Source organism: Plectropomus leopardus, chromosome 14 (assembly GCF_008729295.1).
Source record: "Plectropomus leopardus isolate mb chromosome 14, YSFRI_Pleo_2.0, whole genome shotgun sequence".
Classification (NCBI taxonomy): Eukaryota; Metazoa; Chordata; class Actinopteri; order Perciformes; family Serranidae; genus Plectropomus; species Plectropomus leopardus.
Genome location: NC_056476.1, coordinates 5,305,291 through 5,376,710, shown reverse-complemented (window position 1 = coordinate 5,376,710; position 71,420 = coordinate 5,305,291). Strand labels below are relative to the sequence as shown.

The following is a 71,420-nucleotide window of genomic DNA, read 5'->3' as shown; positions in this document are numbered from 1 at the left end:
CAATTCCACCACATAAATATGAGAGTGGCTTCAGTGAGGACAAGTTTCCAGCAACAAAGAACGATCCTCAGACTGGATCTCTGACTGTGGAGAATCTGCTGCCTGAGGACAGCGGAGTGTATTTCTGTGCTGTGAGTCAACACAGTGATACAGGAGACTGAGACAGCCGTCCTGTCTTCACTGAGTGAAGACAGGACGGCTGTCTCTTTAATGATCTGCAGAGAGCACTGCACACTTAGAGTTACACTCATCTTCAGACAAACATTATGAAAGTGTGACTCCTGAACTTGTAACCTTATAACCTTATCTAGTATTTAATTTATAAGATTTCGGCCTGTTTTGATTTCTGACTATTGCATAAGCAACTCTAAAAAGTTCCCGTTTTATATGATTTGTCATTAGTGTCTTTAATTATCTGTAGGGGGAGCTCTAGATCTATAGGCTGTGGTAAGATTTTTGGTTAGTGTACAGTATATTTTGTGATAAAACTGGCTCTTACATTGAAGTGTAGCAACTTATCACTTTTTTTCTTTTACTACAGTAATAACGTCAACGTAGATGTGAATTGACAGATGTACACCAATATACTGAACATGGCTGCAGTGGTATGATATAACAGTTTCATGGAATTATAATAATAATTATTATTATTATTATAATGATCATTATTATTGCTATTATTAGTAGTAGTAACAATTACCCTGAAAGGAGTGAAAACAGAGGGTTTTTTTTTTTTTGTTCAACAAACATTTTATTACTATAACTGAAATTTACAACCAATTCTTTCAGCCCTTTGAAACCAGAACAAATAGGCTTGATTTCTTTCATACATTTGGGAAGAAGGCAATGAGCAACAAAAGAAGAAATGACCCAACAATCAGCAAGAAATTTGTGAAACAAACAAACAAGTAAAAAGAAAAGGCAAATAAGACCTGGAAACGTGCTTTAAAACAATAATAATCCTGTAACATAATTAATGTTTAATATAATTAAGTAATTAAAAAATATATTTATGATAATAAATACGGGTAGACCGTAGCTTTTTTTGCTTTTTCCCTAGACATTTTTTTCCCCTAGCTTTTTTAAAAATAATTTCTTCAATTCATTTCTTACCAAGTTGCTAATTGCCTTTTTCTTTATGTTTTTTATAGAAATTGCACCGATTTGCCCAAGGTTTTAAGGTTTTCATCCCTGTTAAAGGAGTCTGAAGACAGCACAAGAAAAGTGATGTTCAATGTTTTAAAAAGGTTAACGGAAGTAAAAAATTAAATCAACAAAAATACAGGTGAGATTCTCTGTCCGGTTGCATTTTTCCAATACCTTAGAAAAGCAAAAGTACACAGTATAATCATTTTGAACTTCTACAACATCATATACCTTGAAACTGGTATACAGCTGCAACCCTACTACTGAACATGTTTGCCAAATTCGTAAAATGTAATTCAGCGCTGAGCCAATTTCATTATTATCATACTATGGTATTGCCGTAAAATTATATACACTCCATAAATATCGTGTTTGTCAGTGTCTGTCTCCTCCCCTCTAAGTTGATCCTATAACGTCTGCTGAGTCTGTCAGTCAGTGCAGAGACAGAGGAAGATAAAGACATCATGATCAGAAACTTCAGCAGCATCACTCTGCTGTTTCTCTGCCTCCCCTGTACGTTTCAAATAAAACTGTTTGCTTAAAGTTACATTTTTTCTGTAACCATTTCTGATTTTTAATGTTTTCTCTTTAAATGCAGGTCTCTCACTGAGCACTCAAGTCCATCAGAGTCCATCATCAATATTTGGAAGTCGTCATGTTTCAGCAACCATCAGCTGCAACCATTCAGTCAGCACGTACAATGTAATATTGTGTGGTACCAGCAGCCGCTGGTCGACTCTGGCCTTAAACTCATTGGATATGTTTTCTATACTAACCCAGCCCTGGAGGATCCATTCAAACAGCATTTCAATGTGACTGGAGACGGCTCAGCCAAATCTCAACTAGATTTACTAAAACTGAGACAGCCGGAAGACAGTGGCGTGTATTACTGTGCAGCCAGTAAACACAGTGACTCAATTTCACTCTTGCTTCGACAAAAACCCCCTCGGATTATCAGCCAAATAAGTTCACTCTGAAGAAGCACACAGCTGCATCTAACTGCAGCCTGTGGCAGGAAATCACAACTGATATAAAGACGTGACGGCCTATAACAGAGATACTCAACTCATATCCTGCAGGCGAAACCTAATAGGGTGACAGGGCCTCTGCTACTTTCTAATTTCTAATTAAAGTAAAGCAATTCACACCGGGAATATTTGTACTTTGAGAATACATAAGGTGCCAGAGTGCATCAAAATAGAGCTTGTATATAAAAAAAAGTGCCTGTGGAGGATTTCCCCTTTGCGAAGACAGAGGTCCTAAGCCCCAAATGTCCTTAAATCAGAGGAATGTCCTAAAACCCAAGAAATGTGCTAAAATCCTTAAAATGTCCTAAATTCTGAGAACTGTCCAAAAATCTTAAAAATGCCCTAAAATCCTAAAAATGTCCTAAAATTCGAGAACAGTCCAAATCCTAGAAACTTCCTAAAATCTTAGGAATGCAAGTGGGAATTATTCAGGGACTCATCTTGAAAAACAATTTTTTTATATCCTTGGGGGAATTCCTTTACCAGATTGGGGGGATGCAATGTCTTGTATTGGTGACTCTGTTTCATGGGGGGCAATCTTGTTTACGAGTGCAGCTTTGGGTTGTACAGTGAGATCAAGACTTCAGTAAGGTATAAAAGTCTGTACATTCTGAGAGTTGTCGGAGAGCACTGGGTCTTCTCTCCCTGCTGCATGTATTCAAGAGATTATATTCCTCACAGCAAGTTTGTCACTTCTTCAGAAAGCAGAATTTCCATAACATTGCCCTGAAACCTGAGAAATGTCCTAAAATCCTGACCCTAAAACATCTAATTTAGAAATGAATCATGACATTCAATTTTGAAATGACATTCAATCCTAAAAATGTCCTAAAATCCAAGAAATCTCCTAAAATCCTAGAAATGTCTTAATATCCCAAAAACATGTATGGAGCTCCATGATTGGCCCTTGGCCTCCAGACATTTTGCAGAAGTGAAAGCAAGTATCCCCGGCCTATAATGTCGACCCCTCCTCCTCTTCGACACTGATCATTATGGTTTTGTTTTCATCCATGTTAGGATCATGATTAGACTCCTCGTACATTTGGCAGCCCTGCCGTTCTGTTTAACAGGTAACATTAGATTAAAAAGCCTGATCTAAATTTTTTAGTAAAGTTTATTTTCATCACTAACGCTGTTTTAATATTTTTTGTAGAAGTCTCGAAAAACAACGTTGACCAGACTCCCACAGCCCTGATCAAGCATCCCGGAGAAGAGGTCCTGTTGAACTGCAGCCATGCAAACTCTGATTTTTATATGATCCAGTGGTATAAACAGCCTGCTGGGAAAACTGATATGGTCTTAATTGGCTATGTACGATACTCTTCTTCAACTGTTGAAGCTGATTTCAAAGGCACTTATGGTGTGAGTGGTAACGGGGGAAGTCTGGCACATCTTCATGTTCCTAAGCTGAATCAATCTGAGGACAGCGTAGTGTATTTCTGTGCTGCCAGCAGTGCACAGTGCTGCACAAATGTTAACGCTTTAACAAAAACCCTTTTTGATGCAGCCAACTACACTATAAAACAAATAACCACATGAACGACACAGAAACCACACTGTGAGTGACTGACAGATGGCTCACCATGAGACAGATAGATTCTTATTTCATCCATGAGGGCAGTGTTTCTCCACACGTCTTTTGATGTGTGATCATTTCTTTTTGACAAACTGTATCTGATCAAACAACACAACAAAACGGAAATTAACTTTTCTGTCCACGTCTAAGTTTTGAAGGAGGAAGGAAGTGAAATTGATAAATATGGACACATATCTTAATTATTTGCGGTATTTTATATTTTGAACTCCATGTAAAAATATGCATTAAAATCATACCAGAATTTTGCAGAGAAGGAATTACGCAGAAATGATCATTTTCTTGTTCTTCGGTTTAAGTTAACAGCCTGGTATGTTCAGTAAAAATTGTACTCTTTTTTTGTGGAGCTTCTACAACAATGCAACTCTTGCCATTTAAGGACTGCCAGTTTCATGCATTTTCTGTGCAGTACAGTTTGGAAATGGTATGCAAGCAAATGATGCCATAAATCTAATGTCATACCCTTTCTCCACCACAATTAGCCTGTGTATGTCTTGTGTTTTCTATAAGGGATAACCCGCTAAAAATGGGCAACACACTGCATTCAGTTCACACAGTGCTACATCTAACTGCTCGTCAGTGCAAAGACCTCCTCAGTCTCTCACACCTGTATTTTTTCCTTTCATAGCATGGTGGTACATGTTTAAGTAAATTTCTATGCTGACATGGTGGTATAAAGTCTTGGTTGTCATGTTGGTTGTAATCTCAGGAGGACGGGGATGCACACACCAAGACACTGCCCACTTTTTGATTTCATGTTAGTTTGGTTGGGTTGGTTAGGTTGATATAACCACTGACAAACTGAGAATATCTTCAGTATCAACATATAATAACAAACAAAACCCAACAGAAAAGACAACATGATCATCCTGTTCCTCGGCATTCATTTTTCAATTATCTTGGTTTCAGGTAATGTCGTCAAAAACATTTTAATAAAAGTTTATAACAACATCTGTCTTTAGTTTTGCATACAGCTAGTATTATAGAGACGCTACTTTTGCTTGAACTGAATTTTATTACATTCTATTTTACTACATTGCTGAATTTACCAGTGATCATTCTTACACAGTTTTTTGGTTGATGTCTTTTCAACAGGCTCCTCTCTCAGTGAACAAGTCTTCCAGACTCCAGCAGACATTTACAGCACACCAGGAGGAACAGCCAAAATCAACTGCTTACACACCATTCAAAATTATAACCAAATCTTCTGGTACAAACAGTCAAAAAAACAGCTGCAGTTCCTGGGATATGTGTATTTTACGGATGGATATCCAGAGGATGGACTGGGTGTGAAAATGGAAGGAAGTGCCAATAAAGACCAAACCTGCACAATAACAATCGAAGAACTCCAACTAAATAGCAGTGCAGTGTACTTTTGCGCTGCAAGTTTACACAGTGCCACATATCACTGTTCCTCAGTGCAAAAACCTCCCAGCTCACAGCACATTACACCTGCACTAAGCCATTCAAACCAATGTTGGTCTTCCTTCTGACAAAAATCAGATATGATGGAAGGTTTTTTTTAAATCTGCAGCTATGCAACACTTAAGCTACCACAACCTGTTAGACACAGAAGCCTTAGACATGTCTCATTTTAAAGGGTCATTTTAAAGACTTCTGAGTTTAGTGTAGCTAGTAATTGCCATTTATTTATAATCTCAACTAGAAATACCACTACGTGGTTATATGTCTCTGCTTGCCAGTAAAGTTGCACTTACAGTTTACATCCATGTCTATAAAACAAGAATGCTTCACACATATCTTCTCTTCCACAACACAGACGATCTCTGCAATAAACACAGTTTCCAGATTAGCGTCATTAATTTAGTATCTGACCAAATATCTCCACTTTTGTCCATGAAATATTACGTTAAAAAGTGTTGTAGAGTATTATGATCCCACAATTGATCTTTGACCTTTTATAAAAATGTGAGAACTTCATCATTATATCCTATTAAACATTTGTGTGAGATTTGAGCATATTTAAGCAATTCTTGAGTTATGGCCAAAAACATATTTTATGAGGTCACTGTGACCTTGAGCTTTGACTTTCAACCACCAGATTGTATTCAGTTAATTCTTGAGTTAAAGTGGATGTTTGTGCCAAATTTGAGGAGACTCCCTCAAGGCCATCATCTGATCTCACATTCATGAGAATGAGACCGATGCAAGGTCTGTGTGACCTTGACCTTTGACTACCAAAAACTAATCACTTCATCCTAGAGTCCATTTGAATGTTTGTGCCAAAATTAAAGGAATTCCCTCAAGGTGCTATTGAGATGTCGCATTCCCAAGAATGAGACAGACAAGGTCACAGTGACCTTCACCTTTGACAACCAAAATCTGATAAATTAATCCTTAAGTCCAAGTGGATATTTGTGCTAAAGTCTTTAGTTACGTCAAATTTAGCACAGTGTGTCTTTACTGAGCCAGTGGTGTGTGGGCATAGCTGACGTGATTGTTAAATTTAGAGGAGGAGCACGAGCTATGACACCGCTCACCTTAGAGGGTTGTGTTTGTTTTCGGATAGGGTTTCCTCAGAGAAGGAGGTTTAAATAAAGTTCATCAGGTTATTCTGTAATGAAAACACTACCACTAAAAGGACTTATCTGAGTTCAGTCAGAAGACACATCATGATCATTTTTGTCTGTATAACCTTGAATATTATACTGCTTTCAGGTAAGGAAGAGTCTGGATTTTTTAAAAAGGTTTATTCCCAAATTCTTTTCATGTTATCATTTTAAAATCCTGTTCTGTGCTCACTTATTTTTTGACTGACTGCAAATCATTCTAACTTAATGTGATTGTTGTGTGGGTTGAGAGGTTTATGTTGATGCTTTTGTTTTAAACAGGTACCTCTCTCAGTGTCACAGTCCAGCAGACTCCAACTGACATCGTCACTGAAAGCGGAGAAAGAGCCAAAATCAGCTGTTCACAAAATAGTCAGGACTATGACAAAATCCTCTGGTACAAGCAATTAAAGAACAAACAAATGAAGTACCTGGGATACATGAATGTAAATGTTGGATATGCTGAAGCTGGAGTAGATGTGAAGATAGAGGGGCGTGCAGATAAAGACCAGACCTGCACATTAACAACTGAGGAGCTCAGCCCGGAGAGCAGTGCAGTGTACTTCTGTGCTGCTAGTCAACACAGTGCTACATATCACTGCTCTTCAATACAAAAACCTCTCAATAACACATTTCGCCAAACGTGTTTTGCAGCTCACAAACCCTGGCACCTGCATGAAACCACTCTCACCAATGTTGGTATTCCCTCTTATCCAAATCAGAGGTTTCACGGGAGGTCCCTTGTTAGGGTATGTTCCTAACAGCAGCCTCAGAAATTCATGACTGCAGTGGCTAAACATCATTATAACAGGGTCACTACCATGATCACTTAAATTCACACCACATATTTCAGATCCAATATTTCAGTCTCAGTGCTGCCAATTAGAGTCAATTTCCAGTTTTGTTGGTCTGGTCTGATCAATTGTCACATTTTGGCAATTTTAAAAGTACCCTAAGTCACAGCACTAAATCAAAATCAAATTGCATTAGAAAAAAGCAATATGACAGTGTGATTAATACAGGCCTAATATCATGCTTGTAAACTTACTAATGGAGCAACTAGTGTCACATAGGTAGTGGTGCACATTTGTTTACTTTTTGGGCTGATGAGAAAAGATGACAGATTAGTAAGTCTACGAAAAAGACTAATATAGCAAACCATTTTGGATTTAAAGTCAACAAATGAGCTGTTATTACCAACTGATGTGAGCTTAACTGTCATTAGACGCTGTTTCTATTTATCTGTTCACTTTGAAAATGCTGCAAGTGACAAGGACCAGCTGATTCATTAGGTTTAACTGAGGAATTATTTATGCACAACCTGCTTTTTTCACGACAAAAAACAAAACACAGATTCAGCTGATTCGAGGGAGATCGCTTGGAACCTGAGAGCTTCTGCTTCAGAAAATCACCATTGCTAAAAACAAGCTGAGCTAATGTTACTTACTGTTAGCTATATTGTATGTAACTTCCAATTAATATCACAATTGAAAAAGTTGGTTTTCTTTTTTTAGAAGTAACGTTACATATGTAGGAAGATAGCAAGTTAGTTAGTCATACATCTTAGTCAAGCTTTTTATCTGCTCCACTGTGGTGATGTGATATACTGTATATGCACTCTCCTGCCTCGACTCTCGAGCCATTTGATGCAGTCTATCACTTTCCCCTAAGATGCATCAAATAGGGTCGTCTTTAGGATGCATCATGGTATAAGAGAGCTGGCAGCTAGAGGAGAACAGATTTGAATTCTATTTATTTACAAAACACTTCTTGGTAAACTTGGTAAATGTTCACCCCAGCCCGGCCCTAATGCCGATGTCTTTCTATTGCACATTTCTAGCTGGTTGTTTGCCCACATCTCTCAATAATCTGTCTTTGAAGACATGACAGCCTCAGTGGTTTTTGATATACCCAAAGGACATAGATTAACTGATAGAGAGCCGAACATTTTAAAGTTTCCAATGATGATGTGATAAAGAGATCACAGAGGAAACTGCTGATAAGGGCTGACATAGAGATGATGAGGTGTCAGCGTTTACACTCACAACAGACCTCCGAGCAGAATGGCTGCAGTCACAGAGCTCTGCTTCCTGCTGTTTGCTCTCATCAACCACATTCATGCAGAAGAACGCATCATCATCAAGAAGGAATGGGACTCTTACACCTTCATGCTCCCAAGGGTGGCCAACACAGGGTGCCTGATCTCCCGTTATGTTGGTGAGGAGAAGCTTGTCTTGTGGAACATCACTGACGTCTGGTCCGACAACTCCACAGTGCCTGAAGATTTGAAAGAAGTACTTCCGGATGAGGGGTGGGGGCATTTTTCTTACTACCTGATCCACAACCTGACTCATTCAGACTCCGGCCTGTACCAAGCAGAGTGCTGGACCGAGGGAAAAGTCATATATGAGAGCAACATCAGCCTTATTATTTGTAGTTCAATGGATAACGAAACAATTATTAAAGTGAGACTAGGAGAAACGGTGTCGCTGCCATGTCACGGGGCAGCGGACAGTCTGGATGTCGAGTGGTTCATATTTGATTTAAGATACGCAGAAGAACGCTGGATCAGAGTTTTGGGGGACAGTACGACATCAGTGATGGACAATGTTACAGCAAGATATCAAGTCGTAAAAAACACATCAGCTCTCCGTGTATCCAACTTCAAAACAGTAACCCAGGCATTCTTCATGTGTCTGGTGATGAACCAGCAGCAGTGTGTCAGCAGCCACCCGGTGAAGTATGATCAGGATGCAGTGTTTATCTACGGCTCAGTGGGAGAGATGGCTGTGTTGCTGTGCACTGACACTCATTTAACTGATGAACAGCCTCAACGTTGGATAGCCAGAAAAAAACAAAACCAGCCTGAGTTCCCCGCAGATCAAAACTACTCTCTCCTGTTTTCATCGTTAACATTAAATCACACAGATTGGTACTACTGTCTAACCGCTTACAACGTGCACACATATTTTCTGGTGGTGTGCCCCAAATTTGACCCACCTGCTGTAGAGCTATTCTCAAAGGGAGAAGACGTCATTATCAGATGCAGAGATGTGGATAAGGGTATGCAACATTTTTGGTTCTTCAAGTCAAACCAAACAGAAGGCAGAGAGGTTCATGTAATGACTAATTTGACCATGAGCAGAGTGAGCCTGGCCACTGATGGGAGTTTGGTCATCTCTAATGTCTCGCTGAAAGACGCAGGAGAGTATTGGTGCGCAGTTATTGACCTGGGTGATCAGTGTGTATCAACAACCAAAACTGTGTTTAAATACAGAGATCCGTTTGGGATTCACTCCACCTTCTACAAAGTGAGATGCTCAGTGCTCAGTTGTCTGCTGGTGGTGCTCTGTGTTGTTGTATTTGCTGTGATGCAGAGGATGAGGAGAGGAGCACGTCCGTCAGCTCCGACACACAACTAAGAAGTAGTGGATTTTCTCACCGCCTCCTAAATATTGAAATAGTGAAACAATGTAAAAAGTACAAGACGGTTAATATTATATAAGATATGATAAGGGAGGTAAAGATATATGAATACAAAACAACAACAACAACAACAACAACAATAATAATAATAATAATAATAATAATAATAATAAATAATGTATATGAATGAATTTAACTTTTTAGAAGTTAATCTTTAAATATTGCTTTCACGCAGGTTTTGTTTTTGTCATTTTACAGATTTTTATCTTACGTTACTGTACTGATGTTTTATTTTTAATCAAGTCATGATGTGATTTTTTGTTTTATTTTATGTGATTTGATTTCTTTTATGCACTTGTAATTGTTGTATTTTGTAGTGTTGTCAGTGTTATATGATTGTTATTATAACCTGTCCTTTATCGATCAATAATCAATTGTTTCATAATAAAAGTTAACCATAAATGATATAATTTTGTACCCAGTTTTTTTGACTGTTTTGATTGTGATTTCTGATTTTAATTACTTTAAGCAACATTTCTCTTGATGTGTACAATGTATCTTGTATTTAATAGCAGATTAACATTATCCACAAATATCAGTTTGATCACTGACTGTAATGCTGACTGCTTTACTGCATCTCTCTTTACTCAGTATTAATAATGATATTAAGTAGTACTCCATGCTGCTTTGCATAATAATTTGTAAAGAATCACATTTTGAACTCCACTTATTCATTATAATAACCAAAAACTACTTTTTTATTCCGTTTGAGGTTGTTTGCAGTATTTTATCATCAAACATCGGCACCAAAACTTCATGACTAAGAATTCAGGGCACTGTCGCATTTTGACCCACGTGATTCATTTAGAGTATTCTGAATGAAGTACTTTATTGGTTTTGGTGCTGGTATATGGTAACATAATTTTTTAAACGATACCCAGTTCTTAATCAATATGTCTTCTCAATATTGCCTAACATCACACGCACAAAACACACACACACACACACACACACACACACACACACACACACACACAGGGGTGGAGTGACCGCAATGTCTTTCTCATAATAGAAACAGAGAGAGAAAATTTCAGAAATATTATCAGCAAACCAACAACTTCTGTTGCATTATTAGAAAAGCCACATTATTAGTTAACCCTTTAGAACAAGGATCAACATCAGTTTTGTTGTGTTACATTCAGGCGACTGTTACAAGCAAAAAAAATTGGTTTGATTTCTTTTGAAAATGTGGAAAATGCAATGAGCCAAAACATTTCTAAAAGGTGACAAGAAAATGACTTGAAAATTAGCTGTGGGGGGACTATTAGATATATATATATATATATATATATATATATATATATATATATATATATATATATATATATATATATTTTATTTATTTTTTTTTTAATGGAAAAATGTCCAGAAAACTATATTCTATCTTTATCTTACAATTATATATTTAAAACGATGTTACAAAAAGTATGTTATTATATATATATATATATATATATATATATATATATATATATTATATTTTTTTTTTTTTTTTTTTTTTTTTTTTTTTAAAGGAAAAATGTCCAGAAAACTATATATTCTATCTTTATCTTACAATTATATATTTAAAACGATGTTACAAAAAGTATGTTATTTTTATTTTTAGGACTTTCTTAAGGTAATTCTCTTGTTTCTTTTTGATACTTTTTACTTTACCTTTTTTTTCAGAAGTCTGTTATTTTGCCTCCTGTAATAAGGTGGCGGTATTTCTGTACTGAGCCAGTGGTGAGAGGTGGTAGCTGACAAGATGCTTTTTATGTTCAGAATTGGAGGAAGCACTACGACACCTCCCACTTCAATGTGTTTGTCTCTTCTTCACCTAATAGATGGTTTACTCAAGTGGTGGAAGTAATCAGTATAACAGCATATACTGCAGTGAAAACACAGACCCAGAAAACAACACAATGATCTTATTTTTCTGCATAACCATTGATCTTTTTCTACTTTCAGGTAATACATTTATTTGCACTTTGAAAAGTGTATTTATACTTTTAAAGTTTTACATTTTAAAGTCAGTTACAGTAAGTAACTGAAGCTATTTAAGTTACATGCTATGAGCTCTGACATTTTGGGATTAAAGAAAATTTGAATTAATTGATAACTCAAGAAGAGCATGAGATTTTTATGAAACTAAAGAAAATAAATGTTGTGTTTTTACAGCTTAAACTTCTCTCCTGTGCTTACTATTTTTTATTTCTTTTTTTCAACTGTCTTCACTCTCTGATTGTGTATTGTTTTGTTTATGCTTTTTTGACAGGCTCCTCAGTCAGTGACAAAGTCCACCAGACGCCAGCTGACACGTACAGCAAACCTGGAAGAACAGCCACAATAAACTGTTCACACAGTATTCAGAGCTATGATCAAATACTCTGGTACAAGCAATTAAAGAATAGGCAACTGCAGTTCCTGGGATACATGTATATAAACACGGGTTACCTGAGACTGGACTGGGAGTGACGATTGAAGGGGGTGCAAATAAAGGCCAGACCTGCACATTAACAACTGAAGAACTCAGCCTGAACAGCAGTGCAGTTTACTTCTGTGCTGCCAGGTTACACAGTGCAACATATCACTGCTCCTCAGTACAAAAACCCCCTCATCACACTTTTTGTTGTTTTATCTCCATATGACAGCCCATTGCACCTGTATTGACTCATTCCAGCCAACACTGTTATCCTTGCTCTTTTAATATGACACATTTTAATGGGAGGTTACGTCTTTGGAACAATGTAGCATAAAACCTCCCTCAGACACACTATCTGCTGCGGCTGCGTCTCATGTGAACAGGATCACTATGATGACTCAAGTTGTCATCACATTTGTAGCCTCGGCTCTGTGGCTTCAAGGTAAACAGATTTACATTTACTTTTTAACAGGGTAAGAGATGTACATTTTAATTTTTAATTACTTACATGGATTTGCTGACATGGCAGTACATATGCCTACATGTCAACTAATTTTGACTGCACTTGGTTAACAATTTTTCTTTTCTTTTTTTTTCTTTTTTTCAATTTCCAAATCTTCTACAAAACATCTACATGTTTTGCACAAAAACCTAAAGCACAAAAATTTGGCTCAAGGTATATTAATAAAATAAAAAAAAAAAAAAACATACATTTGTTTCCTTGTTTCTAAAATATTTTCAAAAGAGTAAGAATTGTACCCATATTTTGTATTTTGTCCACGCAGGTCACTGCCAGGATGTGACCCAACACCCTGAAATCAGCTGGAGTTCTGTTTCCAAATCTGCAGAGATGAACTGCAGCCACAACAAAGATGTCTCTCACACACAGATGTACTGGTACAGGCAGCGTCCAGGGGAGACCTGACCCGCATAGTCTACACAGTTTTTGGTGGACAGCCAGACTATGGAGAGCTCCCTAAAAGTAAATATTCAGCTGCCAAAGACAACATAGAGAGCGGGGCTCTGACTGTGAAAGACTTGCAGCCTGAGGACAGCGGTGTGTATTTCTGTGCCGTCAGCAAACACAGTGATGTGAGAAGTGCGAGCAGCTGAACAAAAACTGGTTGGTCATAAATTCATTGAACGCCAAACCAAATGTTGGCTTTTATATCTTTCCAGTAGGTGGAGCTGAAGCTTTAGAAATACTCTTCAGCTCAATACATACACGGCTGTGACAATAAAGGTAGCTGGTGTAGATATGATGGGAGGGTTTTTAATAGAGTTGACAGAAAACAGAGCAGCACAGTGTCCTGGGAACTTTCAAACAGGAGGTCAACATGCCAACGTTATTGTTTTTATCTTGGCTCATTGGTAATTACTTTTACTACTCAGGAATACCACTTTCTCGACAGTTCCTGCACTGATTATCAATTTTCCCTCCTCTAGGTGTCTGTTTGGGTCTTGACATCCGTCAGTCTCCCTCTGATCTCATCACAAAACCTGGAGACAAAGTGCAGATGTTCTGCAGCCATGATAAAACTGACTACATGGTGATGCTCTGGTACCAGCGGCCTCCTGAAGACACAGCGATGAAACTCATTGGATACTTGTACTACCAAGCAGCCACGATGGAAGAGCCATACAAAAAACATTACACTATATCTGGAGATTTGGGTGTAAATACAGTCAAGAATGGCTCACTTACAATCCAAATAACTGGACTTGAGCACAGCGCCTTTTACTACTGCGCAGCCAGCAGAGCATAGTGACTGTAATTTACATTTCCTTTATACAAAAACTACTAATACTTATCAGCATTTATGGTTACAAATTACACCTTGAACAGATCCCTCCCAGCCAGCTGCATCTTCTTCAGAGCTTTCCGATTTGCCAGCAGTGAGGATGTTTCGTCATCACTTTCTTTTTTTTATTCAGTCAGTTCAGCAGCAGCATCATTTGAATCTCCAACATTAACACCTTACATCTGCAGAACTCTGTCTTATATAATATGACATGTCATGTAAAGGCTTTGAGTACAAAAATGATCTGATTTCTCCTCCTCTCTTGTCTGGCAAGTAATCAATTTTTCAAACAGAACTAGCACATATGTACATGAAACATTTTCTATCAATTTGTCATCATGTAACAGAGTTTGTTCTCTATTTTTGTCATCCAGGTGTTTGTGCAGCTCTAGATGTCCATCAGTCTCCCTCTGATCTCATCACAAAACCCTGAGAGGTCCAGATTTTCTACTACTGTGCAGCAAGTGAAGCACACTGACAGAAATCTCCTCTGAATTTAACAAAAACTATGCATCTATGCTATCTTTCTCATGATCAGTGGTTTCTAATAAGACACAGACTAAACTGCTTCCAGACACCTGCTTCTGTAGTTGTGCTCTAGTTTGATGTAACCATGTCATCATTAACTAATGCTACTGTGTTTCTATTTTACTGTTTTTGTGCTAATTTAACCAGGCAAGCCATGACAGTAAATGCTTTAATATTTACTGGAATATGTCAATCCCCAAAAAAAGATATTTTGCTTTTAGGGTTTAAGAGAGAGCATTTATTAGGGCTGTTCCCAAAAAAGAATTATGCCAATTGAATTGGATTTGGCTGATAAATACAAATACTTGATAATTCATTTAGTTTTCCATAAAGATATAAAGTTAGGAAGGGCTCTGCAACTTTTTTTTCTCCTCTCTCTTGCTCTGTGCGGCTGCCTGCATGTCCGCTGCCTGTTGATGATGTGCAGATTGTCTGTACCTACAGACAAACTGACTACACGGTGATGCTGTGGTACCAGCAGTCGCCCGGAGACAAGGCTCTGAAACTCATCGGATATGTAGAATATGATAGAAAATGCTATGAAGAATTACATAAACAGCATTTTAACATCACTGGAGATTTAAGTAGGAACACAGCAAAGAATGTTTCTCTGTTTATAGTGGACCTGAAAGAGTCTGAGCACAGTGCTGTGTGCTACTGTGCAGCTCAATAGGCACACTAAGGCAGATCTCCTTTCAACTACACAAAAACTGAACACACCACCTTTTATCAACTGTGGTTTGTGTCGTCTCAAAAAGACCTTCATCAGCCAGCTGCAGGCAAAGTCTCCATCACGTGATTTTTACTTCATTTCCTCATGTCTCGGCTTGTGTTTTTCATATTTAGTGCAGTCATATAGCCAGAGAAGACATCTCACAACCTTCATCATCATCTTTTTTTTTTCTTTCAAACAACAAACTCTGCGTGGGACAAAGAACTAAAATGATTTATTTTCTACTTTTTTGTCATCTTATAGGTATTGTTACCTATTCTCCAGCTCAAGTTTGTTGTATACTTTCCTGTTCAAGCAAATAAACCCTGAGTTGTATCCCTTTTTTGTAGGAGTTTCTCTGGGGGTTCAGGTCCAACAGTCTCCCTCTGTCATCATAAAGGCTGGCGATGAAGTGCAGTTTTTCTGCACGCATGACAAAACTGACTACAGAGTGATGCTGTGGTACCAGCAGTCACCTGCAGACAAAGCTCTGAAACTTGTTGGATACGGATATGTACATTTCAGAAACGACAGCGTGGAGGAGCCGTTTAGAAAACATTTCAAATTATCTGGAGATTTGAGTGGAAGCAAAACAAAAAATGGTTCGCTTTCTATTATCAATCTAAAAGCACTTGAACACACCGCAACGTATTTCTGTGCAGCCCGTGAGGCACAGCACATCAAACAAGCATCTGCTTCCAACAAAAACCTCTTTACACCTCCAGTCTGAATATAGGTTATAGAGTAAGTTATCTCCCCCACGATCATGTCTTACAAGTTTTTTCCATTTTTCAAGCCTAAGCCCTAAATATTTTCAGCTAGTGGTTCCCAAGCAACCAAATATTTAACACTGGGCAGCAAAGAAACCATGCTACTACGAGTGTTGTCACATTACTGGAATTTCTAACTTTGATGCAAATACCTTGAAAAATATCAATATCAATGGCCCTAGTAAACATTTACAATGAGACAGAATGAGAAAGCACAGCTGGTACCACAGTACCAATACTTCAGAGTATTAAAACTGTTCAATGTAGTGTGACCTCTCTTTCCCCAAAATGACTACCTGGGTGAGATGATGGTCACATATAGCAGTTGAATCCTCCACTCTGGCACTATACACTGCGATTAACCATACATATACACATATACTCTCTCCAATTTTTTTTCATTAATTACTTTATTTTTATTTTTATCTAAATTAATGTATTTATTGATTTGTTATTTATTTTAGTATAAACTTATTTAGCCATTTTTCCTTTCCCCTCAGTTATACCCTAACGTACCTCACTCATTATTCATATTATTGCTATGTGTTGATATGTGATTATCATTGTTGTTATTATTCCTCAACTTGTGATGAGAGTGATGGGGGTGGGGTTGTGTGGGCTTCATTGTTGAAATAACTTGTAATGACTCTAATAAATTCTAATAAAATATGTTAATTAAAAAAGAAACTGTTTCATATATAAAGAATAATTATGTATTGATAAACTGATATTTTTGCCAAAATTAGCTACTCTCATTGCCCACCCTTAACAACACTATTGATCTTCAACTTAAGCAGGTGAATCACTGTAAATCAGTGAATGTAATATCATCACCACAATTTCTGCTTTAAGCATTACATGTCATTTACTGCATGTAAGGCTATTATCGCATGTTGCTGAGGTCAATCTATATAGTATTTAGTAACCAAAGTAAAGCACAGACTAAATAAATTCCAGTTTTATTGTTAACTGGTGTGATTGCCCAGTGTAAATCTGCTCAATTATTAACTTTGACTAAAGTGTATTTGCTGCAATTTAACAGTAATAAATCAGAGTTTTTCTGCCTTTTGGGAAAAGGAGGACTGAATCAATGAAGTTTCTCCATGTCAACTCATTCTCTGGTTTTTCTACATCATCTCCTGCCCCTCCCTCTGATCCACAAAGCTGAAAGACTCGAGCTGGTTCTTCACATTCAACAAGATGCCATCTCTTGTCATTGTTTTCATCTCTATTGTTGTCTGGATTAAAGGTACTGAACATACATTAAGTCTCTTTAAATATTTATTTTGGAATTAACCCTAAAAAATCTTTATCCATAGAGTAACTGAGTTGAAATATTCACTTCCACTAATCACTAATCATTCATTGCTTATTTCTACACTACTTAACATTATTTCTATTTTTACAGGAGTTTACCTCAGTAAGGAAAAACAGGTGTTTCAGACTCCACCTGACCTGTTGTGGAAACCAAATGTTGAAGTCAACCTGAGCCTCACACATAAAATCCCGAACTATGACACTATCCTCTGGTATCAGCGCTCAGCAGGAGATACTTCTCTAAAGCTGATTGCTTACATGCGTTATACAAATCCTAAGGTCGAGTCAACATTTGATAAAAAATTTAGTGTTAGTGGAGATGGAGAGAAAACTGCTTATCTTCACATCCTCAACCTGAAACACCCTGAAGACAACGGAGAATATTTTGGAGCAGCAAGTATGCACAGTATAAAAAACATTGACACTCTCATACAAAAACCTCCGTAATGATCCAGTAGATAACAGAACACCAACAGAAACCACTGAAACCACGTGACACAGTATCAAAGCTCAGGAAAAGGTCTTCATTATAGCTGTTTCAGTAGAATATATCCTTTCTTCCGTTTGTTTCACAGCACTACACTTAGTGAGGTAGACATGTAAAAACCTAACAATTGCGGTAATATTACACTAATCTATTTGCCTTTTGATGCTACTCTGTTTGACCTACATCCAGGCTGCAACACACAACAGGGTTTTCCACATCTACTGCCACCAATAGATTTTCTGGCATTATTGAAATACTGTGCTGTTATTTACTGCACAGCAGCGCATACTTTTGTCACAGACAGAGCAGCAAATTATAAGACACAGTGAAAGTGAAACTATTCTGGGTTGTTCATTGAAGTTCATTATGCTGAGACTTAAACTTCATTTACTCATTCTGCACTCTCACTTTCCTCTCATCCATTAATCTGATCAACTCAGCTCTGATTGGATCAGCTGATCAAGTATCCATGCCACGACTCAAACTGCTGCTGAGGGCTAGAAATAAGTCATGATGAGTTTAGTCTGCACTGGGTTCATGAACCCTCAAAAACATCTGCATTTAGAGAGGTGGCACAGAATGATTTAAAAAAAAGGTACGAAAAAAAATTTAATTCAAAATTGGAACTTGGGGCGCCCAGTAGATCAGTTGGTAAAGCAGGCACAGGCTATGGATTTCATATGTCAGAAATGTCTTGTATGATAATATTAGCCATAGCTGTGTATGAGATGCACTTCCAAATCCAAATAATGGCAAGTGTGGAGGAAGAATAATATTCTCACCAGGCCTTAGGGAGGAGTGAATTAAAAATTCAAAATAAAGAATATGGAAGGGTCTTGAAGAACCAACGCAACCGATAGGTGGAGGCACAGCACTTAGTATGCAGCATTTATCATGAGGATGTGGTGATGATAAAACCAACAAACACAGACACAACCCCCTTTTACTTCACCCTGAGCATTATTTTTTATCAGGGAAATACTTCTCTCACACTAGTGCCTGATAATGTGTTTGTCTATGCAAACTTTCTGTTTCTTCTTCATCTGTTTTTATTGTAAGTTTTCATATTTGACTCTGCATTACATAAAAGTAGTCATTATTTATATTATATACCAAACAATAATGTTAAAAAATATATTGTGCATTTGTTTTGTACTATTAACATTTCTAAATCTGCTTTCTCCACAGGTCAGGTGAGCGCTCGAACATTTCAACAATCTCCTCCCTAGATAGTGAAAGAGAGCACTAAGGTCCAGATTAACTGCCGCCATGATGATAATACCCTTCTGACAATGCTCTGGTATCAGCAACGAGTGGACATAATGTCTATGACCCTCATTGGGTATGGATATGGACAGAGCCCCCCAAACTATGAGGGTCAGTTTGGAAAACAATTTCAGCTGACAAGAGAAGACACAGTGAGAGGAGCTCTGGTGATACACCAAGCGAACCAGTCACACTCTGCTGTGTATTTCTGCGCTGCGAGTACACAGTGATGTGGTTTAATGCCACTCCCTCACTAAAAACCCTCGTCTCTTCTCTGAGATGTGTGCATTTGCACAAGAGGTACTGTCTCTTAATACACCACTGGAGGAAGCTGTGTCTCTCTTGCTAAAGCACAACTTCAAGGATGTCTCCAAATGTGATAGTATTACTTCTCATCTTACTTCAATGTAAAGAAATCAGCTGAAAATTGTAACTGTGTTGTTTATTTCATACAGCACTTGTATTAATGTTTTTTTTTTCACCACATTTTAAATCTTCTGTGTTCTTCCAACAGATCGAGTCAAAAGTGTGAAGTTTAAACCGTCTCATCCAAGAATAGTCGACAACATGGCCAGGGTAGAAATTAATTGCAATCATGACGATAACAACCAGTATGTAATGCTCTGGTACCAGCAACCAGAGAGCGGTTTGATGACCTTGATTGGATTCAGCTACAGTGGCAATGACCCCAACTATGAAAAGCAGTTTGAAGATCGGTTTAAAATCACAAGACAAGACATCAAAACAGGAGCTCTGATTATTACCAACGTGACTCTATCAGACTCTGCTGTGTATTTCTGTGCTGCCAGTACACAGTGATGTGGTTTAATGCCACCCCTCACTAAAAACCCTACCCTTTTTTTCATGTTCAAGATCCTGAATCATAGGCTGGTAGAATTAGCCCCAAAATGTCTTAATCACTGTTCTGACATTAATAACAATAGCTGTGATTTTTTTTTTTTTGAATAATCATAATGCACTTCTTCACATTCACACAGTCTCAAAAAAGTATGAATATATGAAAGCATTTAAGTCCCTGTGCTTATAAGCAAAGAACTATGGATGCACGATATTGGATTTTCTGGCCAGTATTCAATATGCTCATTAGGGGTCAACAGATAATCGGCCTGGACGATTATCAGGGCAGATATTTGGCATTTTGCCAATAATCTGTATCAGCGTTCTATTTTAATGATCGCTGATAAAAAAAAAATTAATTAACTTAAAGGTGCACTACTTTGGACAACCAACACCCAGGGAAGGCAGTCTGCAATACATGCAAAGAAAGTGTCAGCATGGGAGGAGCTTTTACTTTGTAAAACCTCAGGGAGCTATTTTTAGTTATTTCTTTTTATTTAAATTTCCACTTGATTTTATTGAAAAAGTTCCAGGGAACTTGCTGTTGAAAGTTTCAGTTTTGATTAAAACTTTGCTGAAAGAATTTAAATAAAGTATAGTGTTGCTGTTTGTTATATTCGAAATTCTAAATAGTTACAGAAAGACTTTCATTTTATTGGTTCCAAATTTCAGTTATCGGCTTCATTGACTACTAATAATTGGTATCAGCCCTGAAAAACCAATATGGGTCGACCCCTAATGCTCATATATAACAACTAATTTAGACATTAACAGATATCCATACATCCACTTTTTTCCCCACCTCACTTCAGCGATTACCATGTCTCCTCTGTAGGGGATGTAACAAAATTAAACATGCTCTTATTGTGATGGCCAGCCAGTAGATGGACGTCAGTGTATGTAACATTTATTCATTGCATAAAATGAGAAAAATTCTTTCTATGAGTTTATGTTGTGTACATGTTCACTTTATCAATAAACAAAAAATATAGGTTTATGATATGGGCAGAGAGCATAATGGCCAATTGCAATGTATTTCATTTGAAAGCCAATATCTGCTGATGCCATGACGTGCATCCCCACAAAACATTTACCGAAATGGGGTGGAATTTATGGCTGCATTGTAAGGGAAACAAATGAATGTAAATACAAACTCATCTTCTCAAAATAAATCAATTTCAGATTTCCCATATTTATACAAATCAAGTGCTACCATTTACAGAGAAGGAGACAGACCAAAGTACCCAAAACAAGGTGACACAGTCAGAAATACCTGTTGTAAACAAAGACTGTTTTTCTCACCACCTCAGCAAACACCATGCTTGGCACAGGTAATTCATGTTCAAGAATATGACAACAACAAACAAATGCCAATTTAACCATGAATATTCACCAAATTAACAGCATTAAAGCTTCATAAAGTGCCAAAGAACACAAAAGGTAGATGATGAAGAAAAACAGCATCCCACAGCACAGCTACTATTCAGTCATGAAACACAAGACAGTAAGAGAGTACAGACATTAGGGAGCAACTGTTAACCTAGCAGGCAAAATAGTGACTGAAAAAAACATCATCTGGTAATATATCTATAGCTTAATGTCAGCTACATGTTGATGAGACAAAATAAACAACAATTAAGGGACCCAAACAGTAATGTTAGCTAGCTGTAGTAACAGTTAATTAGTAGACAGCATACTGCTGTTATCTTTCTATACATCTGAGCAAAACAATAGAGGCCAGCACCAAAATATCAAACACAAGGCAGGGGGAGAGCAAAGACAGCTGGGAAACAGCCATCACTGTTAGCTGTCATAAGGTTAGCTTCAGTCTTTTCCACTGAAAGCAACACAACCGTTAGTTAGCTTAGCCAAACGTAGCTAGCTTAGCCAGGGGCATTTAAAAAGCCAAAACACCACATGACATGACGTTAGCCTTAAGTGTTAGCACAAGCAGCTGCTGAGTCTTACCTTATTGAGGTGAAGCTGTGATTCCTGGCGATTCCAAGAAGAGTTAACGTCCCAAGCAGAGTCCGAAAAAAGCCAAAAACAGGACGGAAAACTCCGATTTAGACTCGAAATGCGCATTATCGGGCAGCCGTTGGTGTGTGGATCAACTGGAAAACGGACTCCTTTAGTGTTTGGAAGCAGCGAAAACATTATAATTCCTTGTCATGGCAGTCCTGAGGTGACACCGTCAGCAACATGCTTTCTTTATAAGTGAGTTTTGGTCAGTCATTCTCATGTTTTGCGAAGTATATTAGTTTTTAATATTTGTGTCCCCGACAGAAGACTGTCAACGGTGTATCAAGTGGGCGGGGCATTGGCGGGATAAAACCCCGCCCCCAATTATGTGATGACCAATCATGTTCCTCTAAGAGCCAACAGTCAGTGTTTTTGGCGTAAGAGCAAGACGCCAAAAAGACGCCTTTACAGTGCTCATGAAGCGCCTCTTGATGACGCTAGGTGAGAACAAGGCCAGACCATGGATGTGTTATGGGCCAGACAGAACCATGTGCGGCCTCAATAAACGCTGCCAGACAGCACCTGCAGCACAGATTTGGTTTTTAGTTTTTCACTTTCTTTACTTTTTTGTTTAAATTCATTAGCACCTAACAATTTAAATTAAAATCCAATTCCTAATCTTAAGCAAAGCAATAAAGACAAAGAAAAGATTTTAAAAAAAAAAAAAAAAAGATCTGAGAGATATTTTACGTCCTCCAGAATCACTCTTACAAATCCATCAAAAAATAGTCTCCTTATAGGCCTGTGTATTCGTTTGTGTTCAGAAATAAAAGTTACTGCAAAGAAGCAGAAGCAGGCAGAATTTTTTTTAACAGGATCAGCTACAGGCCGAGGAAGAAGGAGGGGAGGAGCAGGTGAGATGTGGAGAGGGGATCGTCTCTCATTTGATCTGATTTAAGTTTGTCAGACTGGCGCAACATGCAAATGCTCTGATACCAGATTTTAGTATGGCTATGGCTGATTAGTATGCTAATTGTTGTTTTTTTGTTTGTCTGTCTCTTTTAATTTTTTAACCATTGCACAGGTGATGATATTAGTTTCCAGGATGCCTGCAGCTGTATACAGGTTTGGATTTTTACTGCTCATACTTACAAGTAAGTTTGACTGACTGTTAAGATTTTTTTCCTGTAACATCTATACCACTTTGTATTTATGTTACAATTATGTTTTTTGAAGATGTCAAGCTGAATTCTTAAAACTCGCATTGCTTGAATTCAAACTTCACCCCAACAATGACTTTTTCTTTACAGAAAAAGTGGAGAGTATTACCTTCAAACATTCCTCAGCTCAAGTTGTAAAGGAAGGGACTGAGGAGCTCAGGATAAACTGCAGTCATGATGACACTAGCCTCCAGGCCATGCTGTGGTACCAGCACACACACAGCAGCCGGTCTATGACCCTCATCGGGTACACAGTCCTAAAGGCTGACCCGGTCTACGAGGACCAGTTTAAAAAATCCAGATTCCAGATAAAAGGAGAAGCACAGAGAGGAACTCTGATCATTCAGACAGTGAATCCATCAGACTCGGCTGTGTATTTCTGCGCTGCTAGTACACAGTGATGTGGTTTAATACTCTGCTTCACTAAAAACCTGCTGTGACTTGCAGCTGCAGCTCAGGGGTTTGGTTATTTTAGTCTTCCCACACATTTTCATGCACAAATTTTAAAAACAATTCCATGAATTTTCAAGGTCCCCTCTTTTTTTCCCTTGCCCCACATGCAGCGTGTTTTTTAAAAACATAAGATCAAACTCTATTCAAAGCATGATTTCAGCATCCCACACATGTGTTCAAGGACCATCAGAAATTTGAAAGTCCAACAATAATTGCAGCTGTTTTAACAGTTTCTGGCTGTGATAAACGGTGTAATTATTGGGGATTTTAAAACAAAATATGCCTGCCAAAATGTAAGAAAAAATCAATCACCCAAAATGTTTAAGTTTCTTATTATTTCTGCCATTTGAATGAAACAAATTTCGAATTTCTGTCTGAAGATGTTAACACAAAATAAGTGATGGCAAGGTATGAATCAGATTTTGATTTTAAAAAAGGGTGTCAGATACATACATGCAGTTTGATTTCTCTGTGCATAAGGTTTTACTTCTTCAATATTGCACATAAAAAACAATCGCCCAAAATATTTAAGCTTTACGTAAAAAATGCCCAAAAAGCCAAAATGTAATAGCAAGAAAAAAACAAGGAAAGAAAAAGGGGGGAAAAAAAATTTTATATAAAAGTTTTTTATAAAAATCACTAAAAGTTTTTGAAGGAAAAAAAGTCAGAAATTTTGTATGTCCTACAAAAATCACAAAAAAAAAATTTCAAGAGAAATATTTGCCAATTCATTTTTTTGCAGGGCACCAAACCTACGACCTTGCATGAAGACAACAACAAAAACGTATTAATAAATAATGCATTTTGCTTCTAGAAAGAAGTGTCAGTCACTATAAACTCTTTTTTAAGTTCTCTATAATTGAGTAAGAGCTTTAACCTGCAGTTTCTGCTTGTTGTCCACCAGGAGACTGTGGCTGTGCTGAGACTCCTTCAGATTTTATTTCTCAGAAGTTTCGGCTGCAGCAGTTCAGCAGGTCTGCCTAAAGAGAGACGATTGTACTCTTGACCTTTTAATCACTGTCAAAATGAAGCTGCTCTTAGCTGCTGTTCTCATCGTCGCCAGTAAGAACATTGAAATCCAGATGGAAGAAAAGAACTGTTTTCTTCTACTTGTTCCTTGCTGAAGTTGTTAATTCACTTATTGTCTTTTTTCTTATTTTACAGATTCCTCCACTGGTGTTAAAATTCTTCAGCCGCCTTTTGCAATCAGTGGTGAAGGAGACCGGCTGTTTCTTTGCAGTGTGAACAAGATGACAAAGACTATATGTACATGTGCTGGTACAGACAGCAGCAGCAGCGGGGAATACAGCTGGTCACATATTCTAGTGCTAGAGCTGTTAGGATTACGGTCGCTCCTTTTAATAAAACCAAGTACACCATGTTCGGGCCTGTGGTGCTTCAGACGACTCTGCAGATACGCCCTGTGGAGGCCGGAGACTCAGCTGTGTATTACTGTGCGTCCAGGAGAGCACAGTGATTCAGAAAGCCTCAGCAGCTTAACAACAACATGAGAAACCAGGTGGAGACGCCAGGGAGGAGGATGCATGAGGAGTTAACTCTGAGAAGCCCAGAGCTGGATTTTGTTTTTACGTAATAACAGATCAACATCAAGATGATCTGAAAATGTAAAGGAAAACATTTGTTAATACATCTATACGTTTTTAAAAAGTACAAGAATGTTTCTCTCAATGTTCCTGCATCATCACCACAAAGCTGATCAGTATAGATAATCGAGCAGGTGTTAATGTGGTAAAGATTAATGTCTCATTCAGTGTTATTGTCCTACAGTGTTTCTCTAATCTCTGACAGTGCTTTCGTCTCTTGTTATTCCATTTTACGATAATTCAGTCTGACAAGAATATTGTGTATCAAATTTAAGACATTATCATACACTGACCTCTATAGGGTTGATGTGGGATTACACTCATAAAAAATCCTAAGGGAAGCCAGCCAATTAATAATACAAGTGCTACCAAAATTAAACTATATTGAAGAAATAGGATGAACATGGAACGTACAGATGACATTAAAGTGACGTCTGCAAACAACAGTGACATTACATCATAAAAATACCTATAATTTGTCACAATTATGTCAATATAAATGAAAATGTAAACTTGTTTTAATATGAGCATACTGGTTGAACTACCTATCATTTAGTTAATTATTTTATTTTTTTTAAAGAAAAGAAATGTTGAGTGAAACACCCCAGCACAGACATGTAATTTAAAAAAAAAAAAAAAAATTCAGTATGATACAGTATTTGTACATTTATTTTATAGAAATATGTATATAAAAGCGTAGAATATTAGATCAGTGTCGCATATCAGGCCATTTATAGCTGGAGCTTATTTGCAGTGATAGAAAGATACTAAGTACATTTATTTATATATTTAATTTAAATTAAATTTAATTAATTTACTTGTACTTTACTAAAGTATTTCCATTTAATGCTACCTTATACTTCTCTGCATTTATTGATAAAAATATGTGCTTTTCCTGATGTATTATTTTAGAATGGTCTTATATAGAAGTTGAAATTAGCTTCACTTTTAAATGCTACCACATTTAAATGATGCTTACACATTGAGGCATCAATAGATTACGATCCAGTTATTTATTTTTTTATTATATTTTTTTTTTTTTATTTTATTTATTTTTATTCCTAAATGGGCCATTCTGCATATCGAATATGTGTTGTTTTGGTGACACACATGCACACATGCACACACGCACACACACACACACACACACACACACACACCCTGATACCCTTTTTAATTTTAATGCTGTCAGAATATATGTCCCAAAATGAGAATGTGTTTTGAAATCTAAAAAAACCCCTTTATTTATGTTAAAGGAGAAGTACAACATTTTTTCACCTTTATGAAAATGAATGTTTATCATATCTCCTTGAGGTCTAGTGTAATGTGAGTGAAATTAATGTGTGTTTTTGGTGTCTGATGGTGTTGATACGTAATGAGCGATGGCAAGGTAAAAAGCACATTCTGATTTTTAAAAAAGAAAGGAAGAAAAGTTGGGAGGTTGTATTAGTGTAGCTCAGCACCTCATCAGATACATACATGTATTGTAATTTGTCTTGAGCTTCGGGCTTTCTTGTTTTCAGTATTGCTCTTGTGTCTCCTCCTCAGTTCAGAGATAAGTGGGAGGATAAAGAGGTGTGACCTGCAGAGACGTCACTCCCTCTGAACTACAAACAAACACAAACAAAGACCAGTTTCCTCTTTCCTCTCTTCTTTTCTTAGCTGTCACAGAAATAGCAGCAGTCAGGTTAAAGGCGTTCAGCCGTCAGTCAGCGACCTGAGCAGCTGCTCTCACACACACACACACACACACACACACACACACAGATGGAGGCTGAGATATGGAGGAGCTGGGTGGGGGAAGGAGAGAGGAGAGGGGGGCAAAGAGACGGCAGGTTTTTGTGTGTGACGGTTTTCACCGTGGGGACAGGGGGGGCACGGTGATACAATCCCATAGAGCCGCCGTACAAAAACCTCCTCCCATTAACTCCCATTGTGTAGACTGATGCATGCTGCCTGGGACACTGTGGAGAGCAGAAAAATGTATAATATTAAACTGTACAGGACAGCAGGGCACTTTAGCATTAAAAAGACAATTTACATGATAAAAATCTGCAGTATAAAAGTTTTGAAAATGACTTTCAAATCATATGTGGAGCACCGGGATTCTTCTTTCACTCATCTTGACAAAAAAAAAAAACAACAAATGTGGACATTATGAAGCTTGTCCTGCATGTTTAAACTGTCTTCATCCTCTGGATTATCACACTGTGTCTCAGCAGGCTGATTATGGAAAGTTTGGAGACTTTTTAGTTGAGGAGACTTTCAGTGTGACACTGGAACTGAAGCTTACTTTGGAAAGGGAACAAAACTCACTGTTTTGGGTAAGTAGGACCTCTCACTGCTTCACTTCACTGCAACAAAGTTAAAATAGTCAAATGTTTTGTATGAAAGTGAAGACCAAACGGTTGTTGTGAAAAAGCTGAAATATTGAGCTGAAGTGAGAACACTGTGACCAACACTAATCCTGCTTACTTCGGCCAAGGAACCAAACTGACTGTTTTAGGTAAATATTACAGTTTATTTCTGTGTTTTAATGGATGTTGCATCGTCTAAAGGCCTTAAACTGAACAGAAATATCAGTAAAAACTTTCCAAAGATTGTTCTGGTAAAGAGAGAATCAAGAGTTTCATGATCAGTGTTTCTGCACTGTGACCTACAATGATCCTGCTTACTTCGGCCAAGGAACCAAACTGACTGTTTTAGGTAAATATTCAAGTTTATTCCTGTTTTAATGAATGAAACATTGCTTTAGAGTCTCACTAAAAACAGAGGAGACAGTAAAAACTTTCCAAAGATTATTATAGTAGAGAAAGAATCAGTAGTTTCATGCTCAGTGTTTTTGCACTGTGACAATGCAAACGAAGCTTACTTTGGAAAAGGAACCAAACTGACTGTTTTGGGTAAATATTCCAATTTATTCATTTAGTTCCATAAATTTTACATTGCTTCAGTCTCGATACAAAAAGAAGTATCAGTAAAAAACACTGGTCCAAAGATTATTCTTGGCAAGAAAGACTCAGTAGTTTCCTGCTCAGTATTTCTTCACTGTGACAACTTAAATGAAGCTTACTTTGGAAAAGGAACCAAACTGACTGTTTTGGGTAAGTCAAGGATGGTTTACATTTACCAAATGTACTTAACTTTAATTGTTGTAATGCAATAAGAAACGTAATGCAGTTGGGTCTTTATAGTTTAAGTTCGGCTCAGAGCTTTTTGCTGTTAAGCTTAAGCTCTGTGCCAATTACGAAGCCTATTTCGGCCAGGGAACTAAACTGACTGTTCTCGGTAAGTAAGAAAAATTCTGATTAATTAATCTGCAAGAGAAATAAATTACATGCAAAGCAGGATGATTGGTGAGGAAAACAATTTTTTGTATTAAACTTTGAAAAACAAGACGGCAGTGCAGCAAATATTGATTTGGGATTACAGGAAAGTGCTGCATTTAATAAAATAAAAAGTGACTAAAATGTAAAGATCTGTATTAAAAGCAGCATGTTGGGCTGTTTTGAGCACTGATTCAGTTCACTGTGACTCTGGTTCTGGTGAAGCTTACTTCGGTGGAGGAACAAAGTTAACAGTTATAGGTAAGAAATCAAATCAAATCAAAGATAGCTCTTTAACTCGATTGCTTCTTTCTTAATCTTAACTTAATCTGCTCAAGTCTATCTTAAGTTGAGCTGAGAGCTTTTTGCTGTTAAGCATGAAAGTTGCATTAGTGCAAAGCCTAATTCGGCCAAAGAACGAATATGACTGTTCTCGGTAAGTAAACATAAAGTCTTACTCGGTTGTAACTGACAGGTTTGTATTACATGCAACTTATGAGAATATATACCACAGTTTTTGGATTTAAAGAAAAGTTAAAAAGCAAAATGTTAAAAAGCAAAGCCAAAGCAGCATGTTCTGATGTATTGAGCACTGATCGAGAGTTCACTGTGACCCAGGGAACAACACCTAGCTTTGGTGGAGGAACAAAGTTAACAGTTTTAGGTAAGAAATCAAATTTAAAAGGACAAAAACATTGCAATTTAAGAGTCCATTTATGAATTTTACAGCACTCAAGTTTTTGCTCTCAAGCTTAAACGCTGTGTCAGTACACACCCTATTTCGGCCAGGGAACAAAACTGACTATTCTTGGTAAGTTGGAATTAAATCTATCAGGGTTTTTATTGAGATATTTGAATTGCATGCAAAAAATGTGGATTTGTGACAAAACTAATATGTAAAGAAGCAAAGTAAAAGCAGCATGTTGGGCTGTTTTGAGCACTGATAGAGGTCACTGTGACTCTGGTGGTACAACTGAAGCTTACTTTCGGTGGAGGAACAAAGTTGACAGTTTTAGGTAAGAAATCACATCAAAATTAGTGTTACTGTTTTTGGCACAGTTTTAGTTTAGCTGACTGCTTTAGTTTTCATCTCTAAGACTGTCAGTTTGAAGCTATTTCAGTCAGGAACAAACTGACTGTTCTCTGTACGTTAAAATTTGAGCATGGTGCTAACTGAGAGTGTTGTACTGCACCCAACAACATACAAACAGTAATGAAGAAAAATTGCAATAATACAAAAAAAACTAAAGTGTAAAGATTCGAGGTAAAAGCAGCATGTTGGGCAGTTTTGAGCACTGATTAACCTCACTGTGATGGTGCTTATGAAGCTGTCTTCGGTGGAGGAACAAAGTTAACAGTTTTAGGTAAGAAATCAACTCAACTCAAAAATAACATAAATTGTTGTTTTTAGATTGTTTCTCTCTTGTGTCAGTACAAAGCCTGGTTTGGACAGGGAACAAAAGTGACTTTTTTTTGGTAAGTTGACCTAAAATCTAACAGGGAGTTTATTGAAAAGTTTCTTTTCAAAAAATAGGAAAATGGCATTCATCACAAACTAAAGATTCAAAGTAAAAGCAGCATCTTGGGCTGTTTTAACACTGATCATGTTCACTGTGACTCTGGTGCCGGTGCAGAAGCTTACTTTGGTGGAGGAACAAAGTTAACAGTTTTAGGTAAGAAAATAAAAACGAAAAATGAAAGTTGCTGTAATTTGAGTGTTTCTAACTCAAACTTACTGTTTTGCTCAAAACTTCTGTTTCTAAGTTTAAACACTGTCATAGCAAAGCCTATTTCGGCAGAAAAAAACTAACAATAAATTCTGACAGGTTGGTAAATAAGAGGTTTGTAATGCTACAACTTGAAAAAAAAAACAGGCTGTAGTTGTTGGTTTGAAAGGAAAGTTGCATTTAGCATAAAACTAAAGTAACATGAAAGCAGCATGTCTGGCTGTTTTTGAGCACTGATCGAGTGCACTGTGACTAACCAAGAAGCTTACTTTGGTGGAGGAACAAAGTTAACCGTTTTAGGTAAGAAATGTAAATAAATGAAAGAAATGGTGCAGTTGGAGTGTTTCAAACTTAAACTTGCAGTGTTCAAGTCTTTTCAAGTCAAGTTCAGTCAGTTTGAAGCATATTTTGTGCAAGGGAAGAAAACTGACTGTTCTTGTTAAGTTAAAAGTCTACTAACTGAGAGGTTTGTATTGCACATGACCTGTGAAATAAGGCTGTGATGGTTGGTTTTTAAGAAATGTTGCATTTATCTAAACTAAAAAGCAAAGTGGCAAAGTAAAAGCAGCATGTTAGGCTGTTTTGAGCACTGATGGAGTGCACTGTGATAATAACCGAGAGGCTTACTTCGGTGGAGGAACAAAGTTAACAGTTTTAGGTAAGAAATTAAATTAAAAGAAAGAAAAATGGTATTGTAATTGGAGTGTTTCTAACTTAAACTTAAGTCTTAGGTCGGTTTGGAGCATATTTTGTGCAAAGGAACAAAACTGACAGTTTTTGTTAAGTTAAAAGTCTAACTGAGGTTTTTATTGCATGTGACTTGTGAAATAAGGCCGTGATTGTAGGTTTTAAAAGAAAGTTGCATTTATCAAAACTAAAAAGCTAAAAGGCAAAGTAAAAGCAGCATGTTGGGCTGTTTTGAGCACTGATGGAGTTCACTGTGACTCTGGTGGTAATGAAGCTTTCTTCGGTGGAGGAACAAAGTTAACGGTTTTAGGTAAGAAATCAAAACAAATCAAGATATTATTAAAAATCATATTGTCCTCAAGTCCAAGTCCTTCAGAGCTTTCTGTTGTTATGCTTAAAAGTTGTATCAGCTTGAAGTGGATTTTGGCCAGAGAACAAATCTAACTGTTCTACGTGAGTTAACATTAAATCTAATAAAATGATAATTGTTTATTAAAGACTCTTGTAAAAAAAAATAGACTGTAATTGTCGTTTTAAAAAGGAAAGTTATGTTTATGATGAGTCAGGAAGCAAAGTAAAAGCAGCATGTTGGGCTGTTTTAGCACTGATCAAGTTCACTGTGACTCAGACTACAGAAGCTTATTTTGGTGGAGGAACAAAGTTAACAGTTTTAGGTAAGAAAACACATTATTGTTCATGTATGATTTTGTTAAGAAGTTTCTGACACTGCAAAGATACTCTATGGCTCAAACACTTTCAAATTAATCAACTCCAATTTTGTAGCCAGATTAAATAATCATCATCAATCAACAATCTCAAAAAGCATGAATGGTTACTCAAATGAGGACAAAAAAGACAAGAGAAGATTTGGCCATTTTTGAAAACTATACGTTCAAGTCCTGCATGTCAGAGGGTGACAGTTATATAATAGAGGCACAGATAAAGAGAGGCACTTGGAAGAGTTTTTGTAACAGTCAAAAGTCTCTGTGAGTCCTATGAGCAAGCTTACTTTGGAGCTGGACTAAACTCACTGTTTTAGGTAAGAAAATCTGCAACTAAAGCCTCTCACAGAGCTCGATTCAGAGATTATTTGCTATATGTGAGTGAGAAAAAGTGTTAAGTGTTGAAAAATATTCTTTGGACCTTGTATTTAATGCTAGTAAAAAAAAGTATTGTCTTTTTAAAAAGTGTGCAAAAGGAGGTTAAGGTGGAGTTTCCGTGTCAGCTACATTGTCTGTAATCCACAATCTCCAGTAAAAGTACTGTGGCTATAAAACATTTGGCTCTGCGCCCAGATTATTACTCTCACAGCGAGTTCCTATCAGCTCTGTGAAACACTGTGAGCAATCAGGCAGAAGCTTACTTTGGAGCTGGGACTAAACTCACCGTTTTAGGTAAGACGACCACAAAACTGAACATAAACTAAAACAATCTTCCTTAGAATATAACTGCAAACTAGTTGATACCAAACATTTTGCTCTTAAAATGGACCTTGAATCACAAGTTTAATGCTGTTAGCAATTAGTTGAACTTGATATAAATATGTATGTTTCTACAAAAGTGTTTAATGCATCTGCAAAGAGAGCACAAAGACAGTCGACAGCTTTCAGTGCTGAGCGCTCAAACAGTTTTCCTGTAGCCTTGTATCAGTGTGAACAACTACGACCCTGCTTACTTTGGCAGTGGCACCAAACTGACGGTGTTGGGTAAGAAAATTATAAAAAGTCATACTCAGAAATGTCTGTTTAGTGACCTACTCTTTACTTAAATGTGAGAATTACTGCGTGAAGTTTCAGGTGGTAAAAAACTGTTGCTCATTGTCTTGTTTGGTGCTGCAGCAGCATTGTGTTACTTTGTGTCAGAACTGCAAAAGAAAATGTAAAATTTGAGATAATTTGGGAAAAAATACCCTATTCTTTAGCAAACAGACTTATTTAAGTGCAGGTAAAAGACTGTATGCATTATATCTTCAATCTGCAAAAGTTGGCATTAAAAACATTTCTCAGATAGTAAAAATTAGTTTTTTTTTTTCCCTGCATCAAAAAGTGAAAGAAAAAAGTCCATTTAAAAAACATTCATGTGTCTGTAAATGGGATCTATGTAATCTAATGATTGTACTTTAAATGAAATGATTACTTACGAATGCAGTTTTAAAAAACAGAAGTTCGAGGTTAATTCAGCTGTTTTAGATCTTTGTCAGTTTTTAACATGTGAGTCAGCGGTGTGCTCTACTTATCCTGCTGAATTTGGAGCAGGAACCAAACTAACAGTTCTTGGTAAGATTTTTTTAAAATTCAAAAAAAATATCTAAAAAGAAATTTTAATCCTGCAACCTACTGTGATCATGTTTTATTGGTGTTCAGATTCAGTTTGATAGTTCTTACTTTGCGCCCTGATGTTCATGTCTAAACTCTGCTGTTAAGATGTCTCATGTACATTAGCTGTTGAAGTTTGCTGTTGATCTTTGCAGCTTTTTATCGTGATTTATGTCCTTTCTTACTGCAGAACCAGACTGCGAAATCACAAAACCAACAGTTCAAGTTCTTCCTCCGGCAGCAAAAGAGTGTCGAGACCAGAAAGACAATGCAAGGAAGAAGACCATTGTTTGTGTGGCCACTGGATTCTACCCAGACCATGTCCAAGTGTCCTGGCAGATCAACGGGAACAGCGTCACCAATGGTGTGGCGACTGATGAAGCTGCCCTGCGAGAGGACAAGTTTTACAAAATCACCAGCAGGCTGAGGGTCCTTGCCAAAGAATGGTACAAACCAGACACTAAATTCACATGTACCGTCAGCTTCTTCGATGGGACAGAAACTACATCTCATTCAGATTCAATTAATGGAGAAGAAGGTACATTTCATTTCAAACTGACTTAAACTTGATGGGAAATAACTGTAAACAATCATCTAATTTCTTTAATTTCTTATCTTTCTATCAGCTAAAGGAGAAGCAGCCCTGACAAAAGGTAAATGTATTTTCTGATTCTTCACACTTCAGTTTTTGCTACTATTTAGTGTAACTGGTCATATCTGAATGTTTGGACTCTCTGCAGAGAAATATCTGAGGATCACGCAGACGGCCAAATTCTCCTACAGTGTTTTCATCATCAAGAGCATCACCTACGGAGCCTTTGTGGGGTTTCTGGTGTGGAAACTTCAGGTTTGTCTCTGCACCCTTTCCAACATGCATTTCAATATTTGAATGAATGCTGACGGTATGACATTGTGACCTTTGTCTATGTTGCAGAGTTCAGCTGGAAAACAGAACAAAAGCTGAGAGCTGAACGCATGGACCACGAGGTCGAAAGTTTTTTTGTAAACAAAGGTTGAAAACATTGTTATATCGCCACATCTTTGTTTTGCAGCATCCTGCTATATAATAGAGCTCTATGCATGCTCTTGTCAGAGGATTTCTTTGTGACCTGGGTCCTGTTTTTCAATTTTTTTGAAATTGCTCCAGTATTGAGCAAATAGTGGATGTTATTGTACAATTTAATCCCTGCTGACAATTATGCACTGTCAATAGACGTCCATTAAAAAAGTTTATTTTTGCCACTGACAGGCTCAGATTTTTATATAGACCCAGCATTTTTCACATCTAACTGGGTGAAGAGAGTTAATAATTGGTCGAACAGTGGAAAGACAAACTAAAAAAGCTTTTTGGAGCTTTATTCTTATTCGTACTTTTACTTTATTTTATTTTTCTGTGTGTTTTTTAAATGATAAAATGAGTGTTTATTTGAATAGAATCTGGTGGTTAAAAAAAGTCTAGTTAAAAAAAAGAAAAAAATAGAGTAGTCTACTCTAAGAAAAGGTCTAACTCTGTGAGGATCCTTTCCATAACGTTGTCAGACGATAATTTATCAATCTGAGTCTGTAAATGGCAAAAACAAGCACTTTTATTGGTTGCACATTGACAATGCACAAATGCTCATTAGGGTAACATTATAGCCTGTTTTGCTGCTGTCGGCTGCAGCACTCAAAATGATTGACTCAGAAACATGAGAAAATATGGTCCAGGTTGAAAAATACCATAGTTACCGCTTAAAACTTTTCCTGACATACTTTGGCATCACATTTTTATGAATACTTGTGACATTAATTCTGTGTTTGTGAATCACTTGTTTGCTTGATTGTCTTCTCAATTAAAATATTTCAAAACATATAATCAATTATGCTTTTTTGTTTCTCTGTAAAAAGATATTTTCTAGTTCTCATGACATCTCTTGATAGTAAAACTACGTTCAGTATGTATGTATATCTAAACAGCATGGGTTAGTTTTCATATTATGTTTTCATAGTTGATTTAAATAGATTAAAGACATTGCTCTCACATATCATCCTATACTGAACATCACTTTTTCCACAGACAGTGTGAGGTTTTTTTAGCTGGTCTCTTATCTGCATCTTTTCTGAGAAATCAGTTATTTCTCACCTACATAATGTCGAAACAGCTCAGGGAAACTTAAGAATCAGGTTCATTTGGGTCTTGATAAGTTTTGGTGATTTATGAAACTTATTGGTGACTGAATTTGATTTGACTGACTAATCTAAGATTATTATTATTAGGTTTATTTGAGTCATATCTAGATTCCCTTTGCATGAGTGAGAGAAGTTTTTTTTACATTCTCTTCATGAATAAAGAAGTTAAACCTTCAGTTCAAATGTGTGTAAGTCGACCACAGAACAACAGGAAATCAGCGTTCTCGTCTGTGTACAGAAGAAGGTCAGAGCTGTTGCTGAAACCTGCAGAGGAGCAGAGAGCGACAGCAGAGGAGAGGAAGTGGTCACGGAGCAGCCTGCACGTCGTTCTCTCTGCTGAGAAAAGACGGAGGTGAAACCTTCAGCTTTACCACAACCTCCGTTTCACAGAGTGCACCTGCTTCTCTGCACCGACACCCCCACACTGCACTGCAGCTCTCTGAGCAAACAGCTGGAAAACTTTTATTTCTGTGTCAACTGAAGCTACAGAGTCAACATACGTGTGTTACATATACAACAGCTGTTTACTGTCATCTGGTGCAAAAACATGCATCTGACTGTTTTTTGGGTTGAGCATGAGAGTGATAATTATAGTTACAGTCAGAGAGATTAGATGATTGTTTAGACTTCGAACGGCTATCAACAGTTTATTTAGAGAGTTTGTACAAGTGCTGTTTTTGACTGAAGTCTTATTTTTATGTGCGGGGGTGGGCTTCATTTCAATATTTGGGGAGACATATTAAGGGAGGTTTGGGGATATAAAACACTTCCTCTCCTGCATTCTGGTGATTTTTTATGCAACAATTTGTACATTTTTTTTCATCAGTTTATGGTGTAAACGTCTTTAATTTGGTCAAAATTAAACTCTTCTGCTCTCCTCCTCATTACTTTTATGGTTTTACTGTCCTTTATGTGTTTATTTAATCTGCAAATATGGGACCACATTTTGAGACATTATGCTGACTATATCTAAAAGATAAGTTGGTCATGTACTACTTTACTACACACATCTCTCCAAACAGTCTCTTTTCAGCAATGCTGGAGGAAATACTCAGTAGCAGTACTAAAGTGAAGAAATACCCAATAACAAGTAAAAGTCCTGCACTCAAAGCAAAAGTACAAAAACATGAACTACTTAGTTTTGAAAACAGCTCATGAAACTATAAATGTCTTCTTTATCAGTTAAGACTCCAGTGGGATTCAAACTACTTCAACTGCTACACGAACATATCCACAAATATTCTCTATTTTCTTTAATTTGCTTCCTGTAAAAACATGTTTTTACTCACAAACAGGAAACAGTGTGTGCGACACTGCAACAGAAACACGGTGTGTGACATCTGTGAGCTATTTAATTATATCTCCTCCTGCACATCCTGACCTTCAGATTCATTTATAAACTGCTGTTTTCATCTGTTTGTTAAGAAATGGGAAACAATTTATTACTCTCTGCAGTGTCATGAAGAAATTATTATTATTCAAAAATCCCACACAAAGAAACATTTGCACTGTGCAATACAGAAACATCAAAGTCTGATGAAGTAAAATAAAACACCTCTATTCTATTACATTATCAATTTGACAGGACTAATTATATTATGGGACATAAAAGCAGCAGCTGTAAAACACCAGCTACAATAACCTGCCTCAGCGTTATTATTAAAAAACTGTATTTTCACTGATGTTCAGCAACAAAACAAGACGACTGAAGCTTCTACAGAGACAGAAATGCTTCAGTCTTCCCAGTTTCACCTCAGAACCATCATCACACACATCATAAATACAATACCAAAAAAGATCATCTAAAAGGTTCAGGACCTTCATCAGTTTTGTTGTGCTATGTTAACTGTTTGAAATCTGACAATCTGATTTCTTTTGAAAACATGAGGAAAAGGCAATGCACAACTTGACAAGAAATGCCCCAAATATTGCAAGAAATTAGTGAAAGGTGAAAACATAAGTTTAAGAAAAAAACATAAACAGAAATAAACTAGAGAATAATGTCCAAGAAACTGTAGAATAATTATAATAATTACATAGTGTAATGATACACATTTGTCAATGGCTTTTTCTCCCTGGAGGAGCGAAGGGCCTAACTTAATGTATAAATATATATATATATATATATTTTATATCACAGAAAAAACGCTTGCTTATTGCATTTCACTTATGCGTTAGAAGGAAATCAAAACAATTTGCTCAGGTTTCAAAGGGTTAACACACTAAAAACTGCTTGAAAGTTGGCCTGAAACCTTTGAAAGAAATGAAAGCATTACTGTAAGCATCAGTGCTTTTCCCACTGAGACATGTCAAAGATGCAACAGCCAAAATACAAAAATATCTCCACCACAGATGAAGGTTGTTAAATCCTCATGAGAAATCACAAACCAGGAATTCTTCAGCAACTGAGTCAAGTTTCCCAAACAAAGTGTCCAGTTTCACCTTAAAACCACCATCATCATGAGATTTACAAACAATATGCAACAATACCAAAAGGATGCTAAAGTCTTAGCTTTTTTCTGATAGCTACTTTGCAAAACTCTACAAAATTACTCCAAACCAAAACATCTCTTGCTAAAGCAAACAATCCTTGCAAAACTCTGCAGACTCTTGTGTTTTGGGGTCAACAGATGCAAACACAGCATGCGACGCCCCAGCTACGCACTGATAAAATGAAATGAAAGTAGCTTGTGGCTTTTGCTATTTCTGTGTGCAGGGCAGAGCAGTTTGCAATAAAATGTAGTCATATGCACACACACAGGAATCAAAATGTGTAAGGCTGCATGGATGTGTATTCCAAATACTAATAATAAAAAGGGGGGAAACTTTTTTCCTCAAAATGCTCCAACCCTCCTTAAATAAAAGCACAGCAAGAAAAAAAAAAATGTGTCAGAAAAGATTAACAAAAAAAGAGCTACATTTCACCTTCTTTGTGGGTCAGGCCATACAGCAAGACTTCACCCACATCTGTCTATCAAATATTGACGTCCAAACCAAACCTTTTACCTTATTTGAAGTGCTTATTAAACATATTATATCTAAAAATGTTTTCACGTGTCAATAAGGAAAAAACACCTGGTTTAAGTTTTGCCAGAAGTGTGTTTTTAAATCAAAACTGAGTGTAAAGCAGAGAACACGCATTCACTTTGGCACATTTGGTAAATGCATTAGTTACAGTTGTTAATAGTTAAAGAGATAATGCTTCAAGAATAACTTTCAGTGTGTAATTTAGGGAAAAAAAAGAACCTGTGAATAGTTATCTGTTTCCTACCTTTCTGCTTTTGTTTCTTGTCCAAGAGTAAAATGTGAATTCCACCTCTAGTGTTCAGTAAAGTCTAAATAAAACATATAATATTTGACAATAATCTTCCTTTGGAAACATTTTCCATTGACACACATGAACTCTTTTTAGAGAACAGCATTAAAGCTTTGAAAGAAACAAAACTGTTCATTTAATCATGAGTGTCACAAATCACCAGCTGCCTAATTACTGAGAAATCATCCACACACCTGGTCTGAATTCAGCAACCACAGAGTGCAATTATCAGCCTGAAGTACGTATTGCACGATAAGAAGCAGAAATACATTCAAGAACATCATATTAACTAAGATATTTCACTAATTTGCACTTCAGTAACTCAATAAAAAGAAAATGTAATAAGCTGCTGGATGATTGATTTCTCATGTTGGGCGCCCTCTTATGGTACAAACCGGAACATCAAGTCACGCAGTCATTCAAACCACCAGCTTTTATCAAAATATTATTTTTTTATTATCAAATAATTACATAAAAATAAACATCACAAAGAGACAATAAACCCTTTGTCACTGATATGCCAAAAATATTGATTTAAAAAAGAGCAGTGGTCACAACAGTACAGCAGAGATTAAACCATTTCACTGGATTTACATCTTAAATCCTTTTAACATATTTTTTTAATAGTAAAATAATTCTCTAGAAAACAGAGAACATGTACATTAGGGTCAGAGAGTAAATAACTTATTTTAAGGACATGGCGGAGGAAGAAGGACAAAGAAACTTTTGCTTCCTCATTTAACTTTTTTAACTTTTACAGGTTTATGTGTTTAATTTTTAAGAGGTTTAAAGGTTCTTTATGTAACTTTTAGACAATTTTAGATCGTAAACACTGCGCTGAAGAAAGATATAACACACACGATGTCTTCACGTGAAATTCGGCAGATAGTAGACAGCAAAGCGAATATCATTTTAGAAGATGAGAGGGAGAGGTTAAAGGTTAGGTTAAAATATTTAAACTTTGTGGCGTTCTCTGCTGCTAAATATACAGCCAGATGTTACGTAGCTCCTTTACACAATAAGCAAACACAGGTTAATTAAGAGACATTACGTGGATTTAAAACCTGGAGCTGCATCACTTTTCTTGTGCTGATTTCAGATGCCTTTTACAAATATTTAAAACTTTAGACCTTGAACAAATTTGTGCAACTTGGTAAGAAATGTTCCACAAATTGCAAGAAATTACTAGATTTAGAAAGTTTTTTTTTTTTTAATTAGCTAGGGGAAAATGTCTAGGGAAAAAGGAAAAATAAAGACAGGAAAACAAATTTATTTAGAATGATCATAATTACATATTTATCTCTTTTTCCAATTCTCATCAGTTCTCATTTGCCTTGTTTCCTTTGCACTTTTACTTATTTCTGTATTTTATTTTTTTATTTATTTTTTAATTTTTTAAAAAAAATTTTAAAAAATTTTTTTTTTTTTTTTTACCAATTTTCAAATCATTTTCTTGAACCTTTTCCTAATTTTACAAATTTTGGGGTAATTTTTTTTTCTATTGCTCATTTCCGTCTTGTCGTGTAAAGAAATCAAGCCCATTTGCTCAAAGTTCAAAGGGTTAAACACTAAATAATTGTATTTAATATATTTTATTCAATTCCTCGACAACGTCATTATCGCAACATATCTCCAGTGACGGCGGTGTCGGCTACCAGAATCGGGCCAGTCTATTTGGCCCGTTTAAAAGTTACATACAGAACCTTTAATGTTTCCACATTCAGTGTTTAATGCAGCAGCGCTCGAACAGACTCCCTGTCCTCCAGGTTCACAGATTTATCTACAGTCATCGATCCTTTCGCATTCTCGAATTGTGATTCTGCACAACCTGGTCAGATTTTAGTGTTTGAGTCCTTTTGGCAAAAGTTCAGTGGTGGAAGGTTTTCACAATCCTCCAAAATCAGCTTCAGTGTCTCAAACACCAGCGCTCCTCCGTATCCCTCTTTTCCACGTGTCCCACAGTTTTTAAAACGCTCGGCGGCTTCAGCCTAGCCGACCGAACCTGTCGTTCCTCTGCAAGTGCCTGGTGCAGCTGGCGCAGCAGAAACTGGAGTAATACGAGTTAGAGCAAAGTCGGGCGTAAACGATCAGCTCGCAGTTGGCAAGCTCGGGCTGGTCGACGCATTCTGGAGGCACATCAACACCTGCAGCAGTTAAAAGACATTTTGTTTCCTTTTGTTGTGGCTCATAAAATCACTTCAGTACACAGAACATTGTGTAGTGTTCTGGAAAGTACATTAATCTTAAATTACTCCCCCTTGTGAGTCTTTTAAACTTTGTTTCTGCTTGTTTGTTCACCTGCACAGCAGAGATGTCAGTTTTTTTATGATGTATTATCTACATAAGATCTGTTTTTAGGTTCCAGATCTTTTAATTGCTGCCCACATCTCTGAAGTTTTCAGTGATTTAAATAGTAAAAGTCAGAATAATGAAGTGAAATATAATGGCAATTCAGTTAGAATTTAAACAGGTTTTTTTTCTTTTCTGATATCTAAAAGCAGAAAGTGATTATTATCGATATGGAAACTAAAATTTTTTTGGTATATTATTTTGCAAATGTGTTCATAATGACAGATTATTATCTTTACCTTGGTGTGTGTCTTTAGTGACTCGAACTTCAGCCGTGGCGCTCACAGAGTAGATGCCAGTGTAAGCGTTACAGGTGTAAGTTCCCTCGTCTGAAGGCTTTACGTTATTCAGGATCAGACTGCCGTCAGAGGACATCAGGATGTTACGACCGTCTGGACGCACAGGTACACCGTTTCTGTGAGGAACAGGATGAAAAGAAAATCAGCCTTCTGTAACTTTTTTAATCAGCTCAAATGAAAAAAAAGATGATTTCTACCTGATAAAAGTTACATTTTTGTGTGTAAAAATTCCAGTATAATGTTATTTTATATTTATTTTATGTTTATTTATATTTATATTATATGCAGGCTTGGAATGAGCTGCAAGGCATACTGAACTTGACATGTTTAAAAATACAAAACAGATCACTGTTGTTGCTGTTATTCTTTTAAAACCCTGATTTCTGTTTGTTTTTCTGACTGTTGTATTTGGGTATGTTATTTTTTGTGTGCGTCGATTTTTTTTAATGCTTTGTGATGATTTATCTTAATTTGTTCTTGAATATGGAGCTTTTGACTTTGCAACATATTTAGAGGAGATATTGCATCTAAATGGGACTTTACTGGTTAACAACAACAAAAAACATTTTAGACTATATAACTTTTTGCATGTCCGAGCCTCTCCAATCTTGTGTGTTTTTAGCTGGATTTATAAGGTTTGAACTTTGTGCCATGAAAACAAAGAAAAAATATTAAGGTTAAAGTTCAGACAAATATCACTTGAATATCTGTCCAAAAAAGCTTTTAAAATTAACTTTTGTCCTCTTGTTTTTTTTTAATTTGTGTAATTTTGTGATTGTTAGATATCTTACTTTGAAACCAGATTCTGTGCAGTTTCTTCTGTGTTGATTATTCTCAGGCCCATAATAAAGCATGAAGGATAAAAATGCTAAATTCTTGATCTTTATGTATTAGACGACTACCTGGACCAGCGATGTTGACGTTGTCTCCTGACACCACACAGGGGAGCTGAGCGGTGCTGCCTTCAGACACCTGGATGTTATTGGGAGCTGTGGTGATCTTCAGGTCGGCTGGATGATAAAAAAAACACAAAAAACATCGGATAAAAAGGGGATTTTTGTCAGCCTTAATAAAAATCTAGATATCCACTAAACAGTCTATTTTAGTGATGATGAGAAATACTGACCTCTCCTGGTTATTTGATAAAATTACAACATCAAGAAAAGCCCCGAAACTAATCATTATGTTAACAACCGCATGTTTAGTTTGACGTAAAATAATAACTCACCCTGGACTCTGAGCTGCAGCTGTCTCTGCTCCAGCTGCTGCTGAGTGGAGGCTGTACATGTGTACACACCAGAGTCTGAAGACTTCAGAGAGCTGACCATCAGCGTGCCGTCCGTATGTTGGACATACCTGCACGTATGCACGCACGCACACACACACACACGCACACACACACACACACACAACAGAACGTCAAGACACCTATTGACACTTGACCAGAACATAAAAAGGTCATATATTTCTATTAAAATATAGATGATGATACATGGATATTTTTTCATCTGTGCATAAAAAATTAAAGAAAGGAACAAAAATCCAAATGTGTGCACAGATAAATGTAAATGTATTTCAAAATACAGGTAAAATAAAAAATAATATCAAATATTTATTAAAGCCAAAAAATGTAAATGTTTTAAACTAAATTTAATAATGACAGAACAAATGAACAAATGAAATAAATATGTGAGGGATAATCTTTACAGTTTGGCACAATAAGTCAGTATATACAGGTGTGCAGCATTAAGTGTTTATCTAGTTCACAGTGAGGGAAGAATTAGGCTGTTCAGACCCTTAGACTGTGGTAAAAGTAGTAAAAACGTACTGTAAAAATACTCCATTACAGTATTACAAGTATCCTCCTGTCTGTCTAGAGTAAAAGTACCTTCCTAACTATTATTAGCAAAATTAACTTATAGAATATACAAATTAATTGCATTTTTTCTGCAGGCAAGATAATCGATCACAAAAATCCACTTTTTCTTTTGTCTAGACTTTAACATTTCATTAGAATCACAATTAGATGTTTTGTTGTTCATAAATCTGAGTAGAGCAGTATGATGTTTACCTGGAGTCACTGAGGATCTGTCCATCTTTAGTCCACTGAATGTGGACAGACTGAAGAGCTGACGGAGGGACGATGGTGCAGGACATTCTGGCAGTTTGACCGGCTCGCATCTCCAGCAAAGAAGAGCCCGACCGCTCGATACTGAACCTGAGAGGAATAACACAGACAGAAGGTCAGTGACTGTTTCAACATTTACACCCTCACACATTTACTATATATCAGAGAGGTATGCAAAATAATAAGGCTGACTGATTTTTGTGTTCTGCATCGATAATCTTCAATATCTCTCCTTTAGATTTAATGGAAGAAACTTTTCTTGTGTAAACGGAGAAAAAAAGGTTGTTCTTACCGAGGGAAGGGAACATCTCTGGGCAGTGAGGTAGGAGACAGATGAGACGATCCCTCTATGGGACACACACAAGAACACACACACACACACACACACACACACACACACACACACACACACACACACACACACACACACACACACTGGGTCAATGCTCCTGGAATAATTCACTTACATAATGTCAGATTAACACCTCATGCATAAAGACCGGCTAACTTTTCAAGGTCAGCATGTTCTGACGCAACCTCTGACATCATCTATGACATCAGGGCTTCGCCCCAATCTTCAGGATTTCCGTGAGACGGACTAATTGGGGTCAAATTAAGGTTTTGACCGAATCTGGCCCCAATTAGCCGACTGCACACCGGCTGAAGGTTTCTCTCAGAAACTTTCTTCGAGTGCTCTGATCTTAAAAGACGTGGCGCGGATAATCCACAGTGTGTTTGTATCCACACATGTTTTGAATTTATAGATAGAAATCAAAATGTATTTTTCTTAAGTTTTATTAAATAACTGTATCTCTTGTAATCCAAAACCCATCCTGTCTCCTCATGCATACACTTACACTTAAATCACACACACAAATAAAACTCCGTTTCCTGACCTCTACCCCTGATCCACCATTTATTTATTTTGCCCATCCTGATTTGCACCGGTGGTCTTTAAGCTTAAGTGTATTTTTAACTGTTATTATCTAAATTCTTATTTTTTATTGCATAATTGCAAAATGATCTCTAAATTATATAATTAAAAAAACTAGTGAAAATGGTTAATATGATTGTATAAGTTGTTGAAACTGAAATAAAAACTGCGTTGAAGTATCTCTGCATTACCTGTGACGGACAGGTAAATGTAGCGGTGGTCTCTCTCCTGCTCACGAGTCGCCACACACAAGAACCAACCAGAGTCCAGCTTAGTGAGAGGACCGACCAACAGGGAACCATTAGGCTGCTGGTGATGCCTGAAGAACGCACGAAACAAGAAGCGAAGAATAATCACAAACACTGACAGAACAAACAATGAGATAAAGTGAGTGTTTCCACTGACCTGTGGTTAGACAGAGGGATGCCATCTCTTCTCCACTCCACGATGACGGTGGAGGACGGCGGCGGGCTGACTCTGCAGGGCAGCACAACTGTCTGACCCACTAAAGCTTCCACTGTGGACGGGTCAGTCTTATCGATGGTCACTTCTCCCAGGGTCAAACTGCGGAAACAAGAGGATACAAGGATAGAAGGAAGAAAGGAAAGGAGGGAAAGAAGGACGTAAGAACAGGAGGAAGTTGGAAGATTGAAGGAAGGAGAATGAAAGAGTCACTTTATGCTCCACTGTTGGTACTTTTATTAGTAGTCACCAAAGCAAGCATAAAGATCGCCCACAACCTGGCTTTGGAAGATTAACAGAGAGAAGACAGAGAAGGGCTTTGGCACACAAATGGCCCATGCAACATGAAAAGTGACAAGACGAAACAATGCAAACAAAAAACTCAACGCACAACAAATCAAAGACAAAAGACAATTTCCCTCCACCACATTAAAACCACAGTAAGTTCCCAGCGACCGGTAAAATCCCCTAAAAGAAAGCTAAGTGGAGCTAATACAAGACAAAGTTTAGTGACCACACACATACACCGACAGATGAAGCATCACAGCAGAACCTTTATTAGCTCAATCTAATGAAATCAAGGTGACAAGACAAAGCACAAGGATGGTGGAAACAGTGAGGTAGCAGCAGGCACAAATAAGCACAGGACGACTAACATGAACTCCACGCAGACAGTGAAAAAGTCCCAGAAGCATTAAAACAGAAGAAGAGCTGTCCATTTTAGGGTTGCTGTGAGGTTTGACGACTTCTCCAGACATTTTTGTCAAAGTTAAAGGAAGAGACAAGCGTGAGAGTGAGAGTCTGTGGAGCTGGCGGTACAGTGGCGTAGCTGTTGGTGTATTTTACAAAGCAAAGGGTGTAGATTATATCAGCGTCATAGGAGTGATGGCGTCCACTTACAGGAAAGAGCATTAAAAAAGCACATGTATAAATATCAAGTATTTAAAGAGTAACTTAACACCACATTTTTCACTGCTAGGACAAGGTTTCATTTAAAAAATCATGAAACCAGTATCAATACCAGTCCCCTCAACATGATACCAGTAGAGTTCTTCAAGCGATACCCATAACGTGAATAAACGTAAATGTAGTATGGCCGCACTCTCAATGTTTTAGTGTCTTCTCTGCATGCATGCTGCTGCTGCAGGAGTGCGAGCTCCACACAGAGGACAGAGTCTGCCCTGCTGCACACACAGTTACAGGGCTAACTGTTTGCATCACACAGCTAATGTTACCTAATGGTAATTAACAAAAGAGTCGGTGTCGCTGTGAGATTGATGTGACTGTGTAACGAGTCAGTACTGGTTATTAGGTGCCGTGTTACTTCGTGCTAACTGAGCAAACGTTGAACTGACCGGACAGAGAGCAACTCCAGAAATAGCAATAACAGAAAGTTTGCTACTATAGCCATACTTTCAAATATTTCGGACACACCTTGGCACGCTGAACTGCAGACTCCTTCAAATACGCCACATTCAACATCACCACACCACAAACCGTATGGGTTCTAGCTGCTGCTGCAAAGGATGAAATGCAGGTATCGTTTGACCGGAGATGTTTCTATACTACTTGGCAGTGGATTATTTTAATCAATACCTTACAGCCCTATTCACTGCCCTCTTCTGGTTAAAAGTTTTGGATGTGTTGCACCCAGCAGTTGCGTCATGATGTACTGAAACACCCTGAAGTACACCTCTACATCACTGCAGCAAAAACAAGACTTTCAGTTGGTGTTAAGTTACTCTTTAATTTTGCTAAATTTGAAAGCTTGAAAAGAAAGCAAGATTGACATTTCAGTTTCATTTCTCTTGAATTAGAGATGCTTCATTAGTATCTTCCTGACATTTAAATGTCAGATTATGAGAATAATGTGAACTGGTATTTTTCATTTTTGGACTTTATGGAGCTTAATTCTCGATTTAATTTTCTAAATTTGTTGTGCATGCAGGCTGGAAGTATTTACGTACATGACACAATGACAAACAACTTTAACTTGCGGTCACATTTTTGGAGGGGGGAGTGAATGATGCACAGGATTTGTGTGTGGATGTTTCCTTCAGTTCACTCTTTGGCCCGTCTCACACTCAGGGCAGCGCTGAGTGGACTGGGGCTCTTCAGCAGGGGTAGGGAGGCTGTTTACAGCGTTATGAGGCCAGTGGAGGCGGGGCTCGGGCAGGGAGTGAGCTTTTCGCCGTGCTCTCTGGGTCTTCGGGGTCTTACCTCGCTGCTGGGCCGGTGTGCTGTGCAGCAGTGGCAGGGGAAGGCCGGCGTGTGCGCAGGTAGATTCTAGCTCTGTGTGCATGTGTGGCGGCATTTGCGGCCTGTCTGCCGGTGCCGCCGGTGCTGCCAGTTGAGCCTCCCTGGACTGTGAAAACCCTCCCCATGTTGCGTGATCCCCCACCTGTGGACCCTCCGGAGGTGGATCCTCTTGATCCTCCTCCAGTTGAGGACCTTCCAGAGGTGGGTTCTCTTCTGGGAGCCGGCTGTGCGCGGGGAGCGACCGGCGCCGGGCTGTGCTGGCTCACCTGCACGCAAGCCCTCTGGCACTCAGCGCGGTTCATGAAGTTGTTGCTGTTACCGTGGCAACCTCCGTACCAGAAGTGCACACACTTGGAGGTGATGACGTTGTAGTGGTAGCGGGATACCCAGGTGCTGCAGGAGCCGGCGGCGTGAGGCAGGGAGCAGATGGAGCGTTCAACTACAGCAGAGAAACAGAACGGTAACAAGTTAGCAACAGGAAGTCAACAGACTGAACTTCAAAAACTAATTCTAACTTTTGTTATACTTTCAACTGTATTACTTGGTCTTCATTAATGGATAGAGTTTGCTTGACATCAGACTCTGATGAAGGTCATGTAATACACTTTAAAGGTGCTTTAAAAAGGTAGTTAGCAGACCTTAAGTTGGGATAGCTTTTGTTGTGCTATTTGTGGGGTCGATCGTGAACTTGCTTTTCTCGCATGCCTCCACAGTAAATGAAGAATCCAAAAACAGATATTTATTCTCGAAGTCTCAAAATAAAAGAAGTTTTTCCTCAGTGTGGCCGTTAAAGTCCATTGCAAATATGTAATCCTGTATCTGATATGTCGCAGCGTCTTACTGTGGTTGGGTGGGTTGGGGCAGCCCTCCCCGTTGGGTCCGTCTGCGGGTGTCGTGCGGTCATAACAGCAGCCGTAGGTCGTGAGACGGCACTGAGCTGCGTTCTCAGTGGGCAGAGAGGGAGCAGCCTGAGGACACGTGACGAGACAGAGTCAAAGGAAGGTTTTATAGTCCGTGTATGGTATATACTATATAAAGAGCCAGAAAACATGAAATAAACTGTAAGAATTTCAGCTATGTTTGCTCACGGTGGGTGCAGGAGCAGAATACTCGGCGCAGCCCTCCCTGTTGGGGCCCCGAGCAGCCGTCACTCCGTCTTGGCAGCAGCCATAACTGACACACAGAACAAGGTGGTACAAACAACGAAACACTTTGTCCTGAACATTTGAGCCAAAAATAATGTATATGTGACATTTTTAAGAAAGCCTCAGTCTTCTGGTGACTGCTGACGCCAAACAATTTGCAATAAACGCCAACACAAAGGCACTAAAACAGAGTTATGTAACCTCAGCCACAGCGTAATGACAGGTTGGGGTTGGATACCTGGTCTGGACGCAGTGTGGCTGGACAGGAGTGGGATCTGGGACATGTGGGCAGCCCAGATTGTTGGGGCCCCCGGCTGAAGTGCGTCCGTCTGGGCAGCAGCCATAATAAGACTGGCTGCAGTGGAGGGCCGCGGCGGAGCCGTGAGGGTCGTGGACTGTGTTCGTCTGGGTCTGATCCGTCTCGGGCCTGTGAGCTGCGATGAAACGGAGCGAGGGGGGAGAGTTAACACATTGTACATGCAGACGAGATCCCAGGGGTCATGGTGTCTTACATAGAGTACACACAACGCTTCAGAAACGCTCAATAGAGTCTGAGCTATTGTACTTGAGGCCACACAGAGAGCGTAAACACAAAAGAACAGAAAAAGGAAAAGAAATGCTACAAAATGCGTATGATTAACCAAAAGAAACCACTTGTTTCTGGAGGGATAAATAAACTAACAGCGGAGAGAGAGTCGGGACAAGAAGTTCCAGCAATGAGAATAAATAATCTCACAGTAAATTAACCTCAAACTTGAAATTCCTGACCACTGGGACGGTGCTGCAGAATGCCACAACATGCCAAAAACACCACAGCCAGCACTTGCACACTTCAGTGCTTCGGAAATATTTTAATCAGGCCAACAATGCCCATGGACCCCTGAAAACATGTCAATCAGGCGGCCGGGATAATTAGTGCAGGGACAGGGAGGGGGGGCTGATGGGCACAAAGTGACAGGAGTTATATCAGCAGAGAGGAGGAGGAGGTGCAGGGGGACTGATGAGGAGTGATTATTAGAGTGCAATCCCACCTACAGCATGTTTTGTCTGGTACAAACCAGAATGGAAAAGGTTTCATTTTTAGAGAAGTGTCGGTTGCAAATGTTAACCCTTTGAGCAGATTTGCTTGATTTCTTTTTAAGAAAAGGGAAAAGGGCAATAAGCAACTTAAGAAGTGTCCCCAAAATTAGCAAAAAATAAAATAAAATAAAATAAAAAGTACAAAAATATACCTAAAAAAATAGGAAAAAACAACAAACACAAATTACCTTGAAAATTTACTTGAAAACAATTAATACTTTAAAAAATAATCTTAAGTATAGAATGATAATTATATAGCTTTTTTTGTTTGTTTGTTGTTTTTTTTTTTACATTTTCCCTATCTTTAAAAAGAAAGATTTTCCTAAGCTGCTAACTTCTTGCAATTTGCTGAACAGCTCAGGTTGCTCATTGCTTCCCTCCATGTTTTCAAAAGAAAGCAAACCAATTTGCTCAGAACTCTAAAGTTGAAATGATTGTGAAGGCGTCTGAAAGCAGCACAAGAAAACTGATGTGGATCCAGGTTTCAAAGGGTTAACATCATGTTAACAAATAGATTTCAATCTCATTTGCTTTTGAACAGTTGCCACGTTATTTGATATGACTTATTAGCTAGAGAGCTGGAACACACAGCACTCGCTCACAGGACTAGTTTATTACTGTTTTTAACTTGTTTAGTTTAACTCATTATTGTATTATATTGCTTCATATCATTTCTGATTAAAAATATATATATTTTATAGTATTTTATTTATAATGATTGACACTGTACATTTTAAACTGTTTGTTTTTACATCTTTATCATGCACTCAGGTCTCTCTTGAAAATGACATCTTGGTCTCAATGGGACTTATCTGGTTATATAAAGGTTTATATAAACGTGTCTCTTTTTGTCCGGACGGTGAGTGGTGTAACTGTCATCAGACAGGTTTTTACTGATGTGAAACAGATAAATCTGAGTCTAACCTGTTGAGTGGTCGGGCACATAGGGCTGGAAAACAGTCTGTGTGTTGTCGTGTCCTCGTGAGTCCTGGACGCTGGGAACGACTGCACTCACAGACGGAGAACAAACAAAACAATGAGAGCGATTACATGGACAAAAATGACCTGATTATGAGGCTGATCGCGCTTATGATCATATTTGAGATATAGTGTTTACATGAGCCCAGAGAAACCGGGTTAATCGTGTCCTCAGTACAGATCCCAGCTCCTTTCAGAGTATATTTTTCTAAATAATATTCTGAGAAAAACCTCAGAATTGCTTATTAAAAGTTGGATATTGTCTGAGTTTATTAAGGCGCTATTTCTTCTGAACAGGCCCGCTTTACAGTAATGTCTCTTCAAAGTCCGAAAGCTGATGATAATCTGATGATTCTGAGCTAAAATCAGAAATAGCAGCAAATTTTCTAACTTTTTCTCGCAAATTTGCAACTTTATAAACTCAGAGCTATTAATAGCTATGTTTTTTTCTCAGAAATATGCTACTTTATAAGAAAATCGCAGACTTTTTTTCTTACAAATTTGTGACTTTATAAACTCTGAGAATATCTGGCTTTTTCGTTCACAAATTTGTGAGTTTTTTTCTTACAAATCTGCGCCTATATATGACTTTTTTCTGGCAAATTTGTGACATTAATCCTAGAATTTTTTTAGAGATTTTGTCTCAGAATAGTGGCCTGTTTTTTTTTTTTTTCAAAAATCTGCAGTGGCCCTAATATGCTGTTGTACAAACAGATACTCCGAAAACCCGATCATAAACGAGTTATCATGTCAATGTAAATGCATTCAGCATACAGCGTAGGTCAGTGGTTTAATTAACTCATTGAAGGCTGATTTGACTCACTTTTGAAGGTAGAATTCAACAGTTAAAACTTATTAAGGTCTATAGGATTATACAGGGTCTATGACCAAATTATATTACCAGGTATTTTCAGTATGTTTGGGACTCTCACGGCCTGAAATACGAGGTCTAGTTTATCCAACCTGAAACACTGAAATCTGCTTTATCCTTCTTGTCTGATGAAATCACAGTTCATCTTACTCTGTGTTTTATTATTTGCCTTTGTTTGGCTTTTAGTCTCTTTCATTTTCTGTATGTTTTAAATGCATTCTGTTTTTATTGTAAGGCGCTTTGTAAGTTTGTTTTCAAAGTTGCTTTATAAATTAAATTCACTTTTATAGGTTTATTATAAACATGCAGGGAGCGGGAGGGTGTAGAGCAGTAAAATGAACATCTAATTAAAATGTCATGTGAACAACAATATAGGTAAAGCAGAACACTTATGCACAACATTGGAAAAATGCGCGAATGTGAGCAACATGTGCAATCTTGCAACACAATATAAAATTAAAATATATGTTGCATGAGCAGGAGGTCTAATTTAGGAGCTCGTGTTGCGTGTGCTCACCCTGTGGGCTGTAGCAGGACTGGGTGTTGCAGCGCTCCATTGTGGCGGGTTTGGGGTTGGCGTTACATTCCCTCACAGGGTACAGGTTCCTGTCCTGGTCTGAGCAGATCACCTGTCGCTCTCGTGAGCCGGAGCCACAGCTCTTAGAGCACTGACGGAGAGATTATAACAAATAAAAACTTAAAAACTTAATGATACTTCACATTCACCATCAATAGCTGCACATGAAGGTCCCTGTGTTGTTTGTGCTTGCTGTTCCGTGTCCTGCTCACCAGTCCCCAGTCTCCAACGTGCCAGCTGATCTGTCTCAGGCAGGCCGCCATCTCACAGCGGCGGGCGGCAGTCGGGCGGAGCAGAGCGCTGCAGGCGGCTTCCTCCAGCCTCATTCCTCCTGAACCGACGCAGGTGACCTCTCTGGTCTGTTCACCTACACCGCAGCTCACCGAGCACTGCAGACACAGATTACACCCAATGTTGCCTTAAACTTTCATCATTTGATATAAAGAGCAAGAACATAAAAAAGTCTGTAATTTCATCTTTAGCACTCGCTATTCAATATAATATTCTAGTGTTGAGCTTTCAGCTCATATGACTTTTCCATCTTCAGTTCGGGCTTCTCGTGTAATCTTTAGACTTTTTCACTGATGATGAAATTCATGTCACAGAGCAAAACTGTTCCTCTCTCAGATATCAATGCAGTAAAGCACTCCAATTTTAACTTTTTTACTGCAACACGGATGTTTCGGGCCAGATGCCCTTCTTTGGTGTGTAGATTTGTCAGTACCAAAAAAGGGGGCCCACAGGTGGGGTTAAATATAAGTTACTACACCCAAAACATATACAGCATCTCAGCAGGGCAGCCACCATTTTTTCAAGGCACAGAATCACAGTAATTTCTTAACAAGTATGTATTTAAATCATATAGAAATACACAAAAAATAAAATAAAATCAGCAAATAAATTTAAAAAAATAAATAAATGAATACATAAAAAATAAAAATTATGAAAAAATGAAAATGAATGATGAAAAATAATAATGATGAATTAAAATAATAAATAAATAAAATAAAATAAAAAATAATAATATGTATATTGGAAGAATTTAAAAAATACAATTTAAAAGAAACACGCAAAACATACGAAACTTGATTCTCATATATGAAAACAAGACAAACCCTACAACACTTAACACCATACCACTGTTTGGTGACATTTTCAAATACTTCTTTACCGCTGAAGAGGGAAATTTTATCTGCTGCTTAAATAAGATTCTTATTTTGTTTCTTTAAGATCTTTACAACCCTAGTTTTAATTTAAAAAGGCAACACACACACACACAAACATCTCATTGCTTGTCTTACATGATCAATTTTATATCAGGTTAATTTTTCAATAATAGTCTTTTTTCCTTCTCTTCACTTTCACTCAATAGTCACCTATTTTCCTTCCAACACAGTGAAACTTTTGGCTATAGTGAGAGATGAGATTATTTTACCTAAAACAGAGTGCCATTTTTTTTATTTAACTGTTTGTCTGCATTAATTTGAGACTTCCTTGAATTTGTTTTTTGTACTTTTACCTGCCTCACCAAAGAGCACGTTGTTCCAACTATCAGAGCCCAGCAGCGCTTCCTTCTCACAATGTAATTTAAATAAAGGAATGTTTCTTTATTTTGAAGCAGACAGAAAATAAATGTCACTCCAGTTAAAGTGCTAATAAGTGTAGTATTTTTGTATAAAAGTATAAAAGTATAAAAACAGCTCGGTAATCTTAGAATCTTATTTTTTACTTCCATTTAAATCAGTTTCAGTTTCAGTCTGGTCTGTCACTCACCGCGCTCCATCTGGTCACTTGATACTCAGCACACGTCTGCATGTTGCAGGTCTGCAGAGAGGGTGGTGCCTGGGCGTAGGCTGCACAAATGGCATCCTCTACCACGCGGGGGCCCGCAGCATCATGGGAGATGCACTGCACGCTGCGCACCTGAGAGCCTCCACCGCAGGTGACCGAGCAGGTGTTCCACTCTCCAGTTCTCCAGCTGGGAAATCCATCATGAGGAGAGACGAGACAGGACACAGAAGTCAGGAGAGGAGAAATAAGATAAGATATGAGATAACAGACTACATTGATCCACAGTATGTACAGTGCAGAAATGGTGTTTCTGTGGTCTTTTTGCAAAAAAAAACAACAGTGAACATATAAACAACAAAATACCAAAAGACACGGTACAAACATAAAGTGCAATAACAAACAAATAGTGCAATAATAGAAAAATCTACAATCTTACAAAGTGCAAAGAAAGAGTCAACATGGGAGGAACTTTTATTTTGTAAAACCTCAGGGAGCTATTTTTATTTTTTCATTTTTTTTAACTTTATTAAAAGAAGAAAGTTGATGCTGTTTTAATTGAACAATTGCTAATGACATTTAAACGAACTTTTGTGTTGGAGTTTGTTCAAAAATTATATAAATAATACAAATTATTCAAAAATCTAAATATTGACAGAAAGATTTTTATTTTAAATGCATATCGGTTCCAAATATCGGTTATCGGTCTCTAACTAATAATCTGTATCAGTTTCAGCCATGAAAAAACAATGAAACCAATATTATTAATATATACTGTGTATACCAGCATTTTGGAATGAAACCTTTGAAATGCAATGCTTATTAAAGGATGCATCTTCAGCAACACAGCGACTGAAACGACACGATGTGATGCTAATTATGTTAAAAACAACACATCCTTTTGGAGAGTTCAGTGTTTACGTAAATCTAAACAGCAGCTTGAGTCACTCAAAGTTAGCTGAAAGACAGAAAGTATACATCCGGTTAGTTTAAACAAAAACTGATTACTTGAATCATTAATTACAAAGATGGGAAACAAAACTACAATCGAAAAGCTAACATTTAATTCCTGCCCCAACTTCAGTCAACATACAACTCAAAGTCACGGACATTAACTGTTTCTGGTCTGTACCTTTCAATTTGGGGCTAACGAGGGTGTAGTCGGCGTCACCCGAGCTTCATAAACATCTCAGGTTTCTGAGCAGCAGCAGCATCAAAGAAAAGCGGCAGGAAATACCAGAGAGTCACTGAGTGAAGCCCCGGCTGTTTACTACCACACTCGCTGCTGCTGTGTCCCATTCAGACGTACACAATCCCCAACAACCCCAGCATGACCACCTTTAACCTCTAACACGGCTACACTGAAGCACAGGGACACAAAGGTTGCTAAACTAATCAGGCAGCAGCGCGGCTCAGGGATCAGGCAGGGTGGGAGGTTAAAGGTAGAGGACGTCTTTGATGGAAATGTGGCGTCAAATCAACCTCCCTGGAGAGAGACGTTAGGTGTGCCCGAGACAAATGAGGATCATTTGAGGTTGAAATGAGATCTCTGAGCTGCACAGTTGCCTTCGTTCTCAACCAACATGGAGGAACAAAACTGCGCTAAACACACACGGACAAACACGTCTGAAGGGGGAGAGTGTGTGACGGACATCCATTACATTTCTGTATTACTTTTTGGCAACAGTCCAAGATTTTTTTTTTTCTCGGAGTAAATGTCAAGGACATACTAATCCAGGGATCCCATGCATTTTACAGATGAATTTTCAAAACTTTTTCATAAATTTTACCTGATTTCCATGACTTTATTTACATAGTTTAAAATGGAAATTGGGCTGGGCAATATGAGCTGAAAATTATATTGTTAATTATATTGAAATATTTTAAGGCTATATCTCAATACACAGTATATATCTCGATTTTTAAACCTCATCAAAAGCATTTATAAAACAATGTTTGGCTGAGGAGTGCTACTTCACATGTGTAGGTTTCAAAAACAGGTGCTCTTCGGATTCAAGGACGAAAATGACAAAAAAACAAAGCTTAGACTTGTTATTTCTTTTGTCAATAAGTCAAAACCAGAAAAAACCCAAGTCGCACTACTTTGTAAAAGTTTAATTAATAAATGGGCTTGACGCCTTTACTTGTCACCCGAAGACTGTATGTTGAAATGTGTAGGTGTCAAACAATGTAAATTCAAAATTTTTCCGAAAACATTCTGTTAATTCCAAACCATTTCCAGGCCTGGAAAACAGTTGTTCTAGTTTTTATAACTCTTCCAGGAATTTAAGACCATGGGAACCCTGTTTAGCAAAAAAAAAGAAAAATGCGATTGTGCATGCTCAAGAAATCAGAAAAAATAACTTAATGATTAGATCTCCCCCTGTGTTTGCAGTAACTAAAACTCTACCACTACGACTACAGACCCTGAGTTACCTGAAAACAAAGGCTCTGGGTCTTTGTGAGGATCTCCACAACTTTGGTGGATACAGGTACGCCATCCTTTCAGACAGTCATAATAACACCAACAACAGTCAAAAAGCTGCTCTGAAAGTTACTTTCAAACAAAAATGTAACATTTAAAATGAAATAAAAATGAACTCTGGATGCTGCTGGCCTTAGAAAGTCTGCAAAAAACTACTGAAAAGTCACATTTTTACCAGAGAAATGTGTAATTTACCTGCGAGTCTGAGGGCACGCCTGGGGGTTGCATGTGCGGTTGGTCTGAGGCCTCGGCAGAGATGCGCAGAGATAGTCGTGGTAGGACTCGTTATCGATGGTGCAGAAGACCAGACGAGACTGGTAGCCTGACGAAGGACAAGAATAAAAACTGACTTGCTTCATTTTCAAAGGGACAGGATAAGAAAAGCATAAAAACAGTAATAGCTTGCATTTGAGCATGTTTAGATTGTTGTGTTTTAATAAGAAATCTGACCTGATCCACACTCTTTGCTGCAGGTAGACCAGGATCCAAAACTCCAGTAGTATCCCTCTCTGGAGCGTCCGTTAGGAAGATAATACTCATAATCTACTCCTGGTTTGGCTCCTGGCTGATCAGCTGAGAGGAGAGAGGACATAAACTCAGTTTACAAAGACTGAGATCATTCAATTAAGTTTTTTTGCAGGACTGTCCAAAACTTTAGTCCAAAACAATTAAAGTCCAGAATCCTGGTCCCTGAATCTGACTTCTTAACCTTTCCTCTCATGTCAGCAGCGTTGTAAAAATGCTCTTTGACCACATCTTATTTTAAGACCGACAGTCACTTTTCCCTGAAGTGTGCTGCGTTTAAATTCATGGATTCCTCAATTGGACTCAAGTCCTACAACTTTTTAGGTGGACATGTCCCCTGCATCCCCTCCCCGAAATCTACACTTCAGTTCAAAATGCCCAAAATGAAGTATCTTTGATTTTAAAGATCCAATGACCGTTTGTCTAGTTCCACCCTCAGGTCAAACCTAACATGGCAGTACTCAGTAAATTCAAGTATCAATATATGTTGCTCCAGTGTCCAGTGTTTTGTATTATGGGATGTAACACACATTTGCTGAGTAAGCTTGAGTTAAATTTGCAATAACAGATTTTTTGGCCACTTGAGGGCAGTAAACAGGCTGAAATAAGTGTTTGTGTCCACCTGGCAAATTTAAGTCTTTCTGTTTTTGGCTCTGTTTTGGTCTCCACCAATTCTTAAGCAGATAAATGCTCCACTGCGTTTACCAGCTGGTTGTTCACTTGTCTTAATTGTGTTGAGTGCTTATTGTGTTTAAGCTCTCTCAGTTTGTTCGATCTTACCTCAACGACCAGGGGTTCGGTGGTGGGGCCGCGGCCAATGATGGTCTCGGGGACGTTGTCACCCTCGGCTCCTCGCTGGTAGTACAGCATTGTTCCAGCAATGGGTGCCGCCCTGGAGAACTCAATTACCCAGTGGCCATTGAGGTAGTACTCACCCCGCAGGTTCTTGATAGCTGTCCGTACACAGAGGTTACATTTATTATGTGTTCAGAAGACAGAATTACACACAAGCTGTAAACTTTTTCTAATCAGCTCACCCAGGTAGTTGCGTGTGGCGACTGTTTCTCTGATGCTGATGGTTGTGGCTCCAACAGGGATGATGAACATCTGGTTGTAGCCTGAGATGGAGACAGGACAAAACGCCTTTTACACATGCAAACTGCAAACTCAAAAAATGTATCTAGTTCTCTCAGCGCTACCTCAGAGACAGAAAATTACTGTGCAGGTGTGAAAAATGTGACGACCGAAAACATCAGTGAGCTGAGTGGGATGTTAGAGGGACAAATCTGAAAAATTTGAAAGACAATGAACTTTAAGTTACCAAAAATAAAAGAAAAAAAATGTGCAGCCTCGTACCAGTTGGCAGGTCGCGGACAGAGAAGCTGTTCTTGACCTGGTAGCAGGACTGTCCGTTCCCCCCACACTGCAGGCAGGGGTCCTCCTGCTGAGGAGACTCCAGCATGTTGTCACAGCCCAGACGCTGTGAGAAGAGGGACAGAGAGAAAACACTTGGTATGCAAAAGCTGATCTGTGTCAGAGTTTTGTAGAGATATGGGGTTGACATGTTGTTCACTGCAAAACCTCCAAACTTTCTGAACAGTCTGGAAAACCTTTAAAAATGACTATATGCAATGTTTCTTCATATAGCTTATTTTTTTTCTTCTATTCCACTTTGGGGCCAAACACAACAATTTTAATTCGACTTTTAGTGTGCAGTGACGACCTAAAGGCTGTCATAACAATGCTAACATTTTGAGAATAGATGTTCAGTGTGCATGAATATTTTGAATTACGTACGTATAACATTGTCAAATGTAGTCTGCTGCCGGTGTGTTGATATTGGTCTTTAAAACTTAGTTGTTGTACCCTTCTGTGAATTGCAATGATAAAATATACATAATGTTTTTTTTTAACCCTTTGAAACCTTAGACAAGTGGCTTAATTTCTCTCAAGAAAAGAACAGAAGTTACAAGTTGCAAGAAAAAAAAAAGAAAAGGAAAAAAATGTTGAAAACAAAAAAATATGAATAGATTTTAAAACTAAAAAAAGACTAAAAATTCATAATAATGATATTTATTATTTTGAAAAACATTTCAATTTAATATTTCTAATTCGAATAATAATAACTAGAAAAAAAAGATTTAAAAATTAAAAGAAATACTATAAAAAATGGTTTTCTGGACATTTTCCCCTATTTAAAAAAAATATGTATTTTCAGGTTATTTTCTTGTCACCTGTTCCTAATTGATTGTAATTTGTGAGTTGTTCCTTGCCAAGTTGCTCCTCCCCTTTTTATTCATGTTTTCAAAATAAATCGACACCAATTTGCTCCGTTTTCGAAGATTTAAATGCATGTGAAAAAAATGCAGCACAAGAAAAGTGATGCTGTTCCAGGTTTGAGAGGGTTAAGAGAGAGATGGCCGAGCAGGCAATATCAAGACAAAAATAAAACTTGCATATAAAAAAATATGCTGTGTCAATTTCTCTGCATAAACCCTGAAAAAGGCAGAATTGCTGGTTCAGGAGCCAAACCAAACCAGCATGAGAGCTGATTTAAGAAGGTGTGAGAGAGGGAAGATCTGTGGGAACACAATGATTCTGTGAAAGTGGAAATCTTAAAACCAATGTACCGGAGACGGAGGTTAAATTAGTGACGGTTTCGAATTTTAGGGACAATAAGGTTCAAAATAAGAGCTGAAAACAGCGTTGGTTTGGACAGCAGCTCCCCACAGAGGACGTGATAAAGACATGATGTCAGGGGTTAAACAGAGGAGGTGTTTCATGAGGAAAAGGTTGCTGCGATAATTACAGAATGAGAGCAGAACAAGTGTTTGATATTACCGCAAAGTGAAACTAATCTCTCCTCCTGCTGCTCACTGTGTCCACACTCATTAATGAGGTGAGGCTGTGAAACATCTGAACCTCTGAGGTGTTTGTTTTGTGTTTGATTTCATAAAACATGAAACTGAATGGTTATATTTTAAACAAACATCATGTGATCATTTATTTAACATGCAGACACAGAACATAGGTCAAGTAAAGCTCTGTTAAAGGCCTAAAAATCAATAATAATTTTATATGGGGGAACAAAAAAGAAAATCTTGCAAATTTCATAATTAAATCAGTGATCATGAAGGAGCACAGGAAACAACCCCTAATGGCAATGCAGGCTGGGTGAGATGTTGTTAACATGATTTTGGCATGATATTTTTAACATTTGCACTTGGTTTGCAAATCATAAGCACTTCCCTTAATTGATGATTGGTCAAATTAATGATCAATTAGTCGATTTATGGTTATTTGAAAAAAAGCATAATAACTTTCAAACAATACGAAGTAAGTTTTTCCTCAATCAAAGCTCACAGCAACATATTGCTCATATTTTGACAGCATTGCACAGCCTCCTGATTTAATAAACTGGAGGGTCGGTTCAAAAGTGGGTCGTGCGTCTGTTCAGAATGGGCCGCACGTGACTCAAGACATGTCGAGATTATACAAAACAGCAAAAAACAGCGAATTTCCAGCACAGAGATTTTATTTTGAAGTGCAGTTTCTGTTTATATCTGCAATGTTTTATTTCTTTTTGTTCTAAGCCAATGTGGCATCTTCATTTTGTGAAATAAAATTGAATATGTGGTAATTTATGTAATTTTTGGACCTCGCAATAATGACTAAAGCGAAATCTGTAAGTTGCAGCTGGAGCAGTTGGGAACCACTGCTGTGCTGCACGCTTTTGAAAGTCAGTCTTTTGAAGAAAAAGTTGAGATTAAACACTTTGGTGCCCGGCGGCTGTGGGATGTATGTTAACAACCAAACCATCATCTGATTTAATGAGTAGATGTGACTCTGGAAAGCACAAATACAAAAACGTCCTCTCTGCTTCCCTCACTTTTATCTCGGTCTTATTTAATCTAAACTTGTGTGTGTTCACTGTGGGTGCAGCCTACCTTGCAGACTCCCTCTACGCAAATGTCCCTCCTTCCAGGGTGACAGGGCGTACCATCAACCACAGAGCTGCGGTGACGATAGAAGAAGTTTTCTCCTCTTGGTATGCATTTCAGCTCACAGGGGTTCTCAGCTGGCAGAGAACAAATTTTAGAATAAATACAACTAGTTTCTGTTGCACAGTCAGGAAACATTATCATATGTAGACCTTTGTTTGTATTTTAGCAGATTTAATGCCACTTATATGCTCTTGCACATACAAAAATACTACTTTTTCAGTGCTTCTAACCTCCATAATATGGGAGCCATTTGTAGAGTCTCCCCAGGAATTCGGTCCCGTCAAACTCGGAGCACTGCTCCTCACGGAAATCCCTGGATCCCTCGGGACAGTCCTGAGTGGAACAACAGGAGGCAGCAGAGACGTCAAAGGACAATTACGCAGAAAAAAGTGCAGGTTTAAAACAAAGTGAAACCTCCTTTAAGTAGAGACAGTCAAAAACGTTTATATATGATTTAATTAAGAAAGAAACAAAACATTAACAGATGAGACATGGAAACTAAAGTTGTTTCCGGTTTGTTTGCTCACCTGGATGTTGCAGGTGCGGTAAGACTTCTCTGGTCCAACACAGTTGTGTCCTCCATCAGTCCTGCAAGTAGAAAATAATGCATCAGTATGAGAAGCTACGGAACGACGTTTTAATAGATAACGTTGTGACCTGATATGGACGTGATCGTCTTAAAGGGACAGTTCATCAAAAAATCAAAAATATACATTTTTCCTCTTTGTTAATCAGTCTAGATTGTTTTGGAGTGAGTCGCAGTGTTGGAGATATCTGCCAATGAGATTTCTGCCTTCTCTCCAATATAATGAAACTAGATGGCACTTGACTTGTGGAGCTCAAAGTGCCCAAAAAAATACATTTGCATGACAAATGAGGATAGGACAATGTCGTGCTAGAAGACAAAAGAGAAATCTGCATAGGTGTGGATCAAAATAAGTTTTGGACATGTTTAATTTTATTGTTTTATGGAGATTTTCCTGCTTCATGTGAGTGTTTGATTGACATATGAGTCAAACCTGAACACAACTGTCCTCTTTATGCTTTACAGTTTTTGAATTTTGAGTCCAAACTGAGACACAAGTGATGACATTAGCACGGTTAGTTTTTCAAACATTGAGCCACAGAAGGCATTATGTAACTGTTTTCTCGTGCTGAGTTATATGATGAGTACACAGAACTTTACATGCAAAATTTGAGGAGCGCCACTTTATGCCAAAAAGTATGTGTTTTCAGTAGATTTATCTGTGCTGCAAAAAGCCCCCTTTTGCATATTTTCTGCCTGAAGTTCCATTAAAACTTTATGGGTCATCATTGTGACACAGAAACAGTTAATGATAGGTGAGGCTGCAGCGCACGTGTGCAGATACGGCTCAGACTGCCTAAATAACAAGTTTCATCTCTGAAATTAAGTGGCATTCCTCTTTAATCTGCGCCTATAATAAAAAATAAAAAAAACGAGCTCTCAGCAGCAGATGAGCCCTCGACATCGTCGCTGTTGAGACCAAAAACATCCGTCGGTGAACCATGAGACAGCACATAGATTTGCCACCCTCCCTCCCTTCCAGCCATGCTGATAACTCATGATTAAGTCACTTCCAAAAGTACCTGCCCTTAAGCTTCAAAAACAAGACACGCTCCTGTCAGCATGCCAAAACTGAAACTAAAACATGCCCAAACACACCATCACAACAACCACTTCAACTTTTCACCTGGGAGTGGAAAATGAATGTTTGAAGGCATTAAACTTTTAATTTATACGCAACAGAAAGTTATCGATCAGAGAGAATTAAAATAGATTATAGCCCATGAGGTAATTTCACACTAAAATGAATGTTGGGCAAAAGGGGAGTTCCTGTAAAGCACCCAATGAGTCAACAGCAGACTAATCATAGTATTTAAAGGTGTGATTCTGGCAGACAAGATATGACAGAGTTCATCCAACGAGGCAGCAGCGGGCAGGACGCCTTCCCTGTTATTCACCGTTCAGCAGAGAAGAAACAGTCACTGACGGTAAATTTGACTCAATGAGTGACTGCAGGGACATGTCGGGAACAAGCCTCTGAGACAGGTTAATGGGAAAACGCCAAATCTATTCGAAAAAAAATACTTTTTCCAATGGTTTGTCTTCCCCTGAATGCAACAAAATGTCCAACAAGGTGAGTCAGAAAACTGTTTGGACACGCTAAAGTAAAAACTCATTACTGACATGTTCTGCCTCGTGGGCATCAAAAATCAACCTCGTTTTGATTGCTCAATAAGTGAGACACACCTTCATTCTGCAGAAACTGTAAACACAGTAAACAGCTAATGGACTTCTTGTGACTTGGAGATCTCATGCAGCAGAACTGCAAGTTAGACTGAAGTTTTAGGAGAAGCACTGAAGCAGCGGACATTGATGGGAGGTTAAGTACTTGTACTCGTCCTCAATGGTGAAAGTAAAAATGCTATGGTCTAAAAATGCTCCATTACAAGTGAAAGTCCTTGATTCATAATGTTACTCAAGAAAAAGTACATAAATATTATCAGCAAAATGTACCAAAAGTCAAATTATTCATTGTGAGAGGCGGAAGAGGTACGCAGATTATTTAAGAAATACTCTGTTACAAGTCCTGCATTCAAAATCGTACTCAAATAAAAGTAAAAAAAAATGTGTCAAAATATATTTAAAGCTTCAAAAGTAAAAGTACTCAGTATGCACGATGCCACATTTCATAACAATAACAATAATATTAATAATTATAATTATTATTAGTATTAGTAGTAGTAGTATTTAGGTATTTGTAGTATTTCCACATTATATTCATTTAATATTTGCATTTACTGCTTACTTTCCTGACTCAGATTCTCCATATGAAAACAACTCATTTTTGAAGATTAAAACTGTGGCTGTGGAGCTTTTTGACTTGTCACCCCTAACTGATGATGAATGTTTCGCTGGAGCCTCGGTCACAATTCAGAGATTTATGCATCGTTATCAGCTTCACAAAAGATTATTATTATTATTATTATTAAGCAGTTAAAACTAGCTCCACCTGGAGCAGCTACAACACTAAAATGCTGCTTAAACATTGATGCATCAGTCGTAACAATCTAATAATGTCATATATAATAATATATCACTCACCTTGTACATTTTTCTGCAGAATAAGAACTTTTACTTTTGATAATTTAAGTAGATTTTGCTTCTACCAGTCTGATATTTTTTTTTACTTAAGCAGGGTTTTGAATGACTCCACCTTTTACCTCATGAATGGAGTTCACATTTGGGTTACATGAGGCAACATGCCGGCTGGATTCCAGCAATATGAACAGAAAATTTACAATGTATGCTGGCAGTAACGCTCCTAACTCTGTCCTGTGTATTTATATCTACAGCTGTTTTAGAAAAAACAATGATACTTCCAAAAGACAACATGCAGCAAAGTTAACTGATGTTTTGGTTTTTTTTTTTAAAAAAAAAAAACACCTCTGAAATCTTTTCAGCCAAAAAGGGCAGAGAGACATTTTTTCCCTCATTCCATCCGATCCTCTTCAGCAGCCAACACCCAGGAAAGAGAAGACCTTTTAATGTCAATGCGCCCCTCCCTGCAGTCTGTTTTGGATGTAAGACAAGCTCCCGTCCTCGTGACTTCAAGGCATTCTTTAAAAATCAAGATACAGTCTGAGCCCACGAACCTCACAATTAGCTTTATTCACACAGGAGCGGAAAAAACCTGTGTGTGTATTCAGGGCCTCACAATGAGCTGAGTCTGACAAAGAGAGGCTGACTGTGAGTCCGTGTGTTTATACAGGCATGTTTATATATGTGTAGGAGCATTAAAGATGGATAGATAAACAGACAGGAGACGTACCTGTGGGTGATACAGCGTCTGGTTCTCATCGTCACACCGCCGCCACAGCTCCGGCTGCATTCTCCATAAGGACCCCACGTGTCCCAGTGATCCACACTGGGCACCTGGACACAACACACCAGTTTAGGCACCCAACACAAAGTCAATAATCTCATTAAGTTAGTTGTTAGACTCAGAAACAGTGTTTGTTTTCGAGGTCAACAATGAACTCTGAAACCCAATTTTTGAGCCGACATGGATGAAAAATCATTCAAGAGAGATCAGAAAAATTAAAATCTGAACATCTATTGGGCAAACTCCATATGTTTGATGAAGCCTGGGGGTAAAAGCCAGGAAATTTTTAGCATCAAAACACATAATTTCCTCTATTTTATGCACTAATTAATGGTGGAAATGTTTCTTTTAAAGCAAAGGAAAACTAACACCAAATAACAATTCAAAACATAAAAATCTAAAGGAAAATCTAGAGAAAAAAACAAATAAAAAGTGGCATGGAAAAGTGCTTAAAAATCATAATAATTCTGTGAGATAAGATTAGATGGAAGGTGGAATTATGATTATTATAAATTTTCCCTTGCTTTTTTCTTTTTTAGCCACACATTTTCCCTAAATTTTAAAAAATAACTCTTGAAATATACTAATTTCTTGCAATTTGTGGAACATTTCTTGCCAAGCTGCTCATTGCCTTTTTTTCACATATTTATTTACCAATTTGCTCCAGATTTTAAGGTTGTGAAAGGCGACTAAATACAGCACAAGGAAGGTGATGTTGCTCGACGTTTCAGAGGGTTAAATAATCAATCAATGATCTTGTGTTTTTATCTCGTCTTGTCTTTTCTGGCTGCAGAACTACATTAGGCCTAAACCTCAAACTGTGTATAAACTGCACAGATTCAAATTTCCAAAAAGAAACCAACAAAAAACAAAACAACAGATGGGTGTCTCAGGTTTTAGCTTCCATTATTTGTTATTAATGTGTATTAGTTTTCAGTTTTATCCACTGGGAGTTTACCATGAGCGCTGGAGCCAGGAGCAGCTGAAGGATTACGAGAGGCAGGAGCATCTTCATTGTTCCCTGGAAGAGAGAAAAAAGAGAGGAGACACCCAGAGTTAGTCACTGTGACTAATGGAGATCATTACACATTGAGCAACTTTTTTCGGAAACAAGCCAGGGCAACAAGAGAAGAGGCTGTAAACGATGTGAGACACAGGCCAACACGCACACAAGAGGATTTACGAGGGCAGAGGGAGACTTCTTCTTATCTGATCCAACAAAAGAATAAAAAAACTAAAAAAAGACGACAGTCTGCACACATCGGCTCTGTTGCCCTGCAGCGTCTCCTGAAATATAGCCAGGTATATAAATCAGTTATGAATCAGTGCAGGTAGTAATGATTTTATTTAAGCAGATCATGAATGTAAACGGTGGTGAATGATTGAGCAGCGTGTTGTGTGGTTTGGTTTGCAGCCACCGACCTCAACAGATAATCAACAGCTGCATCTGTGGGTCTTGTTAGTGATGTTTAGATCTAAAAAAAACAAAAACTTTGTTGTAGATGTAAATTTAAGCTTTGGTTAGTTTGGTTAGTTTGAGTTCATGTAGAGGTTTTAGAGTGTGAAATATGAGTTTTTTGTTTTTATAATCTGTTTTTGTAATCTAGAGCTGAAATGATCAATTAATCAGATGATCTATGGAAAACAATGAGCAGCAATTTCGATCATTTATTCATTATTTATCATGTTTGTACACAATTATGTACAGATTTTTAGGCACTTTATTTCCTCAAATTGTTAAAAAAATTGTACAGTTGCTGTAAATGAGAAAAAACACGTTATTATCCCAACTCTTCGAATACTGCTGTTTTGTCAGTTTATCTACATATCCTACATGGCGAACGGTATCCTTCTGCGTCAGTTCGGGACGTTCAGGGACGGTGTATCAGTTTACGCCCATTACATTCACTGTGTCTTTTCAAAATACACAGTTTCGGCTCATTACTTGCATGCAGTCTTTTTCAAAGTAAACATAGATCAACACTCTCTCATCGCTTGTCACATATCACCAATTTGTCATTTGACTTTCTCATATATTATGCGCTAGGTATCCTCCTGCCTCTGCTGTCAATGTTACGGGACACCCGCTGACACACCAACAAAAGTACTTATTTAAGTTTTTTATGTATTCCTTTATTATTTAATTTTGTCACTGAATTTCTAAATAAAAGTTGCTTGGAACTTGCTGTATATGACGTTGAAAGTTTCAGTTTTGATTAAACATTTGCTAAAGACATTTAAACAAAGTTTTGTGTTGGAGTTTGTTAAATTCCAAATTCTAAAAATTGAGAGAAATATTTTTATTTTCATTGTAAATGCATATCGGTTCCAAATGTCGGTTATCGTGTCATTAAGTACAAATAATCGGTAATGAAAAACCAATATCGGTCAACCCGTAACCTGATTGTTACTGACACAATGTCACTTCATCGACGTACATCATGTGACAAACGTCTCCGCCGTAACGTGCTACACATACTAGCACACTACATTGTTATGAAAATAATAAACCATAAGCACTGACTTTGGTTTCATACAGGAAACATACAGCTTGTGTCCCAGGTGAAAGTCCACCGTTTGTTTGACTCATCCACCTCCACTCCTGTCCGCCCTACATGGACTTTCCCTCTCCAGCTCACTGACAAAACAGCTGTATTTGGCGAGATGGGAGAGATAAAGGGCTGGAAAGAAATCTCCTCACCAGAGGTATGCCCCCAGACCCCCCTATATTTAGGCTGAGCCCCAAAAGTTTACAACATCTGGCTCCGCCCCCTGCTTTTTGTGAGACCTCCAGCACTTTAAACAGCAGCCTTATCATTCCTCTCTGCTGTCTCATCACTTAATTACTTAACTGGGCTAAAAATGTCTCCTTTGTTGCATGTGGAGAGGCTGTTTGTTTGTTTTTTCCAGGGCAAACGGAGGGTTTCTTGCCCCCCAGAGAGGGAGAGAGGGAGAGAGAGAGAGAGAGAGAGGGGAGGGGGGTCGCCTGGAGCTGCCAAACCACCTCTGACCCTGTCTGCCAGGACAATGAAATGCCCCGGCAGTGAGGACAGTTACATGCTGCAGCCGTGAACGCCTCACAGGCAACAAGTCAGAGGGATGGTTCATGTCAGAGAGGAGACAGGCAGCCAGCATGACTGATCAAACACTGACTGTAACTAACGCCCGGAGATGAGTAACTTAAAGGTGTAATCGTCCCTGAGTGGTGGTGGTAATCATCTTTCTGGAGCAACAGCATTCATTCACATCTCAATAACTCTGTACACTAAAAAAGTAGTCCCCCCAAACTGATGGCCAGAGCCTCCAAATCAATATACCCGCCATATAGATGTATAGTATTAGATTGGGATACATGCCATTACAGGTTACAGGAGCCGGGGTAACGTCTTTATATTGTTTGTTTTGGCTGACCAAAACCAAAGGAAATTCAATAAACAAGAGTATAAAACAAAGAAAAGCAGCAAATCTCTTAATTTGAGAAACTTTTGAGAATCATTTTTGGAAACATTTTTGCTTGATAATTATGTCAAATGAAAACTGAATGCAAAGATTTCTGTAAAATACTGTAGCCTAATTCAATAACAGACCTTTAAAGTCCAATTTGTAAGATTTAAGGGGATTTAGTGGCAATGCAGCTGTGAGGACTGCAGATTGCAACCAGCTGAAACTTCTCCCAATTATAATTCCTTCAGTGCTCAGGAGGTTTTTACTGGGAGCTGCAGTTTCACGTTACAAATTAGTCTTTTTCAGCGCTTTTTAGCAGACGTTCAGGAGATTTTAACCAGAATCCAAATTATGGGCAAAGGTCTACGGTCAGTTTAAACAGAAGAAAACACTGAATAAAACAGTTTCACATTAAAAAATCTGTGGGGTTTTTTTTCGGCTCTCACCAGAGAGCTGTTAACAGCGACCACTGTAAAAGCTATTGGCTCTATCTGGAGTCAGTGTTTGGTTTGTCCATTCTGGGCTACTGTCGAAACATGGTGGTCTCCACAGAAAAGGACCCGCTTCTGATGTAGATGTAAACAAAAACACAACGATTCTTATTTTAAGGTGATTATACACAAAATAAAACATGTGTATTATATTACATTTCTGCCACTACATCCCTTTGAAATCCTACACACTGGAGCTTAAACTGTAAGGAGTGATAAAAAATGAGGGGCCCATACTTTAGTTAAGATACAAATCAGTGCTTTGCAGTGAAACTCTTCAACTCAAGTGCCATTAAAAGACACTACAAACCTACTGAACTTATACTGCAAACATGTTAAAATCAGCACATACTTTGAATACATAAAGTAAACATTAAAGACAGTCGTGCTAAGCAACAAAACCCAATCAAAGACACCAGCTAATCACATTTAAGAGGCTGAAAACAGCAAATGTTTGGCTTTTTTGCCAAATAAAAGATGATTAATCACCCATAAAAATGTTTCTATCCTCTCAGAGCACAAGTACAACCAACCCTTAAAACACTCCTGAATCACTCATTTCTTATTGTACCAACTCATAAAGCCTTTAAGCTTTAGGCAGTATGAGCTTTTATCCAACCAAATTAACAATTATTACTGGGCTGTCAATGAGGGCAAGCAGTGTCTTGTGTTCTGCAGACTGGCACCTGGTCAGTTTAGAGAATCGTCACTGAGAAATTATCATATTTCTGAAAAGAAATTCACCATGAAAGTGAAAGTATTGTGTGACTACCCCCCCCCCCCCCCCCCCCCCCCCCCCCCCCCCCCCCCCCCCTTATGGTTCCAACATTTTGGTTTATTGTTCTTTTATTAAACTTTAAGGCATATTTTATCCCTCTGTGGCATCTCTGTTTTGCGTGATATCCATTTCTTAACATTATTAAGTATTTCTCTATGTGAACTATAATGAAGTAAATCTGTAAAACAGGCTTTCTCCCAGATTTAAAGTTATTTTTCATCCCATCTAATGAATGTTTCCTTTCACCAAAGACATGAAAAAGAGGAGTTTTCCTTTTTAAAAAGTGTCAATTAAAAAGTAACCGCACATGGAGAAAGCTCCGCGAAATAATGTGGCTACTCACCCTGTTTGGTGGCCTTAAACGCGGTTTCTTGGAGTCCAAAACCGCCGGTGGATCCTCTCGGAGGACCGTGCAGGGCGCAGCAGGACTGACAGCTGGTTTCTCTCCGGGAGCTTTGACTTGAAGTTTCTTCTGTAACGAGCCGCAGCGTCCTGGATATATGAGGAGGGTTATCTGGCTGCGGCCCTTTGTGTCTCTCTCCCTCCTGTCTCTCTCTCTCTCTATCTGTCTTGCGCCCAACAGGGAACCGACCAGGAGAAGAAGAAGAGAAAGTCCTGTCTGCTGAACCTCCTCCGCGGCGTCATCAGCGCGCTTTTCAGCCCGCAGCTCCTCCACCTCCTGATGAGGACCCTCTGCGCGCAGCCTGTAATTTCAGCCTGTAAAAATAAGAGTTAATCAGCGTTTGTTGTATAGGGTCCCCATGAGCATAGCTATATCCACCGTGGGGTTTATTCCCTCTTTGCTATATGTCATTACCATGCTCTATACTGTACATGTAATACCAGGGTACTCACCCAGACTCATCTCCCGTTTGAGTTTTGGCTTTAATGCAAAACTCAGGGTTATAATTTTTTAGCCAAAAATGGCCCCCAAATGTTACCTTTTTTAAAACAGAGGAGCTCACTGGATTGTATGTTTGGTAGGACTCAATATGAAGATTTAACCCTGTGTTTTGTTGACATATTACTTCCTCGTTGTTCAGGCTCTGAGCCTGGTGGAGAAGTTTTTTTTTTTGTTTTGCAGGTTTTTGGTCATAAATCAACCAAGAAAAAAAAATTGGTGTAATTTTTCTATTTCTTCTACAGCAATCCTCTGTGCAGTTACTCAAATGTGCAATATGCTTTCAATTCTTGAATGTAGGCTATATTTAACACTTTGATACCTGAGAAAATTGGCTTGATTTTTTCAAAAACATGGCAAGAGGGTGATGAGCAACTCCACAGGAAGCAGCCAAAAAATAGTAAGAAAATAAAACAAGAAAAATGACCTCACGAAAGTGATAAAACATTTATCTAGGATATATATATATATATATATATATATATATATATATATATATATATATATATATATATATATATATTTAAATGAATGAAATATAATTATTTAATTCATTACTTCCCCAGCTCATTTTAAGTTAATTTCCTTGCCACCTTTGTTTTTGCAGTTTGCCGGACTTTTTTTTTTTTTTTTTTTTGCAGTTTGCGGGACTTTTTTTTTTTTGCAAAGTTGCTTTTTATGGGGTTTTTGAGGGAAATTAAATACATTTTTTAATGTTTCAGAGGGGAATGTAAGTGAAAGGTCTCTGAATGTAGCACAAGAAAACTGAGGACAATCCAGCTGTTGAAGGGTTAACATGTTGTTAACACACTGTATATATTCTTATTGCTATTCTTGCTTATGTATATCTTGTTCACTGTTGTAGCTTTGCACACACATATTTATATTTTTATATTTTTAACTGACATACTAGTTTTATATATTGCATAGCAGCATGAGGCAGTTTTATATTTTACACACTTTACACTCTCAGCACGTTATCCATATTATAATTTAAATATTCACAGGTTAGAGCTTATTGTCTTTTAGTGTGTTTCTTACATTTATATTTTTACATTTACATACTCAGTATATTAACATACTTTATTTTAAATATTTGAATACTTACATACAGTGATAATTGCTTACTCTAATTGTATTTCTATTTTGTATTTTATATACTTGTGCTGGTACTTATTTCTACTTGCAATAATCCTCTGTCCTGGAATCAAAGGGACTGTAACGAACCACAGTTTCCCCCTCAGGGATCAATAAAATGTTTCTGGTT

The 71,420-nt window shown here is 37.9% G+C and overlaps 1 protein-coding gene and 1 pseudogene across 1 annotated transcript; one reads left to right on the top strand and one right to left on the bottom strand.

Annotated features, from left to right (window-relative positions):
- The first annotated feature begins 12,590 nt into the window (after positions 1–12,590).
- Positions 12,591–34,226, top strand: LOC121953569 (M1-specific T cell receptor beta chain-like). Its single transcript, XM_042500734.1, is given in 8 exon segments — positions 12,591–12,670; positions 13,014–13,145; positions 13,148–13,320; positions 31,576–31,621; positions 33,453–33,800; positions 33,889–33,915; positions 34,003–34,109; positions 34,197–34,226. Coding segments are annotated over 8 exon segments (915 nt in total). The 5' UTR covers positions 12,591–12,618.
- A 6,322-nt stretch (positions 34,227–40,548) lies between these two features.
- Positions 40,549–69,963, bottom strand: LOC121953461 (annotated as a pseudogene).
- Between the last annotated feature and the right edge of the window lie 1,457 nt (positions 69,964–71,420).